This window comes from Eucalyptus grandis, chromosome 10 (assembly GCF_016545825.1).
Source record: "Eucalyptus grandis isolate ANBG69807.140 chromosome 10, ASM1654582v1, whole genome shotgun sequence".
In the NCBI taxonomy this organism is placed as follows: Eukaryota; Viridiplantae; Streptophyta; class Magnoliopsida; order Myrtales; family Myrtaceae; genus Eucalyptus; species Eucalyptus grandis.
The window spans coordinates 19,245,041-19,315,432 of record NC_052621.1 but is presented as its reverse complement, the minus strand read 5'-3'; the positions used below and the strand labels follow the sequence as shown (position 1 = coordinate 19,315,432).

General features: G+C 39.4%; 7 protein-coding genes, 1 non-coding gene and 1 pseudogene across 15 annotated transcripts; 6 read left to right on the top strand and 3 right to left on the bottom strand.

Annotated features, from left to right (window-relative positions):
- Positions 1-28,930: 28,930 nt before the first annotated feature.
- LOC120288735 (probable cellulose synthase A catalytic subunit 1 [UDP-forming]) lies at positions 28,931-29,540 on the top strand. The gene is made up of 2 exons (XM_039302873.1): positions 28,931-28,958; positions 29,092-29,540. The coding sequence occupies exons 1-2, from the start codon at positions 28,931-28,933 to the stop codon at positions 29,538-29,540; spliced, it is 477 nt and encodes a 158-aa protein (XP_039158807.1).
- Positions 29,541-31,945: 2,405 nt separating this feature from the next.
- On the top strand, positions 31,946-40,722 carry LOC104422145 (actin-related protein 2/3 complex subunit 5A). Of its 8 annotated transcripts, none has more exons than XR_005547003.1 (6): positions 31,946-32,502; positions 32,633-32,773; positions 33,226-33,327; positions 33,443-33,706; positions 36,424-36,672; positions 37,023-40,722. XR_005547003.1 is itself a non-coding variant. In XM_039303553.1 (5 exons), the coding sequence occupies exons 1-5, from the start codon at positions 31,946-31,948 to the stop codon at positions 36,557-36,559; spliced, it is 1,200 nt and encodes a 399-aa protein (XP_039159487.1). In that variant the 3' UTR covers positions 36,560-40,707. The 8 variants fall into 8 exon arrangements, 3 of the variants coding, with proteins under 3 accessions (XP_039159487.1, XP_039159488.1, XP_039159489.1); XR_005547007.1 differs by having other exon boundaries at positions 36,424-38,060; positions 39,133-40,707; XR_005547006.1 differs by having other exon boundaries at positions 36,424-38,060; positions 39,117-40,707.
- On the top strand, positions 39,229-40,032 carry LOC104423709 (uncharacterized protein At5g41620). Its single transcript, XM_039302872.1, has one exon. The coding sequence runs from the start codon at positions 39,229-39,231 to the stop codon at positions 40,030-40,032; it is 804 nt and encodes a 267-aa protein (XP_039158806.1).
- Positions 40,723-40,981: 259 nt separating the features above from the next.
- LOC104422143 lies at positions 40,982-43,533 on the bottom strand (annotated as a pseudogene).
- Positions 43,534-43,795: 262 nt separating this feature from the next.
- LOC104422144 (CRM-domain containing factor CFM3A, chloroplastic/mitochondrial) lies at positions 43,796-49,344 on the top strand. The gene is given in 14 exon segments (XM_039303552.1): positions 43,796-44,224; positions 44,301-44,382; positions 44,465-44,919; positions 44,922-44,957; positions 44,960-45,147; positions 45,978-46,461; positions 46,538-46,668; positions 46,995-47,345; positions 47,690-47,790; positions 47,792-47,844; positions 47,927-48,219; positions 48,670-48,729; positions 48,815-48,904; positions 49,010-49,344. Coding segments are annotated over 13 exon segments (2,538 nt in total). The 5' UTR covers positions 43,796-44,224; positions 44,301-44,317; the 3' UTR covers positions 49,241-49,344.
- Positions 49,345-50,689: 1,345 nt separating this feature from the next.
- LOC104423708 (transcription factor bHLH92) lies at positions 50,690-52,487 on the top strand. Its single transcript, XM_010036166.3, has 3 exons — positions 50,690-51,077; positions 51,274-51,567; positions 52,107-52,487. Exons 1-3 carry the CDS (start codon positions 50,886-50,888, stop codon positions 52,209-52,211), a joined length of 591 nt encoding a protein of 196 aa, XP_010034468.2. The 5' UTR covers positions 50,690-50,885; the 3' UTR covers positions 52,212-52,487.
- A 7,253-nt stretch (positions 52,488-59,740) lies between these two features.
- LOC104423706 (40S ribosomal protein S15) lies at positions 59,741-61,560 on the bottom strand. The gene is made up of 3 exons (XM_010036165.3): positions 61,439-61,560; positions 61,273-61,330; positions 59,741-60,021 (listed from the first exon to the last, which is right to left on the bottom strand). The coding sequence occupies exons 1-3, from the start codon at positions 61,558-61,560 to the stop codon at positions 59,773-59,775; spliced, it is 429 nt and encodes a 142-aa protein (XP_010034467.1). The 3' UTR covers positions 59,741-59,772.
- On the bottom strand, positions 60,589-60,749 carry LOC120289257. The gene has a single exon (XR_005547181.1). It is a non-coding gene; the product is annotated as a small nucleolar RNA snoR143 (small nucleolar RNA).
- A 6,005-nt stretch (positions 61,561-67,565) lies between the features above and the next one.
- On the top strand, positions 67,566-69,162 carry LOC104422142. The gene is made up of 5 exons (XM_039302871.1): positions 67,566-67,578; positions 68,106-68,329; positions 68,506-68,564; positions 68,655-68,879; positions 68,997-69,162. Exons 1-5 carry the CDS (start codon positions 67,566-67,568, stop codon positions 69,145-69,147), a joined length of 672 nt encoding a protein of 223 aa, XP_039158805.1. The 3' UTR covers positions 69,148-69,162.
- Positions 69,163-70,392: the final 1,230 nt, after the last annotated feature.

Sequence of the window (70,392 nt, the reverse complement as noted above, 5' to 3'; positions counted from 1 at the left end):
CACGTGATTTCCCCATCCCTTCTGTTGGTTCTTCCCCCTTCCCCTCTCTCTCTCTCTTTCTTTTCTCCCTTTTTCCTCCTCATGTCACTTCTCTCCCCCCACTTTTTCTTTTCTCTCTCTCTCTCTCTCTCTCTCTCTCTCTCTCTCTCTCTCTCTCTCTCTCTCTCTCTCTCTCTCTCCTCTCATATCCATCATCCATATATCCAAATTTCTTCAATTTCTCCACAATCCCCTGCATTGCGGACCCGCCGCCGCCGCCAGTGTCACCTCTATTTCTGTAATTCATCATAGCTGAGACAGTTTGAGCTGTTTTGCTTGTTGGGTTGATTACAGAAATAGCGATGATGCTGGCGATGGTGGTGGGTCCACAATGTAGAGGATTGTGGAGAAATTGAAGAAATTCAGATATATGGAAGATGGGTATGAGAGGAGAGAGAGACCGCCGGAAAGAGTGGTTGAGAAAGGATCTATGGAGAATATCTTTTATGTGGAGGAAGGATTGTTGCCAAACACACAAGGCGAGTTTTTGCCAGAGTAGAGAATTGCGAAAGCAAATGTGATTTGGGAGAGGAGTAAGGCAAGGTTTCCATGGGAGAAGCCAAAGGGGAAGGGGGAGGAAGAAGGGTGGTCAGCAAGGAATAAGAGCAAGACCTCGGTGGCGGAATTAACACTTCCGGAGCCGGAGCTAAGGAGGTTGAGGAACTTGACTTTTTAGACGAAGAGCAAGATGAGGATTAAGGGAGGTGGTGTTACGCAACTAGTCGTGGACACAATTCATAAGAGGTGGAAGTCTTCAGAAATCGTGAGTTTGAAAATTGAGGGTATGCCTGCACTTAACGTGAAGAGGACACATGAGATATTTGAGGTATGTTTCTTGCATATATGTTATCAATTTCTCACATCTCGCGTCGTTTAGTCCTGGTCGGTGATCTAAGACTTAAACTTTAGCATGTTTTAGATGGGTTTCAACTTCCAACAATTGGACAGTGTTTAGAGTATGTCTTTTGATCACGTGCATGTGGCCCAAGTTGTGTCAGTAATCACTGAAGGCCAAGTAATTTCAAGAAAGGAAGACTTAGTAAACAAATTGCAAGTGATGCCATTCATTGAGCCATACGTTAATTATTTGTCCCTAAAAATAATTCAAGAGGTAATTGGGTAGCAAGCAATCGAATTTACCGATGATAATGGGGTATATGATGACTCTTAATTATCTAACTTAAAAGGAATGAATGGTTGATAAATCATTCAATTTTTTTTTTATGAGAAAATGTCCAAATGTTATAGTCGACAATTTGGTCGATAGACACCATTAAGGTAGTGGAGTTGATGCAACTGTTGAGTAGTAGAGTAGATATAATAATATATTTGTTTAACTGTCAAGTAGTGAAATTGATGTAACCGTTTAGTAATAGAGTCATGTGGTCATTCATGTAACTGTCGAGTGATGGAGTCTTGATAACCATCTGTAACAGTCAATTGCGAGCTATAAAATCTCGCAATTTACTCTTTGTAAAGGACTAGAGTGCAATTAGCGTAACTATATCTTCTAGGTACATATAGGAATTCGAATTGTACCACAGAATATTCCGTTGGGTGGATCCCCCATTTTGCATTGAACCATTGAGCCCCGGCGATTTGCTGTTTCCATTGAACCATTGGATGAAACGTGGACACGTTTCAGACAAATTTGTAAAAACCGTATTTGCAAAAAACACGGCCTTGAGTAGCCAGCTCATGTCTCTTCGTCGTAATCCTAACACGAAAAGATTATTAGAACGATGAAACCCCGCTGTCATTGGTCCCCTAATTTCCCAGCCGCTACGTTACCTTGGATGATACGGCACATTATAATCTTTCAGATAACACTCAAGCTATCACCGTCAGCGCAAAACGGACGAATATGCAGTGAATTCTCGGAGACATTTGATGTTTGTTGTGTTTCAAATAGAAATCGAAAGATTATGTTTGTTTCTCTTTGCTATCGATGGGGAGAACCAGCTTCGATAATTGCAGCAGATTGGGAGCGAGTGACCAAAATGGAGACACGTTTCATCTGGATAGATAAATAGAAGTTGGAGGGGACCATCGAGGAGATCTAGGGTTTTTTCAATTTATTGCCTCGGTAGGTGGATAAAACTGGCCCACATTGAGCGTGTTCAAATAGCACTAATAAAAATCTCTCAGATTCGAGATAGTATCTTTTTACTTTATTAGAAACTTCAACGTTCATCGCCGTGAAAAATCCTATTCTTACTTTCTTTTTATGGTTAGTATTTATTTAAAATGCCAAACGACATTTCTAGTATAGATAGATTTCCACCTACCGAACATAGTGTGTGTGTGATCAAAAGATGATCACAAACTAGTGACATTGAAGGATATATATATATATATATATATATATATATATATATATACCATAAAGGGGTTAGGATCGGAGTACTATATGAGAGAACAAGGAAGTATAGAGATTAATAGATCTATATGAAAGTAAAGGGATGTATCAAAAGGGAGAACGATGTATTAGAACAGGAAAGTAAATGACTTAAATAAAATCGCGAGAATTAAAAATAATGTAAAGACCGAAAGCAATATATAAGATATAAAGTAAGAGTATGCATAAACAAAAACCAACCATGAAGGTGGTCTGAACTTGTATTAAATAAAGCTGAAAAGCTGAAATTACATGTATTGAAAGATGCAGAAACTTAAAGCATCAAGTCATCCACTAGGGCGGTAATCCGCACTCCAGGGAGTATTGATGTGTATTACAAGAAATAGTTAACCAACTATCATGTAAGTTGGTAACCCTGTATAAAACGATGTATATGAAAAACTAACTTACTTTGAAACCAGGGGATACAAGGTAAGAGAGCTTGAGGATGGAAGAGATGAGGATGGAGATGGAAGGGGTGATGGGTTACAAGTGAGAGAGGGAGAAGAAGAAGAGAGAATTCTGGAAAATTTCGAGCCCCTTCTTCTATGTTGAGAGGGTGTATTTATAGTGGGTGCTACAAAGGTGAAATTGCTCATCTGAACAAAGTGTAAAGTGAACAATACTGAGTGAACAGTGTAAAGTGAATAGTGAATAGTGTATGAACAGTGTATGTCTATTACGGTACGGTGTATAGCCTTTGCGCCGCTCGTAATAGTGTTGGCATGTGATGTCTTTGAGTTTCATCTCTGTCCCGATTGATCCCGTAGCGCCGTCTTCATTAGTGTTTCCACCGTGATGTGACCGGGAGGATCCGTCTTGATCGTCTCTTGAGATTTGGAAGATCCACATTGTGATTCTTCCGCTTCGAGAGCATTGTCCCGAGGATGTTGCAGTATTCCTCTGTTTTGGACTGCTGCAAGTGCTGCACTTGCCATGGATTTTTCCTGTAAGAACGATGTATTTGATGGGGATGCGATTATTTGGGTTTTCTGGCTATTTAGCCATGTTTTAACCGCAGCTTCGGATCCTTGATCAAAAAATCTGAATCCATCCCACCATTTTGTTTTGTATTTTCGGACAAGTACTGGTACACCCGGTTTATTGGATGTATTGTATTCAAATTCCCATGCTTTGTTACCCAAGAGATTCTGAATATTATGAAGAAATGCGAAGGCATGGGAACCTTATATCATGAGGTGTTGGTATGAAGTGTTCACTGAAAACCTTGTATCCTTGTTTGATTGTGGGGTGTAATATTATGTCTAAAAGACCAAAGAGATCCCACCAGGAGTCAAACCAATTTGGTAGGCTTTGTCTTGGGAAGTTGTCTTTGAAGAATAATAATCAGGAGTGTTGGAAATTTGTATTCTGTCTGAAAAAGACATTCCACCAAGCTTGTTGGTAGTCCCAGTATGTATATGAGGAGGAGTATGGCAGGCTTTGGGTAAGTCTGGTTTGGAATTTTCTGGGTGTATGGGGTGAGGCTCCCCAGTGTGAGGGGTGTATGACTTTATTGATGGATATAGTGGAGTAAAGGATGTTTTCTGAATTGTTTTTATCAGCAAAGTGAGTGAACCTTGCCGATTCTGTTTCCACTAAAATTTGCTCATAATAAGCAAGGGTTTTGTTTGTATTGTGGGGTTTGAAAAGCCAATTTTTGGAAATATGTTTTTGCAAATTTTATTGGATCTTCATCGAAGAATCCGTCTTCCACAGTCAATATTTTTTGGAAAGATGTTTTGGGGAAAAATTTTGATCTTTGAGAAGGAGGGGTTGCCTAAGGCCTAATAACCACCTCACTCGAAATTCTTTTGTATTCCGCTTGTTTTTGTGTAGCAAGCGGGGAAGGATTTTTACTTACCTCTATGGCACTGGATGGCTCTTTCTTTACGTTTTGTAAAGACTGGGCAAGTAGCAATATTGTTTCTTTTGGTAGTATGTTGGCTAACTGATTAAAGGCTAGCATGGGTTCAGATGTTATGGGTTCTGTTGTCAAGGGTGTTTGTTGTAAGAATGTCTGGTTGTTTTCTCGCCATTTGGAGTCATGTCTTGACGGATGTTAAGCCTTTTGGCTTTGGTGGTGTATTGGAGGGTTCGGCAGTGGCTTTGCCTTTGCCTTTGCCTTTGTCTTTGTCTTTTTTGGATCTTGGCATTTTGGTATCCCCTGTAAAAATTCTCTTGTGAGAAAATCAGGTAATGAATTTGAAGAACCATTTATAAATTCAATGTCGAAATCGAATACTAAAGTATGGCTTGCCATCGGGCAAAAATTTGTTTTGATGCAATGTTTAAAACGTCTTTTTGTAAAACGTCTTTGGCTGATTTGCAATCAATCCTCAAGAGGAATTTTTGATTTAATAAATCTCCTTGGAATTTTGATATAGATAAAACTATAGCAAGTATTTCTTTTTGATTGTTGAATAATTTTGTTGAGTGGAATTCCAATGTTTTGAAATGAACCGAACAACTTGTTCTTTGTTGTTATTGACTTGTTTGAGAATACCGCCATATCCTAATTCCCGGCATCTGTTTCAACTATTTTGAAAGTGGAAGGGTCAGCAAGGTGTAAGCATGGTATATCTTTTACATGCATTTTGATTTGTTTGACAATGTCTGTATGGACAGAGGTCCATGGTGGAGGATCCTTTCTTAACCTTTGATGTAGGGGTTTACAAAGGATATTTATATTGGGAAAGAAATCTAAAATATAATTGAGACTACCCAAAAACCTTTGTAATTGAGTTTTGTCTTTAATTTCATCCGGGAATTTATCAAGAAAAAGAGATTGATCTTTCTATGGGAGTGATGGTGCTTAAATGGATGTAATGACCTAAAAATCTAACCTTGGTCTTGAAGAGTGCAATTTTAGTGGGAGAGACTACCAGACCGTTTTGTATGATTATTTTTATGAAAGTAGATAAATGTTTGAAATGCTGTTCTATATTGGAAGAGAATACTAGAACATCATCTATATAAACTATGATGTATTCTGAATAGGGATTGAAAATCTCGTTCATAATTCTTTGGAATTCTGAAGGGGCATTTTTTAGGCCGAATGGCATAACATTCCATTCATATTGGCCAAAAGGTACAGTAAAAGCTGTCTTGTATTTATCTTTTTCACTGACTTGTATTTGCCAAAATCCTGATTTCATGTCAAATTTAGAAAATATTTTTGATCTACAAAGTCTGTTTAGTAAATCTTTTTTATTAGGTATAGGGTATCTTATCCATCTAAGGGCTGTATTAAGAGGTTTATAATTAATAACTAACCTAGGAACTCCTCTTTCTAGTTCAGCATTTTTATTGACATAGAAAGCAGAACAACTCCAAGGTGATTGACTTTTTCTTATGAGTTTTTATTTAAAAGATCTTGTATTTCTTCTTGACAAAATTTTAAAACTTCTTGGTTCATTTGTGTTGGGCGGGCTTTGGTAGGAATTTTGTTTTCAGAAAAATCATGTTCATAAGGTAGGTCTACAATATGCTTTTTCTTTCCCAAAAGGCATTGGGTAAGGTAGAGCATATGGTTTTCTCTATGTATTTTTGTAAGGAAGCAATTTTTTCTATAATTTTTGGTTTCAAAAGATTTTCTTCTATTCTTTTGAATTCTAAATCTTCTTTTAAAAATTCAAGCTGGTTTTCTTTGTCTTTTATAAGGCAATTTATTTCTGAAATGGAATGTTCTTGTAAAATATTAAGACTTCTTTTCTGTGGTTTTGTTATGAAATTGAAGGTGATTTTTTTGTTTAAAGCAAGAGTTTCTATACCTTCATTGGTAACAAGAAAGGGTTGGATTAATTGTATAAAAGGTGTTCCAAGGATAACCTTGTTGCCTCATGTTTTTAACTAAAAGAAAAGATGTTTTGTAAGACATTTGATCTTTTATTATTAGGGCTTCGGGTAACTTGTATTGTATATTCAGTTTGTCTCCCGAGGCTGATTTTAAGGATTCGAAGTTTTGTCAAAGTATCTTGTTGGAACAAGGCCTTCCTTGATACAATTGAGGTCGGCCCTCGTATCAAAGAGTGCTGTTGTTTCAATAATATACTCATTATTGATTTTTATCTTAATATTTATTATCCATTTTCTAGATGTTATTTCTGTTAATAACATAAGAAAGGCTGGATCAGAGGTGTCTGGGGTACTAGTGATTTCATTTTGGTTATCAAGTTTTGTTTTTCCTTTTATGACAAGAGATTTTATATCAGAAATTTCCTGTTTCATTTCTAATTGAGTTTCTTTCAGGGCTTGTATTTCTAATTTTTGCTGTTTTATTTCGTTTTGGAGGTCATTAATATTTATAGGTCTAGACTGTGGTTTTTTGTTTCTATTCAAAATGTCTTTAAGATTGTAGGAAGTATTAGGCTTGGAAGTAATATTCATAGTAGAGTGTAGTCTATCTAAGTATTCTTTTTTGGCTTCAGGGTCAATTATTTTGTTAGCAGTGCTAAGGAGAAATTCTTCTTCTTTTGTTAACATGTTTATTTCAGGAACGGGTTTTCTGGAGAGGCGTCTTCATAATCGTAGTCGAAGAAGAATCTATTTCATTAATCTGAAGACCTTCTTCCTCAAGAAGTTCATTAGAGGAAGTATCACCGTTTTCTATGAAGATGTTGTTTAACTGGTTAAGAGTATTCTCGTCAAAGGATAGTTCATTTAATTTTTTATTAATCCTACAGTATTTTGAAATATGACCTTTTCTACCACAAGAATAACATTTGATGTCTTTAAAATTTTTCCTATCAGTTTGAGGTCTATTTTGGTTATTCTGGTATCTTTGTTTATTCCTACGAGGTTGAGGTTTGTTGTGATGTTTCTTTGTTTCTTTCTCAGAAGGACAAGTTCCCTTACATTTTGGTTTTGTTTTTTCATTATAAGAAGGGTCGTATTGAGCACAGAAATCTCCTAGACTTCTATTGGTGAGTGATTGTTCTTCCTTGAGTTGTCTTTGTAATTTGATAGTATTACACATTTGTGTTCCTTGTCTGTAGACATAAGAGACTATTTCTCCATAAGAAAGAATATCATAAGGTATTTGGCCATTGTATTCTTCTCTAATTTTATCTCTAACTTGATCACCTATAATTTGTGGTAAACCGGCTAAGAATTTTTCTTTCCAAAAGGGTTGATTACAGTCGGGTCTAATAAGAACCCTTTGAAAGAAAAGTTCTTTGTATTCTCTAAACCTTCCTAAGGATTTGCAACGCATATTGGAAAGGAGGTCTTGGTTTCTATCCCTAATATGTGAAGGGTCTCCTACAAAGTGTTGTGAAATGGAATAGATAAGGGTATTGACCGCATCGTGGATGAGATGACCTTGATCATCATCCATGCGTTGACCAAAATCATCTACCTTATAAGCGCTAAAATTTGTGTCTTTTGTTCATCTGTCGTAATTATCCCACCAACCTTTTAGCTGTCTAGTAAATCCGGCTACTAAAAGATTAGCAACAGCATGGTCAGAAACATCTTGCTGTGTTTTGTAGGCATTAGCAAGCATCACTATGTTGTTAAGAATGTTCATAATATTGGTTTCTGCAACACCATCAATGTTCCATTCATAGATGGCGTCAGGAGAGTATTTATTTTGTATTTTTTGCGATGATTCTTCTTGGGCAATGTCTGGTGGGGTAGCTCTACTATAATAAAGCTTCGGGGTTGTCTCCAATTGAGTCTCGTTAATCTCATTGACTGACTCATTATCGAGATTATCGAGGGTTTGGTCGAGTATTAATGGTGGGTTGGTCAGGAGTGTCTCTAATGATAAGATTCTGAAATTTATGAGTGTCTAGTATAGGATCAGGTTCTAGCTTTGATTTTCCTAAGAGTTTTTTCTTTTGTTCTATAGCTTTGGCAAACTCTGGGCTAAGATTTTTTGGAAATTCAAAGGCTTTAAAAATGGGTTTTTTGAGTGTGTCAACTTGTGGTGTAATAAGCTGAGTAGGATTCTGGAATGTGGATTCTATCCTATTCAATTGTTTTCCTATGGTTACTAAATGTTGATTAATAAAATTGTTTTGTTCAATAACTTTGTGGGTGTAGAGAGAGTCTCCTTTGTCTGGAAGTCTAAAGGGAGTGGCTGTAACCTCGCTATCTCCATGCTGTATTTTTATTCTCCTAAGGGGTGGATGATTGGATTCTATGGTTTCACCATTATCAAGTTTCCACTTATAATGATGATCTAAAACAAATATTTCTTTTGGCTCAAGGAATTGTTCTTCTAGCCAATCAAAGAAAAATATATGGACTTCATATTCATATATGTAGTCGTAATATTTTTGTTTGATGTCTTTTGCTTTATCGGCAAAGGTTTTGAAGAACCATTCTCTGATTTGTTTGTTGTTTTCAGAATTAAATTCTTTATTAAGAAAAGCTTTGTTAGGCTTAAAATGTTTTTCTAAAACATTAAGCTCGGCATCTATCATTTGCGAATAAGTAGGAGAATGATGAGGAGAATCTGTATTTTCTAGGACTGGTTCAGGCTGATTTTGTTGATAAACAGGCCTGGAAATCCCTGATCTATTATCTAAACCACTAATTTCCGGTTCAAGAGGTATCTCATGATTATTTCTACTAGTGGAAGGGGGTAAAATTGTTGTATCATGTGTGGGATATAACACGTAGATTTTCTACGTTGAGTTTGTCATTTTTTATATCATCTGTCACGTGACACGGATGCATTTTGATAGAATATAGAATGGAATGACAATAGGTGATAGATTCGGGTCAAGGTACCAATTTGGGCCCTTTGTTATACAAAAATTAATTTGAGATAGATGTGTCATAGAGTTATCAATTTCAAATGTTTTGTAAGACGAAAATCAATATAAGATAAACATGTCATGAGGATAGCGTTTGTGATTTTTTGTTGAGACAGACACCAAAAAACTGCCAAGTATTTTAGTCGACAGTAATTAATGAGTAGTGGAGTCGATATAGGTATTAAGTAGTGAAGTCTTAGCAATCGCTTGTAATAGTCGATTGAGAGTTATATATTCCTGCATTGTAACTTTTATAAAGAACTCTTAATCAATCAAAGAACGCCCAATTGTTCATATTTACTTCCAGATTACCATTACATTCCACTACCTTTACTCATCGATCCATATTTCGATGAGTATTTCATCCAAACCTTTTTTATATAGCAAGGTATTAACTCTTCTTTAAGCCACGAAATTCCTCATTTACTCTAAGATACTCTACTTCCTCCCTCTCTCAGTAATCATCTTGTCCTTTTTGTACACCGTGTCCTTTTTGTACACGAGATTAGAGTTCTCGTGTGTCTTTATATATAAAGAACACCTATATATATATATATATATATATATATATATATTATCATTAGCATTGCTAATTTAGCAAGGATGAAAGTGTGCAATTAGCATAAGTACCTCTTGTAAGGGTTACCATAGGAACTCCATACCATGGCACAAAGTATTTCGTTTATGGTTTTGTCGAGTCCGACTTTGCAATGCCCCAGTGCCACAAGTTCTTTATATATATTGTGATGTGCCATGACAGTGATTGAATTAGGGTGTTTGGCTACAACGTGCTCTACAGTTCTGCAGGGTATGGTTAATCCTGGCAAATACACACAAATACCTGCAGCAAAAGACACGAAAAAAAGACGCGGCGACCTCCATCGCCTTGGAGGCCCCAAAACCACAGCTTCTCTCCACATTTTTCTCGTCTGGTCTCACTATTTGCTCTCTCTCTCTCTCACCTGACTTCACTTTCATCGAAATTCGAATCGCTCTGTTCTTATCCGAGTCTTGCCCCTGCGAATTTTATCCCCTGGGAATCCAAGCGTGAGGCACGAGATGAATAAACCCCAATAAATGATACTGAGAAATGACAACGACTCGATGATTTGCTTTCTTTTGACAAAAAAAAAAAAAAAACCGATTCACCTTCTTTTGAGGGGAACGAACGACAACGCCACACTTAATCTGAGATGAGACTGACAAAATGACCTCCACAGGTCCATTATTCAAAGAACAGACGAGACCTTGATAGTGCCAAGACAAATGCTGCATTAACTATTTTAAAGAACGACCGATACATTGACCCACATCAGTTTTGCATAAGAGAGGGGTATAAATGAGAAACGGAGAAAATGGGGGTAGAAAATTATATTTTACATAATACAAAATTAAAAAGCCAAAATTATTTATGCATTATGGTAGATAATACCTCACAAATCACAAGCACTTATTAAGCAATTAGTTGAAAATAATTCGTGATTTTCAAAGAATTAGTGTGACTCTTTATATACTATCAATAGGAAAATAAATCGGCATGGTACGAAATACAATTACCAATATGGGTAATTGGATTGGATTTTTGTCGGTAATTATCCTCTCTTTTTAAGTCCTCGTATGTTGTGGTCACTTGCATAATACAAGACAGTCAATGTATTGAAGGCTGTAAATTTCTTTATGAATTAATTAATTAATTAGTACCATTCGTACCATTCACTAGCAAAATCTCTTATCATATTGCTTTTGAATAGGGAGAAAATTTCTTTCAAAGAGTTATAATGCAGCCTCGGTGATGGTTCCTCAACGCTCTTTCCTTCTTTGAATAGCGAACTTGTGTGGGTCTCTTTTCTTTGAAAAAAAGAAGAGAAAAACCTTTCAAAAGAGGAATATAAAAGTAAAATGATTGAAAAATGAGAAAGGACAATGTGTCCATTGTTGTGTAAACTATAAAGGGTTAATACCCTGAAAAACTACAAACTAGTACACTTGTGACAAATTTACCCCAAATTATTTTTTTGACCACCAAAAACCCAAAACTGGTATATCTTTAAAAAATTACCATAAATTGGTACACTTGTGACAAATTTACCCTATGTTAGTTTTTGTTCAATTTTATTCTCAAATTATTAAGTTAAATGACACGTGATAGTTTATCGGTATACCAATTTAAGATTTTACGCTCCGTTTGTCATTGTTTACAATTTTTGTAATTTTTGTGGTATTAATCCAATTTAGCATATGGTATATTTGTCACAAATTTACCATTTTAGGATTTTTTGCAGTCAAATAAATTAGTTTGGGGTAAATTTGTTATAAATGTACCAGTTTAGGGTTTTTTATAGTTAGTCGGGGTAAATTTGTCACAGGTATACCAGTTTAGGATTTTTCATGATCAAAAAAATAATTTGTGATAAATTTATCATAAATGTATAAGTTTGGAGTTTTTCAGGGTATTAACCCAACTATAAATGAAATAGGTTCATCTTTTATGGCGAGGAATTAGAAATGAATGATGAGAAAGATGAGTTCATAGCGTGCCTAAGAAGGAATGATGGCGAGTACTTCTTATGGCGATTACGTTGATGGTCATCATGATATCACCTAGTCCCTTTGTTATCTACTTGAGATTTTGTCGTTTCTAATTACCTTTTGAGTGAGCATTGCATATGAAGCTTTTTTAGTACAAGAAAGAAACCCTTATGCCGAGTGGGAAGCCCCAAACATATATCATGTCACAAATATTATAAACTATACCTATTGCCGTTAATACTCCGACTTTTTATCATCAATAATAACATAGTGAACTAAGTTTCGAGCAGACACCCCCCCCAAAAAGTAAAGTTTAGGAACTTTTTGCGATGGGTAGCTTATCCGATTTCAGAAATGAAAAGAACTTTCGCATAGTGAATGTAATTGAGATTTTTTATGGTGTTTTTCCTCATATATGTACCTTTTACTTTCTCTATAGAATTTTAAAAAGAAAAAATATTTTGAGATATAATAAACATTTCTAGATAATCTTATAAAGCTACATTCAAAATATCATAAATTTTTTTATGATACTTATATGTCAAAACTTTTTGCTGGATTACTTAAATGTCACTTGAGAGGAAAAATGATCATTTAAGTGACTTTGGCGACAAATTCTAGTAAAAAAATCTTTGGTGGCTTTTTTTTATTAAAATGTTAATGCCTATGTGACTTTCTTTTGTGAAAAAGAAATAATCTCCGTACTTCAAATAATTGGACAGCTCCGATGGACTGTTGGATCTCTCTTCTTCTTCTTCTTGAAATGCTTGGATACTTCCGTCGTCATTGGTGATTCACCTCTAGAAAGGTCCTAAATCGATTGCTCTCTTTTACCAAAATTGCCTTTTATAGAGAAATTGAGACCGAAAGGAATTTTGAAATCCAAATTTGGATCTTGGAGTTCGCCGAATAACTCTCATACTGCACTTGGTCAACCACCAAGCCTATCGCAAAAAATATATGCAAAGACCTATGTCTACGAACTTTAGATCATTAATGTGCATAGAAATGTAATATTTGTTGAACTTGTAAATATTTCTAATGGTCACAGAACATTAATATCCTTAAAACAACATATTGTTGTGAGGCACGCAATTAAATCAGTATGTACAGCATACTATTGCATAGAATTAAATGGCCATAATTATTTTTAATATCTCCAACTCTAATAAACCATTGCATAAATTCACAAGTGGATACATAAGCTAATAACTTGTATGTAAAACTTTGTAGCCAAAGATTATTTTTGTTTTTTTTGTTTTTGTTTTTGTTTTTGGTTTTGTCATGGCAATTCTTGATTATTTGCTCGATTTTACTTATTTGATCTCTTTATCATTTTACTCTATTTATTGTTATTAACAAAACTTAACATGAATTACAATATCAAGAAATATATATTAAATATCAATGTTGAAAAAGATCAAGCAACAAGTTCAACCCAAAAGGCATTGTAACCCAATGCTCTTTGACCATTAAATCATGTCAGTCCTTACCCATACTAAAAGCTATGATGAATTGGGCTCGTCATGCACAACCCTAAGCATCGAAGAATATTTCTTCATCTGCATTGTCTGAAGTGTTCAGAGAATAAAGAAGCCCTTAAAAGTTAAAAGAAGAGGCAAATTTAGCTCTGATAAAAGTTTGGAGAATATATTCTCCAGAAACTGATATTACCGTATACTTTAAGCTCTTATTCTTTGAGAAGGCAATGCTCTAGGCTATTATCAATATATCTTGCTAGTATTTAATGACCAAAAGAAATATAAGATAATGATAGTTATTTTTCGAAACAGATGATATTGAGTTTAAAATATAATTGTGATATTAGATACTAGAGGAGTAAGGGTTTTACTGTAAAAACATATTACATATCATGTAATATTTGGCATCATTTCACCAGCCGGTGTAAGATTTCTTGCTATGTATAGCATTACTTTCTAAAAATACACATTGAAAATCTTCGCACGTGACGTCCGTGGCCGTCAAAGGTGCTTTTTATCACCAGCAATGAGATAGGGGGTCCATCGCAAAGCGGTAGCACAATTTGGAGGTATTTTGAGAAAATGAATTTTAATGGCGGGTCTTTTGAAATTGTCTTTCTCGTCTACATGTGTATGTATTAAGGTCAAAAGTGAGTTCCGTTCGACTTTTCACAAAAGCAAATCTTATCCCTAAAACTACCTCACAACTCTTCCGATTAGAAATAAAACAGTAATTAGACAAGCGGTTAATCTACCTTGACTAGTTACCCCTCCTTTGCTAACTTCCTTTTTAATTACTACTACGCATTCTTTATCCACTTACATATGACAATTTTCATTTTCTAGCAATAAACAAATTTCACAACAAAATATGGACAAGTAAGATAAAAATGATTGTGGGTTTGCTTAGCATGTGTATGAGACATGTATATCAAGTATTTTACGAAACCACTGTTGACTAATTAAAAATAAGAGGAATGCATTGTTTAATATTTAAATTTTCTAGTACTTTTCATGGCAGAGTGGACTAATAAGGAAATGAAATAAGGATATGAAAATATTTGAATTTGAGACCTCTTGTAAATAGAGGGATGGTAAAATTTCTCACATTGCTTGCTTATGTGATTTGTATACTTTTTATGTACGTATGATCTCCTCTTAATTGTTTGCATGATTAGGTTGAAGTGTTTAAAATTTAGATATTTTAATAACTGAGAGAGAGAGAGAGAGAGAGAGAGAGAGAGAGAGAGAGAGCAATTGATGAATACCGGACAAGAAGTATAAGTGAAGTTACAGTACCTTTTGCTTTTCTACATTATAAAGGGAAACGAGACGATCACGATGCCCTTTCTTTTCTTTTTGTTCAGATACGATGCCGATTTTCTCAGACATCGCTGCCCTACAGCTATTCAAACACGTGAGTCACCGTCCTCCTCCTGCTCGTCATTTTTCCTCTTCACCGATGACCATCGTACCCCAAAACAGCGTGAGTCAAGACATGAAACGACAATGATGAAAGATACATCGAAACTAACAGACAACTCACTGTGTCCAATTTCAGGCGCCCATTATGAAAATTTTCCTGTGATGTAGCTCTGGAGAGAGCATTTTCTGTCGCGGGTTCTTTTTTTGCACCTCTCTACACTCGCTCTCTCTCCCTGACGAAGTCCCTCTCTCTCCTTGCTTTTTCTGACCAGCGAACCACCGTGAGCAACCGACGAACCAGGAGGATACCGGCGAGATGACCGCGAGCAACCAACCGGCGTGCGACCTCCCTCTCTCTTTCCGACCGGCGAATGACCGCCTGCAACCGACGAACCACCGCACGGGACCAACGAGAGGACCACAACTTCCCTCTCTCTCTGCCCTCCTTCTTTCCGACCGACGAACCACCACACGGGACCAGCGAGAGGACCGCGAGCAATCAATGAACCACCGCACAGAACTAACGAGAGGACCGCGACCTCCCCCTCTCTCTGTGCCCTCCCTCTTTCCGATTGGCAAACCACCGCGAGCAAATCAGATGTTTTGTAGTGATCTCCCATCGTCGCCTTCATCTTCTTTTTCCATGTTGGTTTTATTTATTTGTATGACGATGGGCTTAAGGCCCGTCCGCCCATGTTTGGCCTAAAAGCCCGGCTCACAAGCTTAGGACCCATGGATGGAGGAATACGTTGAAGAGTTGTAACTTTTGGGGGAACGTCTTTTACCGAAGGACACTTCTTTTGGAGAAAACGTATTTAAGGGGAGAAAAGAAAAAGAAAACGCACCTTTTTGGACGTACGTACGCCTTTTCTTTTCCCCTCTCCCAAAACCAACGTAAGTTTTATTTTTTTCTCCCCCTTGAACCAATAGTACGCTCCTTGGTAGACTGGAATCAAATTCTTCCTCGAACTTCAACATTGGTGTTTAATCTATGGACAATAAGGTGCGCTCGATTTCGTGGTGTGTCTTTGATCGGTGATACATGTTTGTTCTTGGGCTCGTCTTCCGCATTCATTTTAGGGGTTCGATTTAGTGTCGAATCCGGTTTTAGGGAATCCGATATTCCCTTCATTGGTATCAGAGCCATAGTTCTTGTTTCCCGATCCTTTTCCATATTTTTCCCGACCCCTTTCATGTTTATGGATGATTTCTAATTGATTTTTCGTGAAATTAATCGGCCGACACCGATCGGGGTGGAAAAATCCCGACACCCGAGCACTGTTCATCCATTTTTTCGAGTTTCTATAAGTCGAAATCCATTTATGATGGCGTTGGATGGAAGGTCTCATCGAGACGAGCGCGACGAGTGGCGGAACGCCGCCAAAGCCCACCGAACGCGCCCCCACACGCAGCCGGAGCGAAACAACGTCTTGCACATGCCGATTCGCAGGGGCAGGTGCGTGCATCGCACGAGCGTGCGTGGCCGACGCGCGCACGTGTGCGTGTGCCGTCATTGGCGTGTGCGAGGCACGCGCCATATGACGTCATCGTGACGTCAGCTACACATGTGCTGCACGTGCCGGGTCGATCCGTCCGACCTAGCCCAACCCGGCCCAACGGCCCAACCCGACGACCCGACCCGGCGAACCTCGACCGTTGACCATTGACTTGGCCGTTGACTTTGATCGTTGACAAAAGAGAGAGAGAGAGAGAGAGAGAGAGAGAGAGAGATGAAAAGAATGTGTTTCTTTTTCCAATTAAGTCTATGTGGATTATATGTGATCCCTTATTTGTTATGCATTTGTTGCAGGAACAATGCCTCCCCTTAAGTTGCGCACACCTATTCGCGCAATTACCAATGAATAAAAGGAAAGGCTTTTTAAATTGATAGCTAAGCTGACTGATCATCGATGGGAGAGTGGCGACTTAATTGATCACGTTCTTGAAGTCAACGGAAAAATACAAAAGGTGATATGGAATGGTCGTCCCATGCCACAGTTTGAGATGGTGCAATTTTTCATGAACACTCTTCCATAAGAATGGCAAGGAGTGTTGAATCGCGTATGGGAAGTCAACAGAGCTGCTTTGTATAGGAAAATTGTGATGGCTTTTATAGATGATTATTACTTGATTGTTATAAGGGAAATGATCAAGAAATTGAACAAAAGATGATCTTTCCCAGTTTGTATATTGACTTGGTGTTAGATATTTTGGCTGATCTTTATTTGGTATGCTTTGTGGACATATTATGTAATGTTTTCTGCCTAGTTGTTGTTGGTGTGACAACTGATATGTTAATTGCATTATGTGAAAGCATTATTATTATATCATTGTTTGATATCAAATACTATTTGCTTTCTATTATTATTAACTATTATGGGTAGTTCATTGAAATTTTTGTAATTTCAAAGAATTTATTTTGTATAAAATGTTATATTAATAATAACTCCAAGTTAGGATTTTGGATGATGATTGGAAACATAGTGACCTCTTGATTCTGAAACCTAATTTGAAATTATTCATTAATATGATGGTTTTATGCAAAATAGATGCATAAATGATAGACATTAATAATTCGTGCATATATGTCTGATATGTTCAGATCGATGGATTCAGCAACTAAGAACATAGTTGCTTATTTGAATAAAGAAGACAAAATGAACGGCGAGAATTGTGAAATATTGAATATGAAAATTCAATGTGTGCTTGAAAAGCAAGGAGCACTAGAAGCTCTTGACCATGTTATGGAAGAAATTGAGAATGCTATGCGCCACCTTGAGCTAACAGAGGACTGCCTCAAGGCATTTGAGAAGGAAACACATATTTGCTATATTGCTTCCAGTTCAGAAGGAGCTTCGAGCTCTAAGCGCAAACGCATTGATTCGTTCAATATGTGGAAATGCAAGGGATTAAGTCATTCTTGCAAGAAACCAAGAGCTGACCAACATAAGAGAAGAAAACGTCCTCGAGTGAAGAATATTTCAAGGGTAAAGTGTTACAACTGTGACCAAAAGGGTCACTACGCTCACGACTGTCGCTAGTCAAAGAAGGTACTCACCCCTTGTACTCTTAAGAGCTTTGCTAATGTATCAAGTTCTGTATTCTTAACTGAATCTAATCCTTTGTAGACTGTAGATTCAGGAGCAACAGACCATGTAACGAAGGATAGAGAATCATTTGTAGAATTTCGATGAGTTCCGATTGGAACTAAGTGGATCTATGTAGGAAATAACTCCAGAGCTGAAGTTAAAGGGATTGACACCTGCCAATTGAACATGCGTGGTGGACGCACCTTGTTCCTACATGATGTTCTATATGCTCCGGAAATTCGTCGAAGTTTAGTATCTGTTTTGGTGTTGGTTAAGCTTGGTTTTAGTGTGAACTTCCATAATAGCGGTGTAGATTTGTATTTGGATACAAACTACAATGGTTGTGGTCATTTTCTAGATGGTTTTATTGTACTAAATGTTGACTGTGGTGATGTCAATATTTATTATTCCCTTTTCACGTCTTCTACTTCATATGATAATGATGTGAATGTGTGGCATGCTAGACTTGGTCATATTGGCCAACAACATATGAATAGACTAGCCAAATAGGGCTTGTTAGGCAATATTGAAAAAGTCGATTTGCCCATATGTGAGCATTGCCTAGTAGGAAAACGCAAAGAAAATCATTTGGAAAAGGTAAAAGAGCTTAATTTCCTTTGCAATTAATCTATTCTGACGTCTGTGGTCCGATGAATGTAAGAGGAAGGCATGGGGCTGTTTATTTTATCACATTTATCGATGATTATACTCGATTCGGATATATCTATTTGATTTCTCATAAATCTGAAGCATTGAGTTGTTTCAAAAGGTTTATGAACTTGGTAGAAAATCAATTAGATAAGAAAATAAAAGTATTATGATCTGATAGAGAACGGGTATATTTGTCTGATGAGTTCAGAAAATTATGTGATGAAAAAGAAATAGAAAAACAGTTGTCTATTCCATATACTCCTCAACAAAATGGTGTTGCGGAGAGAAGAAACAGAACCCTACTGGAAATGGTTAGGCCCATGATGTCGCATGCTAACTTACCTATCACTTTTTGGAGTGATGCATTGTTAACTGCTGCCTATATACTTAACCGAGTGCCTTCCAAATCAGTTACTTCCACTCCATATGAGTTATGGACAAGTAGAAAACCGGACTTAAGTTTTCTTAAGCCATGGGGTTGTGCTGCCTATACTCATGAGCCCTCTCACAAGTTTGGGAAATTGGGTCCAAGAAGAAAGAAGAGTATTTTCATAAGATACTTTGAACACTCGAAAGGGTATGTGTTCATAGGTGAGCAGGAAAGTGGGAGTATAACTGAATTTGAATCACGGGATGTCACATTCTTAGAGAATGAATTTCCTAAGAATGACGAAATAGGTGAAGATTACTCCCTATTTGAAATCTTGGATCAAGATAATGATATTAGTGGAGTTCGTCCAAGTGGGAGTAACATGAGAAGTGATAAATTTAATTCAACTCATTCTCAATTACAACCACATGATGAGATGATATCGTCATTATCTAATCCGAGTGGGAGCATGATGGGGAATGATGTGCAAAGTGTACAATCTCCCATACAACGAATAAGTCACAAAAATATTTCCCGTCAACATTTGGACATCGGAGGGGAAACTTTTATGGTTGCTCCACAAGATGAGGATGAGCCAAGAAATATTAATGAGGCTCTAACTTGCCCTAATAAGGAAAAATGGATTCATGCAATGGAAGAGGAGATTGAGTCAATGAAGTCAAACCAAGTTTGGAAACCGGTTGATCTTCCAAAAGGACGCAAAGCTATTGGGAACAAGTGGGTTCTCAAAATAAAGCGTAAAGCTGATGGCTCGATAGAAAGGCATAAGGCTCGCCTTGTGGTAAAGGGGTATAATCAACATGAAGAAATTGATTATGAAGAAACATTTTCTCCTGTAGTGAGATTTACCTCGATTCGCATTATTCTGGCAATAGTGGCTAGTATGGTTCTTGAGTTACATCAAATGGATGTGAAGACTGCTTTCCTCAATGGAGAATTAGAGGAAGAAATATATATGGAACAACCTACTGGTTTCATAATGAAAGGCCAAGAAAAAAAGGTATGTCAACTTTTGAGATCGATATATAGCCTTAAGCAGTCGTCAAGACAATGGTATATATGTTTTCATAATGCCATAATGGCATATAATTTTACAGTGATAGATGAGGATCATTGTGTATATATCAAAAGATCCAAAGATCAATTTGTGATTATATCATTATATGTTGATGATATACTAATTGCTGGAAGCAATATGGAATTTGTTAATACTGTCAAGAGTTGGTTGTCTTCCAACTTTGAGATGAAGGATATGGGTGAGGCTGCATACATTCTTGGAGTTAAGATTTCAACAGATCGTTCGAAGAGATCGCTATCTCTTTCGCAAGAAACATATATATAAGGTTCTTGAACGATTTCGTATGCAAGATTGTAAACCCATAAACACTCCTATTGCAAAAGGTGAAGGATTGAGCCATAGACTGTGTCCAAGGACTCCACAAGAGAAGGAACATATGAAACATGTTCCTTATGCTAATGCCGTTGGGAGCTTGATGTATGCCGTGATGTATACAAGACTTGACATATGTTTTGCAGTTGGAATGGTGAGTATATACCTATCTAATCCAGGTCAAGCACATTGGAAAGCCATTAAGAGAATACTGAGATATGTAAAGGGAACTACTGATTATATGCTGAGTTATCAAGGAAAGGATCTGCGACTCTAATGCTATTCTGATACTGATTGGGGAGGAGATTTAGATGAAAGGAAATCTACCTCAGGATTTGTTTTCTTACTGAATAGTTGCACCATATGTTGAAGCAGTAAGAAACAAACGTGTATAGTCTTGTCCACAATGGAAGTTGAGTTCGTGGCATTATCAGCAGCAATATAAGAAGGTGTTTAGCTTAAGACATTTTTGGATCATATAGGTATTATTGGAAGTGCTGCAAATTCATTGTTGGTTAACTATGATAGCCAAGCAGTTATAGCGTACACCAAAGATCCAAAATATCATTGCAAGACTAAACATATAGATACCAAGTATAATTTTGTCAAGGATATGGTTGCACGAAAAGATGTGAACTTATAGTACATGTCTACTCATAGAATGGTAGCAGATCCTATGACAAAGCCAATACCTAGAGATGTGTTTTGTGGCCATATGAAATCTCTAGGATTGCGTAGAGGCTGATATACTGAATATTGTGATTTCCCTGAGTTGTTCACATTTATGAACTTGTGTTTTTCATTATTAATGCCTATGAATCTTTGTTTGATCTTTATGCATCTTAATGCTCAATGCATTACTTTAAGTTGAGAAAGTATGTTGGACAGATATAAGATTAGCCCACTCACATAGGTAATCGCCTCTATTTATTATGTGATAAATAGAGATGAGACGGTTTTTAAGCTTATTATCTAGGTGATAATCGAGAGCTCAAGCTTAAAATATATATGTCGCATTAACTAAGTGTTAAGATGAGGACATGATATGCACTATGTCCGAAAGTAAAATACCCCACATATTTTACTTTATATGTTTAAGATGCCAGATGTGAGTTCTGATGAATTTTGTGAATGAGTAGATACGTGAACTCAAGTTAGACATTAGGTATGTCTGACATATCATCTGTACGGTATTAAAGGTGTAGACATACGCTCCATGGGAAATGAGTTAATACCGTAATACGTATTTTATACTACGTATGCATGAGACGACCAATAAGAGTGGCAAAAGTTTGATCTCAATTTTTATGCCGTGTAAGACTCTTGAGAAAAAGAATTCCTCAATTTTAGTGCCCTCATGACTTTTACTTATTCTCAAGATTTCTATTTAGTGTTTGCTATCTTAGGATGTTGTCAATGGTCATGAGTTAATTCAATCTAATGGGACATTTCTAGAAAAGCAAGCTGAACTGAAATTGAGAGTTTGAAGGAAAGAGGAAGATCGAATTTGGAGAATCACATTGTAGTTTTGTATTCACTGGTCGACCAATTATGACTGTTTTTGGGATAATCATAATTGTGAATACAATATATCGTTGTTTAAAAGGAGATCAAGAGAAATATAAATGTGATTAATCGATCTAGGGTACTGCATACTAAATCTACTCAGAGTGTGATGCCCATTATGAGCTGCTATATATTCCTAACAGATGTATGGCAACGAGCTCTCAAAGTATGTTGGTCGCACGGATTATTCACCGATATGAATGTTGAAGAGAGGTAAAGAGGATCATGTTCGGCCCACCATGTGCGAGTGGGAGATGTTGGTTTTATTTATTTGTATGATGATGGGCTTAAGGCCCGCCCGCCCATGTTGGGCCTAAAAGCCCGGCCCACAAGATTAGGGCCCATGGATGGAGGGATACATTGAAGAGTTGTAACTTTTGGGGGAACGTCTTTTACCGAAGGGACACGTCTTTTGGAGAAGACGTATTTAAGAGGAGAAAAGAAAAAGAAAACACACATTTTTGGACATACGTACGCTTTTTCTTTTCCCTTCTCCCAAAACCTGAAAAGGATTGTTAAATATGCCAAGTGGTAGTGCCTAAAATGATGAGAGGCAACCCTTTTACCAAACACGTCCTCATACACTCTTTGAGAGAATTGAGTGGAAAGAATCATGTCTTAGGGCATAGGATTCATTCATAGTGAATACATGATTTGAGATGATAAAAGGCATTTCATTTCTCAATCCCCAAACACTATTGTTATCCCTTGCAAGCCACTTCGAGCCAAATAGGGAGCATTTCAAAATAACCCTGTCAAGAACAACCCCATATTGGGGCAAAATAGGAGGTCTTGGTTGAAAATCATGGAGCAAAAGATTAAGAAAGATTTTATTGCTTTCACTTGCATCAATCTTCTTGTGCTAGCTTCAGGTGATTTCTTGTCGAAACTCGAAGCATCCCAAAGTGACGAAGAGCATTCCGTTCACTACCACAAACACAATTATCCCTCACTTAGCCAATTTGAGCCTTATGCAATTCTTCATAACCCTAGGTGATGATTATCATCCCACACTGGGGCAAGGCACATGATTTACCAACAAAATTGAGAAAATTGGTATATGCCACTCGAGAGTCCTAGATACTCAAAAGAGAATGAAAACTATAGGGCATGAAAGAGCAGTGTGCCTGGTAAAAATAAGGCCAATGCCCATAAAAAAATGCAAAGAAAAGCAAGAATGCAAAAAAGAGCAAAATCCATGATCATGCAAAAGATCATTCATTGAAAAACAAAAGAAATATCTTGCAAGAGAAAACATGTATTGCAAGCAACATCATTAGAACGAAGAGCAAAGCTCTCATGTCTCAAGACAAATTACCCAAAGGACTCTCGAGATAGGTTAAATTTCAAGAGTCGAATTTTTGAGAAGTCGTGTGATGGTAATGATGCCAAGATAATCACTCACTTTTTAACCTTTTGATATCTGAAAGTTTTTCAAGCATTTCTAAGCCTTACCCGAACCAACATTACAACCCTTATCCGAAGTCTCTTCCGATTGGGATGGTTCGAGTTGAAATGAGAATATCACATTGGAGCTACCGCTAGAAGGAGTGGAAGCAATCCTATCTTATCTTATTTTCAAGGTTCTTGACTTGTAAACCCGATGAAGATATTGATTGAATATTCATTTCTTGACCTCAAAGTGCATACCCTTTGTATAAGCCCATGACCAAGCTATCATTACGGTCCATTTAAAAGACCTTTTGATCAATGGATTGTATTCACTGTGAACGTTTCCGAAAGCCATAGACATAGGCTGAGTGAGACTTCTCTAGTGAGGATTAAACAGTTTTCCCATATCAATGGTTGGGAACAAAAGCCCTTTTTGAGAGTCAGTGTGAAAGACCTTTTTGATTAGGATATTTCCACTTGGCATATTTGACTTAACCCTTAGATGGTTAATCAAATCTCATTTTTGTTAAAATCCCCTCTGAAACGATTTGATAATTGACATTATTTTGCAAGATTGGCTCTCAAGTAATCTTGAAACTCTTTTTCAAAATATTTGTTTCTTAGTGAACCGGTTCTTGGTCATCCTAAACCATGTCATTGTCTTTCAAGTTCTAAGTCATCTTAAAACCTTGTCCCCAAGTTCTAGGTCAACTTAAAACCTTGTCCCCAAGTTCTAGGTCAACTTAAAACATTGTCCCTTCTAAGTTAAAACCTTAGTTCTAGTCATCTTAAAACCTTGTCCCCAAGTTCTAGGTGATCTTAAAACCTTGTCTTTTAGGTTCGTGGGTCTATCCTTAAACCACTAGGTGCGTGGGTCCATCCTTAAACCACACTAGTTTCGTGGGTCTATCCTTAAACCACTAGGTTCGTGGGTCTATCCTTAAACTACTGGGTTTGTGGGTCCATCCTTAAACCACTAGGTTCCAGGTTATCCTTAAACCTTGTCTCCTAGGTTCGTGGGTCCATCCTTAAACCACACAGTAAGACCATTTTTCACAAAGTCGAAACCCGTTTTTACACGGTGAGACTATCATACCCGGTCGAAACCCGTTCGTATACGGTGAGACTTTTCTCCCAGTCGAAACCCGTTTTTACACGGTGAGACATCACATCCAGTCGAAACCCGTTTTTACACGGTGAGACATCACATCCAGTCGAAACCCATTTTTACACGGTGAGACATCACATCCAGTCGAAACTCGTTTTTACACGGTAAGACTATCACATCCAGTCAAAACCCATTTTTACACGGTGAGACCTTTCTCCCAATTTAAACCATACGATTCGTAGGTTATCCTTAAACCATTCATTTTCCATTTAGGGATTTCATTGTCTTCATGTCATTCCACGAGAGAGAGAGAAACAAAGATAGAGCGAATAAACCCCGACAAGAGTTCAGATACCTTGATGAGCAAAGGTAAGTATCAGGTACGTCCCTAACCAACCATCATTGCTTTTGTCATTTTCTATTTTTCAAAGTTAGGTCGACTAAAAATTGCAGGTATCAATTTTGTCTTTGAGTGGAACCTCTTCGAACTCCCACCCAAAGAGGGCAAATATTGACACCTGAAATTTTTTGTTAACATTTTAATCATCCATTTTGCAAAAATATAGAAAAATAAATAGCCAAGAAAAAAAAAAAAAAAAAAAAGAAGAAAAAAAAAAAAAGAAAAAAACAAAAAGAAAAAAAAAACAAAACAAAACAAGAAGAAAAAAATGAAGTGAAATGAAAAGAAAAAAAAATAGAGAAAGAAATAAAGAAAACGAAAAAAAAAAAAAAAAAAAGGAGAGAAAAAGAAAAATAAAAGAGAAAAATAATAATAGAAAAGAGAAAAAGGAGGCCATTCACGTGGGTCTTTCTTTTTCGGTCTCTCTCTCTCTCCTCTCGGGGATTTCTCTCTCTGGAGAGGGGGCTCTCTCTCTGAACGGTTTTCTTTCGCTCTCTCACGCTCTCTCTCTCTGGGGGGGAAGAAAAACGGACTGTCTTCATCTCTTGCTCGGCTGAGAGCTCACGAGGAAGAAAGGGGAATCGAGGAGAGGAAAATCACTCGATCGCCATCGCTCCCTTCCCCTGCTTCGCGTGCGATTCGAGTCGATCGGAACAATCGTCGGTGGCGACGACGACGACGACAACAACAGCGGTGCTGATAGAGGGCTCGGAGAGATTTGGCTCTCGATCGGATTGGGCTCTCCGATCGGTGCCTCGACGTCTAGGGTTTTTGGGGGATTTCGATCAATTGAAGCGGCGGCGACGACGACCAGTGATGACAGCCGCTCCCGATCTATACCTCTCTCTATTCTAGTTCGGCGGATTGTTCTCGCTCGCTCGATCAAAGACGGAATGGCTTTGACGAGGAGTTCAACAGGGATTCGGTTTCCGAGAATCAACAGCAACGGCTTCTGATCTTTTCTTCGTTCTGTTTCTCAGGTAACTCTCCCACGGCTGCGAGGCTCATATTCGTATAGTCAGTAGCGGCGGTGACAGAGTTGACGGAGGAGTACAGGTGCGATGATGTTTACAGATGCTGTATTTTGGCTTATTCTATATCCCTTTCTGACCTTAGCAGATTATAGGCTAAATCTTCTGATTGTTTGTTTGCACTCAATCAATGCTTTCTTCCTCCTTGGTGACCATTTTGAATTGTTTGTTGTTCCTTATGTTTCGTTTTGCATATTTCGTTCTATGGACGGGCCTATATGTCACTTTCCAATAGATCTTTCACGCTCGTGTTTTCAATTTGGTAGCCATATCCGTTTCTGGACTTGTCATCATCATATGCTCCTCTTTGGTACCTCAGAGAGGCAGTCATGCATATTCGATGCTATGGCATCTTTGATTTGATAATAAGGCTCAAACACATATTAGATGAATTCTCACCACAGTTTCTGGTGGCTGCTGCAATTTCCATGGTCCACAAAAGATAAGAGTAATCATTCATTCGTTGTTTGCAAAAGAATAGTGGCTGGAGTTGTGTACTGCATTTCCATTAATGAAATGTACGAATTATTGATGGACTAGCGTTGAATTAACTCTTGTTGAGTTCATTTTTTTTTTTGGTACTAAATTCTTTGTGGGTTTATGAAAACCTTCCTTCCTGGCTTTTTGTATTGTAATGTGGCTGTCAGTTTTCCTTGGCATATATTGGCATTTAGCACCAATTTCTGGAAATTCGTTCTGACTTGTGCCCTGTTTCGGATGACCTTTTTTGCAAATGACCCGATACGAGCTGGTTGCTGTGGTTTTCTGTGTTTGATGCCTTCATGAGATTTGAAGATGGTTCGACTAGCTTTCCAACGAGCTATAATAAACCCTGATCCGACATCATTAGCCACGTGAAATCTTCTTTAAAAGTTAGGAAGTAATTCTGGAAAATTGTTATGTTCTACTCTGATGTGGAAATTCGTATGCCTGTTTTGACTGATATGCTTCGGTCCTTGGAATGAACTGGTAGATGATGTTATTAGGACTTAATGTCTTCTAGAGATTTGTAATAGACTTCTCAAGCTTTCCATAGACATATTATATGTGCAATTTGGCCATCATTTTCCCTGCCTGATGCTTCTTGCAAAGAGCACTAATCTGCTGATGTGTTCTGTTTCTTTCGCTGATCTGACCTTCTGTGCAAATAATTTGATATGAGCTGATTATTGTGTTTTTCTGTGTTCGAAGTCTTCATGAAAGTCGAAGATGGTTCGAATATCTTTCCAATGAGCTGTAGAATGCCTTGATTGAATCTCATTTGATATGGTCTTCACATGTCCAAAGTTTAGTCTAGAATCTGTCATGTTTGAGACCTGATGCGTGTGCTCAAATTTGAGTTAGTGAACATGCTTTGCTGGAGTTGAATCTTTAATGAGAGTCATTGGAAATTTCATAAACTTTCTGACAATGTATAGCTTGAATCAATTGATCATCGTTAGCAAGGTCAATGGCTTCCATAAAGTCACGTTTGAGTTGCTGCAATCTGTAATGTTGGATTTTTGCCCTGTTTCTTTTCTGTTTTTCATATAGATTTTTGTGAACAAAGTAGGACTTCGATGTCTCATGATAGATGATTGGGACATTTCCTTCTATATACTTAGACTTTCATGGATTTTCTTTATGTCTTCATTTCAATGAATATCATCCATGTTTTGTGCGATCCTTGCTGTGATTCTAATTGATTGCGTTTCTATGAAAATGTCTTCAATCGAGTCCCTTAAGAGCATACTTGATGCTTGATGCTTTCTAGACATACTTAGAGCACATCATAAGCTTCGCAATGATACATGGCATGCCTTATTTGAAGATCATTGACCATGTAAAAACCATGCATCAAGTCGATATACCACAACTGAAATTGTCATGCATTTTGCTTCTAATGACAAGTCACATATCAATGTTAGTGGATTTGTGTGGCCTTTTTCACATAGATTTAGGGTTAAATGCCTAAATCAAACTTTTTCTTCACATTTAACCCTACGTCATGTTCAAATTTCATGATTTTCATGCATTGATTAGGTGGCTTAACAAATTAGTTATCATGCATCATTCTCTGATTTGCTTATGATTGATTTGCATGCTTTAGCGATTGTTGCTTTTTGGCCATAAATTTGACTTTACTTGAACTTGATACGCCTCAAGAAATTCCATTCATGAAAATTGCTCTTTATAAAGTGCTTGATTTCTGTGCCTTTTTCTTAGAGCCGATCATACGTGGGTTCTACCCCAATTGCTTTGATCTTAGTTGTGATGATTGTTTCTTTCACTTGTATGCACCTAGTCATAAATTTTTTAGATTAGGTTTAGATTAGGACTTTGAAGATGGAGAATGCGTGAAGATGGTGGAGGTCGATGTCCATTCCGACCATTTTCATGTAATACCCATTTTCCCGACATATGTCTCGGGTTTTATGTATTGTATAAAGCCCGACGAGTTGCGGGTTTCCTTTCTTTCTCGATTGTTTTCTCTTTTATATTCTTTAGAATTGCATGATTAGGTTTACTGATTTCTCTTGATTGTTTACTTCATGTCTTGTGCTTTCAATTTCATTGATTGTTTTCTTTTCATTTTTTAGAAATAGAATTGAATGAAAATGATCAACCACGCATGATCACTTAGCCTAGGAATTGATGATCTCGAAAATGTAAAAAGAAACGCATGGACATATTAGGAAAAATACAACATACTGTTTAGGTACCGAAAGGGCGCTAATAGCAATATTAGCGTAACCCAAGTTCCCGAACCTAGATATCTGGTTGCGTAGGAATCGAGGGAACACTCCCGACCCTCGATTGGGTTTCTAGCCGACTCCCAAAGTTAAGGTTAGTGGCGACTCCCGTCTATTTTTAGGTTATCATAAATAAGTAGATCGTATAAATAAATCCGTTGTCACGCGGGGTATGAGTTTCGATTAAACTCACTATGGTTTAGCATACTTGATGTGGGAGTAGCCCAAAGGATGAAGTGATGCCATCCTAATGGGTGAAGCGTACTATTGAGAGGGCTACCATGGTAAAAGTACCCTTAAATTCGATATCCACATTCGACTCCTTTTTTTAGGTGTGTCACTTATGTGGGTATGGATCGCGAAATTCCGCTGTCACGCGGGGTACGAGCTTGGGAGAGCTCGCGATCTCGTAGAGGGAACTCATGAGAGGCTTGATCCAAAAGGCGAGGTGATGACGTCTTTTGGAATGCAAGCCGTGAGGGAACTTTCGTGATCAAGTACCCCTAAATCTGACCTTTCCCCCTTTTCTCTCCTCGCGATGATGAGGGATTCGAGGGTGGCGAGGTCAGGTCGCGACAGTCATTAGCAACTTTGTGGGGCAAATAAATCCTTAAAGAAAGTGATATCACGCCTCAAAATCCGACTTGATTATTCGATCCGACTTCATTGTTCAACCCAATTCGAAGCATATTTCACCAACAGGTGGTACATCCGCTCACCTTTTTGCTGTGTTCCAAGGGCTTCTTAAAGTGCTTGCTGGCATTGATACCAACTTCACAGTCACTTCGAAAGAAGCTGATGAGGAAGGAGACTTTGCTGAGCTTTATGTGTTCAAATGGACATCGCTTCGGACCACAATTCTTATCGTGAACATCATTGGCATTGTAGCAGTTGTGTCTTATGCGATTAACAGCGGGTATCAGTCATGGGGTCCACTATTTGGCAAGCTGTTCTTTGCCATATGGGTTATTGCTGACCTTTACCCATTCCTGAAGGGTCTGTTGGGTCGGCAGAATCGTACTCGTACGATTGTTATTGTGTGGTCTATCCTTCTTGCTTCCATATTCTCATTGCTCTGGGTACGGATTGACCCTTTCACCTCGGCCTCCACAAAATCTGCTGCAAATGGTCAATGCAGCATCAACTGCTAATTGTATCATGCTCGCCTGTGGACGTCGCTGATCGTCAACGACTCGCTTGTCGATTCCCATGATCCCAGAAGTCCTCGAGCTGGTGGCCATAAAAAAGCTATTTTTTTAGGCTTATGTATAGATGCAAATCGGAGGACAAATTTGAATCTACTTGGATGGGCTAATAATGAAATAAAATATCCCAATCATTATCGTTTATGAGTAAAATGACATAATCCTACTACTAATATGCATGGGCTAATAATGAGTGACATTGGGACTAAATTCCACATGAAAAACAAACAGTCACTTAATAAAACTAGATGAACAAATGCCTCCAGCTTTGTCATCAACCATCTCTACCTATTACTCATGCTACATCGGGCGAAGAGGAATCGGGAGCTTTTGTTGCCACATTCATTGCCTTGTATGAGCAAAACTCTACAAAATTCCTAGGGTAGACTGAAGGTTGCCTAGCACTTTCAGGTATCTCTTCATCAAAACGATGGCATAGTTCTTTAGTGGAACACTCACGTCCGCACATGCATGTGCACGTCAGAAACAGCTGACTAATTCCCTGAACATCTTTCATCTTCTCCAAGTTCATTATTGTTTAATCAGCACTAAATAAAAGACCGAAGGCAAAGGGACAGATAACTTAACATTCAGTTACAGACACTTCTCATCGGCATCTTGTTGAGCGAAACCATCAATAACATGCCTTAAACATCAAGCCAGTATGAACAACAGATAGGTTCCTCACAATCTCACGCGAACATTTTGGCAGCAACTACAATAGACAAGCTCATGTACGATTTCAGTCACTACCTAATGCTAACATAGGCTTAATATCGAAACCACCATTCAAGCCCAATCAAGTCGGCACAAGCCATCATACATTACAGCTGCCGTCACGGATTCAAATTTCACAAGCATTCCTGAGTCCACACTAAATTTTCAAAAAATAAAATGCATATCGCGGCATAGTCTGAACATAAAGCCGCCACCGCTCTTTCAAATATTGTGCACCGAGCAGCACAAACCTCTGCCGACACCTCGAGGTACGTTCACTCGATAGAGAGTTCGAATCTCCCGAGAAAGCACATTCACTTTCAGGCTGGTCGGTCACGAGCGAGTGAGTGGAGAAAGGAATCGGAAGCGGCGCTCACCTGGAATGTAGGTGTTCTTGGTGAGAATTGGTAGCAAAAGCGAGCGGAACCCCAAAGAACGCAAAGATGACGCTACGAAGAAGTCCACAAGGTCGAAGAAGAGCGTGAGCTCGCGCTCGAGTCGCCGGAACAGATTCGCCCGAATAACAACGAGCGAGATAATCAAAGACCGAGAAGCTACTTTGCGGTACTCGACGAGGACGCCGTGAGATATGAGCAGAGTCCCCAGCCGAACGATCGATCGAGGCTTCGGCGGAGGTGGAAAGGGCGTCGGTGGAGGCAGAGGCGGAGGTGGGCGTTGGCGTCGAAGTCAGGGGCGACGGAGTCGCGATAAGGCGTCGAGGCGGAGGCGAAGGCGGCGTCGGAGGCGTTGGAGGCAACCGGCTTGAGGGGCGTCGAAGTCGGGGGCAACGGACTCACGAGAGGGCGTCGGGGGCGGAGGCGGCGTCGGAGGCGTCGGAGGTAACCGGCTTGAGGAGCGTCGGAGTCGGGGGCGTCGGAGTCGCGAGAGGGCGTCGGGGGCGGAGGCGGAGGCGGAGGCGGCGTTGTCAGCGAGGCGTCGGAGTCGAGAATGGAGAGAGAGAGCTCGTCAGTGAGAATGAAGAGAGAGAGAGCAAAGGAGGGGGAGAGAAGCAGCTGTGCGAATTTTGTTCTCCCCTGCAACGGAACAGAACGGAGAACAGGGAGAGAGAGAGAAAGGAGAGAGAGGACGATTCGACAGGGCGCAGGCATCGCAGAGGAGAGTAGAGCAGAGGGAGCGTCAGAGTGGTGAGCCCCACACGCGGCCCGCAAGAATTTTGAATGCCTGACGCCCTTGCCTACGTGGCGCCACGTGTCGATCGTTGAGTGGTCTTACCCACCGCCTACGTGGAGGGTAAAACCTAGCCAATATTTTCTCACACCAAACGTACCTAATATTTTCTCCTCCCATTCTCTCTCCTCTCCCGAGAAAATATAGGGTGGTCCCGGACCTCCACGTCAGCGTAGTTCCCGGCCACTCACGAGGTGCCATGTGATGGTGGGCCCACTTGGTGTCTTATGCCCTCTTCCCCTCTCTCTTCCCTCCGAGAAAATATTGGGTATCCTAACAGTGCCACGTAATCGGTGCTCTGAACCATTCATTGCGTGACACATGTCCGTGTGTCAATCCACGTCATCCACTTCTCCGTTTCAGCGGTTCTGTCTCTCTCCTCACGATTAAATAGGGGCGGGCTCGACTTGGCTTGGCTTGACTCACTGCAGAAGAAAATACAGGTCATGACTCCCGCCCAAAAGATTTCTCTCTCCTTTTCTGCAATTTTCTCTCTCTCACTTTCTCTCTCCTCGCAGAAGAACAAACAGAGAACGATAGAGACCTGCGTTCTCTCCCTCCCCTCCGCATCCGCTGGTTGCTTCCATCGCCCCCACGCTGAGGCCGACGCCGCCGACGCTCCTCCTCCTCCCTCTCGCGACGTTCGCTCTGCTCTCTCTCTTCCCCCTCCGCGAAGTCGTGCCTCTCTTCCAGCGAAATGCGACGCCAACGGCCCTCTGCCTCCGCTGGTTGCCTCCGTCGGCGTCGGAATCCGTCGCCCCCGTCTCCTCCGCCTCCGCCTACGCGCCCGACACCAACGCGTCGAACCACGACGGCGAAAATGGAGGAGAGAGAAACGACGAAGCAGAAGACGGAGACGAAGAAGCAGAAGCACGCGCGCTCGGGGTTCTGGACATGGGTCGTCGCGTCGGTCGCGTTCCGGCTCGCCCTTGTCTACCGCCCAGGAACCTCCGCCTGTCCACCCGCCCCGAGGTCACCACCCCTCTCACCAGCATTCGCCGCCGTAACGCCGCCTCTCTTCGCTCCGTCGATCGATTCCCGATCCCCGATCCCCCGCCCCCTCCACCCTTGAAATCTTGGACGTCCATTTTTCTGATAAGATTTCTGGTTTTTCTTGTTTGTGCCGCCTGCAGTTGGCGAAGGCTACTGGTTGAAGCAGTCGGTGATGTCTCTCCCTACGCAGGTTCGGCTCCGTTCGATCAGGAAGGAAGCTGCTTGTTTGCCTACGGTTCTCCTTTGCTGTTGCTCGTTCTCGGACCTCTCGCTGTCGAAAGGTAACTACCGGAGTATAATCGCCGACGCATTTTGAAGGCTAGGTTGATTGTGAGCTTCGCTGGTTATCTTCTAGAATTGAACTAGATTTATCTGGCGTTATCGAAGGGGAGGCTGTGGCTTATGCAATTATGATCCTTTAAGAATGGCCACCACCACATCTCTCCTTGAATCCTCCATATTCGACCCGTCATTGACTGATGCCAAGATTATGTGGGGACCTTCATCACCCATACCAGACCATCATAAGGAAATCTGCGGAGAGACAAGTTCTGTGGAAGTCAATAAAATGTGTCTTGTGGTTCCCTGATTTTGAAATTTATGGATATGGAAAAAATTTGGAGGGACAGAGAAGTTTTTTGAAGAACTTCTTCGAGTATTTGGCGATTCAGTTACTTGCCGACGCATTATATGAAGTGCCAGTTATTCAGTTACTTTTTTGGCGCTTCGCCAGAATGATGGTGGCAACGGACGACTTTGTGGAGGCGGACAACGTGGAGGCCATCATCTCCAGGATCGAGCACAAGTCCCGCAAGATCGAGAGCTTGCTCAAGCAGTAAACTTCCCCTCCTCGATCCCTCTCTTGCCGCCTTTCCGTCCGCGATTTCGCCGGATTGATTTTGAGCTGACCCACCTCCGCATTTCCTCGTGTTTCGTTTCGTCGCGTGCAGGTCGAAGCTGGTGGAGGCTCTCAAGACCGCCCTCGAAGGATCGCCTCCGAACACGCGGGACAAGCGATGCAAGGTTTGCCCTGTTTTTTTTTTTTTTTTTTTGTGGGTGTTTGCTGCTTGTATCGGTAGATCTTTCCGGGTGGTGAAGTCGCGGTCTTTGCAATCGGCGAACTGGATAGTGGTGCACAGAGCGATAATGGCGATGAAGGATCTGGATGCCCTGTTCTCTTCCCTGGATCCCGAGTACTACAACATCCTCATGAAGTGAGTGTTGCGCTGTCTTTTCCCTGTTTTCCGTACCCATATGTTGTCGATGCTTGTTCGGATTTATTGCTTCGTGTTTGCTTAGTAATCTTTACCGTGGAATTGAAATGTTTGGAGTGATGGTAGCAATTTAAGGCACAGGGGATGGTTTTCTTGTTTCCATTAAGTTTGTAGCGCTTGAAGGCACAAGTGATATCAATGCCGAAATGCCACTGTGTGTGGGGGTTTGTGAAGGGCTTAATATTTTCACTCAACTGTCTTGTTCTTTCAATGGGACATTTGAGTACTCCTGTAGTCCCTTGATACAGATTAACATAAGGATTATGGGCTCATTGGGTAGTGACGATTATGCCTAATGATTATCGGTTGTGAAGGGCTTAATTATTGAGCTATTTGTTGTGGCTGCAGCTTTTAGTAGAGATATTTAATAAAGATCAAGAATTCATGGGTGATGTAATGACTAGAAACAGCAAACTGTCTCTTCAGTTCATTGGTTTATCTGTGTCATCAGGGTTGGCACGTTAGGATCTCTGAAGACTTCACGTTTTTTTTACCCCAACAACTTAGTTTGATATTCATTTTCTTATTTCTGGTGTTCAAACCTACAAATAATTGGGTGAGAATAACTCAAACTAATGAAGTGATCTTGGAAGAATTACCATTTATGAAATTTGACCATAACTTTGCTAAGGAATAGCCTACCACTTTGGTTTAGGTTATCAGTTTCTCAATTTTGCTTATGAAGAATAGGTTGCGCCAGTAACTACAATTAATTGTATGCTTTGGCTGATCATAGTCTATCTATTTAAGGCCTTGTTAAAATGTTTGTGTTGTTGTATTGTGAATTCACTGAATTATGCTACTTGTGATTGCTCTACTTATTTGTTGACACCCCATTTTTTGAAGGAACAAACCTTGTTAAACTATGCAAGGCAGTCAAGTTAGAGTGTATAGGGATTCCTATTCCCAAAGAAAAGCCCTTTTAGAGGCTATGCTCAGACTAAGCTGGACTTTCTTTATTGCTACAATGTGATTTGTATTAGGCATTCTAGTTGCCTCTTCCCAAGGATCAGTACCAATGCTTTGTTTGGGAAGGAGGGGAGGGGAAGGAAAATTGGGGTAAAGTTTGAAACTTTGGCGCAGAGAGGACAGAAATTTAAATTTTCTTTCCATTTTCATCCCATCCTTGCCTTCTAAACGAAGTATAAGAATGATAGACTGGAGAGGATAAAGCAGGGCAGGTAAGGTTGTCAATTTGGAATAGATGGTAAGATATGCTCAATGATAGTTGCTCCTGTCCTGGGGTTATATGTGTTAATGCTTGGGGTGGTTGTGGATCTAGAGTAGCAGAAGCAACTCCTGGTTTAGATTGTCTCAAAACTATGATGACGTGTAGCTTTCCCCGAATTCTAGACAAGGCATTTCATAAATTTTATCGACAAAGTCCTTATTGGTTGCTTCTTTGTTCGTTGTATTGAGTGCCAAAATCTAGTCATGCAATCTAGTCCTAAAAGATCTCCTTTCTAGATCAAATCCCTGAGACTTCTGAGTAGGTTGATCTAATGGTATTTCTGTTATGAGTGATTGGAAGGAGAGGAATTAAATTGATAACTTTTGGGGTTAGCTTGATCTCAAGGCCGGTTTCAAGCAGGAGTAGAATAATTTTGTTTCTGCAGGATTCTGGTTTAGATTCCATTTTCACCAAGGTGCCATACTCTATTGGCTTGCCATAGTCTTCACAACTCAGCCAGAAAAAAAGTAGTACCATGTTCATTCGTCTCGTGTGTTCTTCTCACTCACTGAATTTTGGCATATAATGATCATACAAGACAATTGCATGCTGTTTTCCCCGGTCTCCCTGCAGTAATGTATTTAAAATTCCTTCCTGTCCATAACAGTGTCATTTGACCAGATAAATTGCGTTTGATAGCACAATACTTTTCTTTCTGGTTGGAGAACATGTTCCTTCTTTTCATCAGCACTTGAAACCTATCTTATTCTATGGATACTGCAAATATGACTTATTGGCTTGTCAATGCTTAAGACTGGCTTAGAGCATTATCTAACTCTCCTTGGAGAATTATATGCAAATACTCTGGGGATGTTTCTTTATCGCTATTGGTACTTGAGTTAGTCTAAACTGACAAGATGGTATCCAACAAAAATTGTCTTGAGGTCATCGTCAAAGTACTTGAATGTTCTTACGGCTGTGAACATCATCATTTAGGACTGGTTATTAAGTAGATGGGATTTGATGGCATCTGTTGTTTGCCTTATGTATGTACATGCATTTTACATTGACCTTCAGGCTCATCATGCAACTATGGTCTCATGACCAGCAAATTGAGCATTGTCTTCTAATTTTACCATGGTTAACTGAGATTAAAGGTAGATATATTTATTGACCAGTTGGTTTTGTTGTTTGGCTGGCCAATAAGTCCGATTCGAGGAGAGCAGAGTTTCCCCATGTATTATTTATTCCTCATCTGATCATTACCATCTTGCTTGGATTACCGTTATTGTTAAGGCCTTTGATGGAGTTAAACATGCATTCCTTCTCTAGTGAGTAGTAAGAGAATTCAGTGTGCAAATGCTATCGCTGTTGTAGTTCGTGTGTGCTACGTTTCGTTCGTTAATGCCTTCTTCTTTTCCCACATACAGCATATCTGTAAAACCAGAACCTACCTCATTAATTTGATCCTCTCGTTGCTTGCCAGATACTTGTACAGAGGCTTGTCTACAGGGGATCGCCCCACCTGTGACCAGTGCCTGCGGATTCACGAAAGACTCACGGAGAGGGCTGGCTTGGGGTGCATACTTCGTTCCCTAGCAGACACCACAAATACAGTATGATGATTATTGCTATCGTGATTTGAAGAGAGAAAAGTGCCCACTGTATGATTCCTCGCCTCCCTTTCCTGTAGATTTGGGCTGCGGTGTATCCGTCATTGACATGAATGTGATCGGTATTACACTTTATTACAAAGTATCATCTCTGAGTCCTTACAAAGTTAAACTTGCTTCGGATTGCCAGAGAACATGCATTCTATCATTTTGAGGAGTTGAGCATTTGTCTTCCCTTGAGATTAACTCAACACAAACATGAGAAACTTTTGTTGCGGACTTAAGTATGGCTAACTGATAATTAATAGTTTAGACTGCATCCAAATTTCACGTAGACGATTCTGCGTCGTCACTTGGGGATTGAGACAGTCAAAAGCAACATTTTGATTAAGTCCAGTTTTGTCAAACTGAAATAAAATGAAATCTCCATTGCTCATCTTGGTAGCTGACTTCTGTGCATTGATTGTACAAGGAGGACGAAATGGCCATTGTTACATGACAGAGGTGATGTGTAGAATCTTCGTGACAAGCATATTGTTGAACATTTGTTTTGGCTGAAGTTGTCACAAATGTGATGATGTTTCCATCATGGCAAAAGTTCTACAAAATGTGGAGAAAAAATTTATTGGATGACTCTGAATACGGATAGAACTGGCAGATGTATCCATTAGAGCTTCAATGGAAGGGAAGTCATCTAAATTTTGGTCCTTGCAGCTCTATCTTTGATTGTGACTTTCGTAACATGGTAATGCATTATAATGTAAGCTTACAAGTTCAAGAAGCTTGTTGAGGGTACTTTTCTTACTAGAATAGTTGCTTTTAGTTTGTCAAATGAGAAAGCACTACCTCATTTGTGTTAAAAGAGAATAACGCATTTGTTGAAGTAACTCACATCGCATGTCTACTGGGCTTATATGGGCCTTATATTCATGTGGTCTCCTTACACTTAACAGCTTAAACTTTTGGGTTGGACATTTTAACAGCATCAAGGTTGGTTTTTGACAGGCCTGATAAAAAAGAAAGAGATCGTAATTCTCTAATCTTTGTCATTGATTTGTTGAGCAGTAGCTAAACACACTTGCAGACACTACCGTGTGTACATGCTTCCATGTCTAATATATTTTGAAATGGGTAAAATGGTATTTTAAATCTGTCTTTTGCACCAAAAAGAAGAAAGGAATGAGTAAATTTTTGCATTTCGTACGTGACTAGAAAATTAGGCATAACATTTCCAAATTGCAAAGTACATTAAATCTGTCGAATTGATCATAAATGGCAGTGGCATGGAATGAGTAAATGTGATTCAAGTTTGAATTGGAATTAAAGGATTCTGAACCCACCCTGTATGAGTACCTCATCTTGTGTGATTAAATATGAATGTCAGAGGTTCTGTGTGGATCCTAATTTAATCTTTCGGTGAAGATTGCAGCTGTAAGGGAGACGATTGTTGTACAATCAGGATAAGATCTCTCCAATGAGTTATGTGGTCTCTATAGCATCAAATATGAAGGTATCCAAACTTTCTTGTATAATGTGTTTACCTCTCTAAATTGATGATGTGCATGCATTCTATGGAAAACATTTGTATCTTTCCTAGTTCAAACTTCAGACCAATCCTGCTGGTCCTCTTCAAGTAAACTGGAATAGCATACGATGTAGATACTATATATTTTCTCTTGGAAGTTTAGGAGTCAGAGGGAATTGGTGTGATGAGATAACATAAAGTCCTATTCAGATTTAACTTTGATTTTTGAGTTACAATGATACCCGACAGAAGTCATAAGATGTGATCAATTTCCTTTGCTAGACAATAAGTATATCTGGTTGTACTTGGATGTTTTTCCAGGGCAGTATCAAAACTTTTGACTTTACTTTCCTCTTTTTATTCAGGCCAGCCTTAAAATATTGGACTTTAGCATATAGCTTCTACAAATTTTTTGCCCCTTTCTCCACTCACTCCATTACTTTCGTCTACTTATTTACAGCTCTCTTTTCCTGCTAAATTTGATTTTTGGCATATGAATCAAGAAAAGTGGCATATGATAACTATTTCAGTAAAATACATAACTCCAAAAAGCATTGGAATATTTACTTTAATATCAATTTTATGTCAGTTGTACCCACCAAAAGATTGGCTTGTGAAGTCATCCTTGCCTTCTAAATTTAATCCCAGCATCATCCATGCAGTACTCGAGAAGCTTTCTTCAAGAAACTTCCAGTAAGATCGTCTCATCCTGCATCCATTGATATGTGTATATTAGATATGTCCTTTCCTCTTATGGGCATCTTGGAGAAAGAGGCTATAACAGTCCTTAGTTATTTTTGTTTCTGAATATATACCATAGCAACTAGAAAGCATCGTGAATGTTTCAAATACATCGACATAATGGATTTGCTGGTACACCATCAAATTTTCATCATTTATTTACTTCCATATTTATGAAAGTTACTGCATTCAGGAAAAGGATAAAACGCTTATTTTTACTCTGAGTGACATAGGATTGCATTGTCAATCTTTTTTTTGCCCTTCAAAACCCCCCTTCTTCTATAATGCTTTCGTCGCTAGCTTCGTTTGCTTGCAGAACTTTTAGTGCTGAGAAGTTGGGCATTTCTTGTGAAATTTTGGGAGTTCGGTCGCTGACTTGTCCTTTCAGAGATTTGATGGAAGTCATGAGTTTATGAGGTCTTGGTTCTTGTCATTGAGCCCTCTAAAGGACGTCGTTAGTAGTTTAACCACGTCGAAGGAGCTTCTGAAAGTTCTTTTTCGGGTTGGTGGTCTCGAGAAGCAACATAAACCGACTATAGCCCTCGTCTCAGCCTTAGGAGTCGAGCTCGATCGTTCCATCATCCAGGTTGAGCAGTTGATCCGTGAAGAGAGGTCTCATTCTCACCAGATTGATTTCCTCATGAAGCATTTCGCAGAAGAAAAGGCGTCTTGGAGAAGAAAGGAGCGGGAACGAATCTGCACTGCCATTTCACAAATGGCAGAGGAAGTCGACGTGGAAAAGAAATTGAGAAGACAAACGGAGAGACTAAACAAGAAGCTTGGCCAAGAACTGGCTGGCATGAAGTCATCTCTTTCCAAGGCGATGAAAGAGCTCGAGAGTGAGAAGAGGGCTAAGGAAATATTGGAGCAGGTCTGCGACGAGTTAGCGAGAGGGATTGGAGAGGACCAGGCGCAAGTGGAAGAATTGAAGAGAGAATCCGCCAAAGTTCTTGAAGAGGTGGAGAAGGAGAGGGAAATACTTCAGCTAGCGGATGTTTTGCGCGAGGAGAGAGTGCAGACGAAACTTTCAGAGGCCAAGTACCGTTTTGAAGAGAAGAATGCCACCGTTGAAAAGCTGAGGGCTCAGCTCGAGGCCTACATGAGATCCAAAATGAGTAAAGATGAGAATTCTCCGAAATCAGAGAAAGCCAAGGAGCTCGAGGCGTTCTTGAACGACAAGATCAATCTTGAATGCACTGAAAACGAATTATTCTGAGAAAATAAAGAAGCTGATGGAGAGGAGTGCGAAGGAAATGAATCTGCAGAAAGCGATCTTCATTCGATCGAATTGAACATGGACAACAACACCAGGAGCTACAAGTGGAGCTACGCGCACGACAATACTAATCAAGAGAACTCGAAATGGGTCTCGGTAGATAATGAGTTCAACTTCAATGGGAGGAGATCTTCATCCGACAAAATTCAATGGGAGAGCATCTCCTTAGGAAGAGGAAACTCTAAAGGGGCGAATCTTCACGACGGTGCCAGAACTCATGACAACCTGAATGGGTTCAACGCAGGGAGACTAATAGAGTTCTTCTCGCCGGCTAAAATGGACAGCAACAAGGAAGACGAAACCAGAAGAAACAGAGCACTCGCAGGCCTGAAGGACCATCAGCTGTCGAATTTCGCCAATCTGATCAGGCCATGGAGCCAGTCCTTGCCTCTGCAAGATCACGGCATGGAGAGTTGGACTGTGGTAGAGTAATGAATGCGAAATCAAAGCGAGTCAGGATTAAAGAGGTTTTTTCCTTCTTCCTTTTGCGCTCATCTCCATGTCAGGCAGGGAATACTAGAAATTGCTAGCGAATGATGTCCTCGCGTTAGTCCTATTCGAGAATTTTGATACTATAATTGTATGTGTTGCTGGTCTAGTGCTGATATTAAAAACCATCCCAATTCGCAATTTTAGTCCTTGCTGCTAAGTACCATGTTGGTGTTGCTGCTGTCCCAGTTTGCAAGACCGGTGTCATCTGCCTGAAAGAACTTAAAATGAACTTTTCCACGAGAGTTATGATCAACATGAGAGAACAATTCCACCTATGCTCTTCATCATTCCATGTGCTCCTTAACAACTCATTTCGTCGTCAACTGGCCGAACAGATAAAAAAAAAAGAACTCGTCATTGATCTACCGAAAGAAAAGATCGAATTAATTCATGATAAGTCATTAATGTTCTTATTTCATTGCCAAGAGACAGACTAGTTACAAGAGTCCTACTGCATGGGATACAGACATGTTTGCTGTGCAACTGAAATATAACATTGCTTTCTCAACTATCAAGCAGGAAGTATTTATGAACTATGTTGCTTGCAATCAGAATTTACAATAGCCCATGAAGTCGAAAAAGTTGAACAAACAATCAGGAGTCCAAAAAGTTGAAACAAACAATCAGAAGGTTCCCACTGGGACCAACATTTGCTAGGCGTTATTTGCCATGATTTGGACCTGGCTCCGTGAAAGAAAACATAACCTATTTGTAAGGGCCTTCAGGCTTCCCGGATGTCAATGCAAAGGTAACTGGGTTACTCGGATTGTCCCCCACGGTCAGGCTAAGCACCTCAGGCCTTGAATAATTCCCAACCACATCAAAATCAAACTTGGCCCGCGCTATTTCTCCAAGGTCTGCACATCATTACACCATAAGTAAATCAAGCTCATGAGGAAAAACCTGAAGCCCTCACAACTAAAATGAGATCAGAATCTCCTTTGTTAGCTAACTTCCAGAGATTTAAAGTGCACGCGAGCTGCAAGTGCAAGGAACATACCAAGGTCAGCTGAGATGAGTGCCTCGCCATCATAATTGGGTCCGGCCAAAACATTTCCTGATGGAGATATAATTACACTGCCTCCAGCACATACGACAGAATCTGGGTTAAGATCGTCATCTGTTCCTGCAAAAACATACTCTGGTGGAGGCGGGTAGTCTTTCCGACGACAAAATTGGTTGGCTGATAAAACAAAACATCCACCCTCAAGAGCAATGTGTCATAGATGCTTGCCAAGTGTCCCTCGCATCAGCTGTCGGTGCACAATATATTTCAACACCTGCAAAATAAAGAAGACAGGATTTTCTCAATCCTTCCTGGATCAAGTTTAGCTAACATCATTCCTGTGCTAATTGTAGTTTCTATATCAAAATTATGGCTCATGGAAGCCCAGCCTCAACAGGAGGTACGAAGGTTTTGCAATCCAACAAGGCATTGACAGACAACAATCCATGGAATCACATTCTAATATGAATTGTGATGGTTAAACTTCCGAACATTACCCCAACACTGGTTCCAACGACATCAATGCAGGTAACGAAAGTTAGCCTGATCAGATAGATTGGACACCAATTTGACAGCCTAATACAGGCTTTAAAACTTATAACCAAGAATTCCAGGGTGGGAGAAATATCATTATCATATCCAACCGCAACACAAAATCTATGCTAAAGTAAGAACATAAATATGAACATGGTTACTAGGCAAAATCAGATCACCAGCTGCGTCATGCAGCAAAGTTTCAGAAGAATGTGTGCAATTGTTGGCATGGCATCTATTTTTTAATTCTATACTTTTCCTTCAAGTACACATGGTCACGAAGAGCAGATATATGCATTTCAATGGAGATGAAAGAGACCGGGAGATGAATTCTAGTTTGACCTGGTCAAGCAAAAAACAAGCTGCAAACATGCAGAATAGCTAACCTTTAGCATACATTGCTGTCCTCAGAAGTGGCATTCTATTTTCCCAGCAAATGGCCGCACCGATTTTCCCAATCGGCGTATCAAACACTGGAATGGTCAACCCATCACCAAATCCCCAGATGACACACTCCAGAGCCGTGGGCATGACTTTACGGTGCTTCCCAAGGTAACGACCTTGAGGATCAAAAAACAGGATTGTGCAATACAATGTATATCCATCTCTCTATCACCCCCATCACTAGGAAAACTTTATATTTTCCAGCCATCGCTGCTAACCAATCAACTTCAGGGCCTGCATAAGCATCAATCATGGAACATATGCGGAAGGCATGAGAAGAGCCGTGTGGTAGGATGGCACAAATGAGAGCGACATATTGAACAATCACATGATATACAAAGTAGCCATTTGAAGAAGCTCCGAAACAGAAAATCTTTCTAAACACGGAATATGAGTATCCAGGTTGCTCCAAGTTCATCACCCTACAGATAAAACAAGAGACTCTGCTTCAACACTGCGAATCTTGGAAGTCGACCCACTTTCTGCACTTAGCTACAGAGCTCAAAGAGAGGGCCAACATCGGAAACTACGAATCATTGCATCTGGGTGAGAACGAACTATCTTAAAAAACCCAAAAGAGAACCAACGCCCACTAACCATAAAAACATGGTGGTAAAGCTAGTACCTGGAACATCGATGGCGGAGGCGTGATACTTGGGGAACTCCTCCCTGCCCTTCGCCGTGCGATTGCCGATGATGACGCCGAAGGTGGAGCGGCGGGGGTAACCGCCGACGAAGGCTTCGGGGAAGACGACCAGCTGAGACCCGTGCGAAGCTGCCTCGGCCAGCAGCCTCTCCGCCTTATCTGCCATCGCATCCCACAGAAGAAGCAAAGATAAAAAAGGCGCCAAATTTACATCTCAGTTTCTCAACCATTTGCCAGGTGATGAAAAGGGCAGCTTTGCTGCTTCTCCTCCGTGTGCTGCATCTGCGATCCCGGGAACGCCGGAACAAACGCGGAGCAGCAACGAACCCGAAGAGAGAAGCAAGCGAGCACCGGAGTAGGGGCGGCCGTAATGTGGTTCGCCGGCGACGGCAGGGGAACGGCCGATTGATGCACGGCGGAGCAGCAACGAGCGCAGAGAAAATTTGAGATATAAAATTTCGAACTCTGTTTGTTCGAAAGGCTAGGAGAGGATAAGGAAATTTCTCTTCTCTTTCCCTCTCTCTCGGCCGAACCCCCTTCTTCTTCTCTTCTTCTTCCTTCACCCACTACCACACCGCCGCCCCCACGCCCTACTCACCACCACCTCTTGGCCACCCAACCATCACCACCAACCGCTCGTCCGACGAGCCATCTCGCCGTTGAGCCCGACGAGCTGTCGCGCCGTCCGCGCCGCCTTCCCCAAGCCACCGTCACCACCTCTTGCCGCCGCTCGCTCGGCCGTCCGGGCTGTCGTTGCTCGCCCGAACCGAGTTCTTCCCCCCTTGGCCGTGGGTGGCCGTGGGTTGAGCCGCGACCGCCGCCGTCTTCGCCGCGCCGTTCGTGCCCGCCGTTGATGCCGTGAGACTCGTGTCTTCGTCGCCGTCGCCGGACCTTCCTCGACACTGCCGCTGGACGCCGTCACCCTCGCTCGCCTCGCCGCTCAGCTGGACGCCACCGTTGGACGCCGCTCGTCCCCTGGTGGAGGCCGCTCTCTCGCCCAGCCGCCCGAGGTTACTCTCTCAGTAAAACTCACTGTGTTTCGCTCATTTCTGACGAGTTGTGTTATCTTGATGATTTGATTCATAGGTATACCTCTCTCTTCGATGGCTCTCGTCCCTCCCCGTCAATTCTACCCAACGTTTCATCGGAACCCCTTCATTCTATTCAGGTATGGCTCTCCAATTCATCGCAAAGAACGTGTGCGGCGAAATTTAATGCTTTTTCTTTTGCGTCCATTGAACAAATCCTAGTTGGAAATCGAGCATTTCAACTCTTGGTAGAGGAAAGCCCATTTCTTTATTCAATCCCAGCTTAAGCTTTAGTAGCAACGGTTGGTTAGATAAATGGAATCAATCCAATAGGCAAAACAGCTCCAAACTGCCTCAGGCTGTGATCAATTATAGAAATAGCGGCGATGCTGGTGGTGGTGGTGGGTCCACAATGCAGAGGATTGTGGAGAAATTGAAGAAATTTGAATATATGGATGATGGGTATGAGAGGAGAGAAAGACTGCCGGAAAGAGTGGTGGAGAAAGGATCTGTGGAGGATATCTTTTATGTGGAGGAAGGGTTGTTGCCAAACACACGAGGTGGGTTTTCGCCAGAGTCAAGAATTGTGGAAGCAAATGTGGTTGGGGAGAGCAGTGGAGCAAGGTTTCCATGGGAGAAGCCAAAGGGGAAGGGAGAGGAAGAAGGGTGGTCGGCGAGAGTAAGAGCAAGACGTCGGTGGCGGAATTGACACTTCCGGGCCGGAGCTAAAGAGGTTGAGGAACTTGACTTTTCAGACGAAGAGCAAGATGAGGATTAAGGGAGGTGGTGTTACGCAGGCAGTCGTGGACACGATTCATGAGAGGTGGAAGTCTTCAGAAATTGTGAGGTTGAAAATTGAGGGTTCGCCTGCACTTAACATGAAGAGGACACACGAGATATTGGAGGTATGCTTCTTGCATATATGTTATCAATTTCTCACGTCTCGTATCATTTAGTCCCTCTTGTTAACAGGGAATCTGTAGTTAATGTAATATGCAGCTTGATAGAAAGGTTCACCAGACTGTACCTATACTGAATTTAATCGAGGTGCTGGTTTTCTTGTTTGATGTTCATTAAGGCAGCTGAAATTGATTTGGCAGCTTCATGTGCTTTCTGTTTCAGCCACATAGGCTACATTCAACTATTGATTTCACTGAAAATGAGCAAGAGATATGCAACCTGTGTTTAGATAGTCAGATTTGTTCTAGCAGAATTTAAGAAGGTTGCTAATTTTCATTGGTCGGTGATCTAGGACTCAAACTTTAGCATGTTTTAGATGGGTTTCAGCTTCCAACAATTGGACAGTGTTCAGAGTATGTCCTTTGATCGTGTGCATCTGGCCCAAGCTGTGGTCAGTAATCAGATAAAGCTATGATCACCTTTCACATAACCATTAAGATAGAACTCACCCTTTGTTATTTGAAGTTTCTAGTTTAATTAACATGTTTGGTAGAAACTGGAAGTATGACATGAAGGTAAAGGCTGGCTGTGGTAGATAATTATTCACTACCATTTTCAATTAGACAAGTATGAATAATTTAAACCCATGGAAATGGAATATGCACATTCTAGCTTGTTCTCTCCATCCACAATGCTGCTAGGCACTGTGGTCGTATAGTATTATCTTTTAATTTTCACGCTTTATAGTGTTGCAGAAACCAACCTAATTAATGGTACTATTAAAGCGTATTGAAGTAATTTTATCTATTGATGATGCTTGTATGCATGTGTACAGAGGAAAACTGGTGGTCTAGTGGTATGGAGGTCTGGAACATCCATTTCGTTGTATAGAGGTGTGAGCTACAAAGACCCTTCAGTGCAACTGAATAAACGAATATTTAGAAAAGAAGGGAGCTCAGCTACTTCATCAACTTCATCAACACCTGCTGATACCATTGGTAGGAATCCTTCGCAATATAGAATCAGTGAGGATGCACAGGCATCTGAAATTGCGTCTGAGAATAAGGATACAGGATCAATGCCAGAAGTTGAATATGAACATGAAATGGATAAATTGCTAGATAGCCTGGGTCCTAGGTACAAAGACTGGCCAGGATGCGAGCCCTTGCCTGTGGATGCAGACATGTTGCCTGGAACAATTCCTGGTTACCAACCTCCTTTCAGAATCCTTCCTTATGGAGTACGAGCAACGATTAGCCAAAAGGAGGCAACGGCTTTGAGAAGGCTTGCTAGAGTACTTCCTCCACATTTTGCTTTAGGTATGTGATGTCATCGTCTTACTTGGTTGGCTCTCATAGTGGCATTCTCATTGTTCTTTAATTCTCTTGTATCCAGGAAGAAGCAGGCAGCTCCAAGGTTTGGCTGTGGCCATGATCAAGCTATGGGAAAAAAGCTCAATTGCAAAGGTTGCACTTAAACGTGGCGTAATGCTTACAACTAGTGAGAGGATGGCAGAAGATCTTAAGGTAATTGCTCCAGGAAACTTGTCCAACCCATTAAGTACTATGTACGTGGTTTTTTATCTGATAGTTTACTCTATTGATGTCTCTGGTAATTTGTCAGTGAACCTCAAAAACGATGGTTTTCCATAGAATTGTGATCAATTTTTTTGCATGTTTATTTTCTCATGATGACAGTTTTTCGCTTGAATCTACTGAAATTTTTTTATGCCAATCAAGACAGTTCATAAGGAATCTACTAGTTTGTTTTCTGATTGCATCGACTTGCATTGTTTTGCCTTTTTTTCATGAGCAGTAGAAAAGTATGGTTTAAGTTGACCTTTTTGATATAGAAATTGACAGGGGGGATTCTGCTCTCGAGAAACAAGGACTTCTTGGTCTTCTATCGAGGTAAAAATTTTCTCTCACCAGAAGTCACTGAAGCATTATTGGAGAGGGAAAGACTAGCAAAGTCCCTTCAAGATGAGGAGGAGCAAGCTCGCTTGAGGGCATCAGCCTTGGTTGTCCCAACCAATCATATGTATGAGCAGCCTGGAAATACTGGTACGCTTATGGAGACTCTTGATGCCAATAAAAAGTGGGGAAAGAAGTTGGATGAACAGCACAAAGAAAAAGTTATGATAGAAGCAGAAATAACAAGGCATGCAAGCCTTGTCAGGAAGCTCGAAAGAAAGCTTGATTTTGTAAGTATTCTCATTTCTTGTACAGCATCTCTCTTTGCTTTAAGAGCATAAATGGCCTCTTCCTGTAAATAGTTGTTGTTAAACCAAGCATCTTTGGTTCTGGTGAAAGCAAAACTCTTGTTGATGGTTCACTAGTGATTAATGTTGTGCTTGAAATTTTCATTCATTTCTGCCCAAAATATATTTTTTCAGAAGTATTCATCAAATAGGTAAGGTATTGATGCATGGTTGAATTCAATAATGAAGTGTGTAATTTATGTCTTACTATGCTGAAGCATCAGCGAACATGGTGTTAGTACTAAATGTCTATCTGCTTACAACCTAAATTTGAATAAATCTCCTAGGCTGCGAAAAGGCTATCTCGAGCCAAAAGAGCTTTGTCAAAGGTTGAGGAGTTCCTGAAACCGGCAGAACGGCAAGCAGACCCAGAAAGCATCTCTGATGAAGAGATTCATGTTCCACAAGATTGGCTTAAGGATGAAAGCATTTTTGCTTCTTGGTAGAAACTCTTGACATTACCATTCACGTATGTAAACCCGGGAGGCTAATGCTTATATTGCTGATTGATCTCCTTCTTCCAGGAAGACGGGGAGTTTTTGATGGTACAGTGGAGAACATGCACTTGCACTGGAAGTATCGAGAACTGGTGAAGATCATTGTGAAGGCAAAGACCTTTGACTCTGTTAAGAAAGTAGCATTGGCTCTTGAAGCCGAGAGTGGTGGGATCTTGGTTTCTGTAGACAAAGTCTCCAAAGGGTACGCCATTGTGGTGTTCCGTGGAAAGGATTATAAGCGGCCTTCCACCTTGAGGCCGAAGAATCTTTTGACAAAGAGGAAGGCTCTGGCTCGTTCTATTGAGCTTCAAAGGCTTGAGGTACGGCTATACAACTGCATCTATTTTCACCAAAATTCTTGATTTTCTGGTATTAAATTTGCAGGTACAAACATATCTCACCTTGTTTGATGTGCATGTTTGCATGTATCTGTGCCAATGCTAGTGGTCTGCTCTAATAATATGTTCCCATCTTTGTTGAGTTCCAGATATTAAAACATAGTGCACTTGTGTGTATAGTAATTGGTATGCTTGGCTGGTAATTTTCCATTGCAGTCTTGGTTTGAAACACATTTCTGAATATTGTGGGAGCACAATGGCATGAGTCACTTATTGATGACCTGAAGGCTGTCTAGCTTTGTTGAAGTTACTTGGTTTCCGGATTTAGATGTCAAAAGCACCTGGATTGATACTGTTCATGTGACAAGTGTCTATTTTTGGGGAGGGGATAACATAGAAATTTCTGACAGTTTCTATGTTTCGTTGAAACAGGCATTCCAAAATCACGTGGCCAATCTGCAGAAAAAGGTGGAGCAACTTCAATTTGAAATCGTAAGGGCCCCATTACTTGTTGAATTTGCCAGTTTGGTGCAGTTGTTTAAACAGGGATATACTTAAGTTACTTGCATATTCATAGGAACAAATGGACCGCATGAAAGAAAAATGCAACAACGCTTTTTATGACAGATTAGATTCTGCTTACCCCACTGATGAGGAGGACAGTGAGGTATACCTTAGCTTGTTCTTATCTTGCTTTTCCTTATATCTATTTTAAATTAGGTTCCAAGATTCCTGTTTGTTTGTGTTATCTGTTTCTGATCCTTTTAAATAGGAGGAAGGAGATGAGACATATCTGGGGATGTATAACAGCGAAAATGACGGTGGAGACAAACCCAGCAATCCGAGTTATGAACTGCTCTCGGAAGCTGATTTTTCAGATGATGAAGAAAATGAGGAATCTCAACCAGATTCAGAAGACCTGACTGCACGTGCATATGCAGTATCAAGCACCACCGTGCATGCCACCGATCACGAGAAAGAAATTGGTCATAATTGGTCCTAGTTGCAGACTGCACAGAAGAACGAACTTCAAGCATTTTCTGGCATAAACGTTGAATGCTTGGACGAGATTATAGCTTAAGCTCGAAGGAAGCGCGATAACGATGAAGGAAGTTTACGCGATAACGATGGAAGCGCTTGTGGCTATAGTTTTGCAGGTGTAAGATGTCTTCTCCATCTCCTGTACAGTATCACGCTTGCTACACTGTGGCCGGTTCAAAAGGGGACCCGACAGTCAGAAATCCGAACGCTTACTGGCATATAAAGTTTCTTGGCAAGATCATGACTCGTCGGTGGATGATGGTTTTTTGTATTTTCTTCTTTTTCTATTTTGTTGGGACCATCTTGAATAACATCGCCAATGATATCAACGGATAAATTGACTCTTTAGTTATTCAGAGGTTCCAAACCGTGCCTTAATATATCTTCATATTCTATTGAAGGGTCTTCTCTGTAACTAATGCTGACTTTGCTTCCAAGCTTTGATTGAACGTTATGTCGACTTCTCCCAATAAGCAGATTAAAGTTAAAACCATTATTTCAATTGCTAAGTGATTAGGGTTTATCCACATAAGACAGATATTCAGGTCGACTTTGACCGCGATAAGCGGTGATACTTCTACCATATCTGCTATCATTTATTTAGGTTGATCCATAACAATATCACATTCTTAATTCAAAGGGTTAAAAGCGATCCCACTGTGACTCCATCATGTTGAAAAGGTCCCGTACCCATCTGCAAAGCGCAGTTGGTCCAGCAAGGCTATCGGCATTCCATTCACACGAGGATTTCGACTTTACAATCTCACGTATCCGAAAATATTCTGGCATCAAAATGACAAAATCCGTTTCGCCATCATCGCTCTGTCTCAAACACACATGAGCATTATTCTATGGCGATAAACCTTATATTAATCCGTTGACTCAAAGCTCTTAGCCATCCTGGTGTGGTGTGTGAACGCAGAAAAGTCATCTGAGCCTTAAATGGTTAAAAAAAGTAGAGAGAAATTAGAAAGTCAACCTCCATCCTAGTCATCAGCCGGTCTGGAGAATTGCTGATCTCATCTGATGGACTTCCTGCTGACCGTTGATTTTGCATCAGACTGACTGCGCTCCTCGTACAGTCCGAAGTGGGTTAAAACCGAAGACTTGTCCTCACGTTTGACCAGCTTTCGACAAGGACCCCCGAGCTGCTCCCCCACCGCAAAACTTTTCCTTGGAACCGCATGCGCAAAATTTGACCGCATAGGAGTCTCCGAGACTAGAGACAACATAGTTGACCACGTTTTTTGTTTCCCAGCAAGAAATGGGGAAAAATGCCACGTTTTATATCGTGCTCTTCGAGCCTCTCGTGCGGGGAGAAAACGCCATTCCAGGAGGAGGACCGCTATATATATATTAACTGCTGCTGCAGAAATTTGAAAATCCCCGGCAAAAATTGAAGGGAGAGAGAGAGAGAGAGAGAGAGAGAGAGAGAGAGAGAGAGAGGAAGGGGTGTCATGGATTTGTTCTTCCACGAAGAGGTTCAAAGCGACATCTTCTGGTGCGATCAACTGGTGGAGCCGCTGCCGCCGCCGCTGCTGCCAGCGGCAAACCGAAGCGCCTTTTCACCATATACAAACCGGCTGCCGAGTCAAGACTGAGGGTTCATGCCGAACCCGGGGAACAATATGAACAAGCGGGTGATGGAGTTCTTGAGGAGGAGCTGGGCCGAACCGAGCCAGATCCAAGAATTCGACCGTGAACGGGGTTTTCGACACATGTTGAGCGAGAGGATGAGGAGGGAGAAGCAGAAGCGTAGCTACTCCGCATTGCTCGCCGAATTGCCTCATGGTACCCAGGTTTGTAAAAGCTATAATCTTTGTCGAGCGGTTTAACTCTCGACACCAGACGGAGCTTCAGAAAGCAGGCTCGAATTCCTGTGCAGGCCACTTCTTGTAACTAGCCCGCCGCGGCAGGCTGGGGATAGGGAGTACAAGCTTTACGTGAGTAAGATTTTCTGCGCCTCTCTAACTCCGTTGCGAATCTCTGTTGCAGAATGACAAGAACTCCATCGTCCAAACAGCTCGCATGAGAATCAAGGAGCTGGTGAAGTACAAGCAAGAGCTGGAGAGACAAAACGGGGAGCTGAAGTCTGGTCTGAACGAGAAGAGCGGAGGGGACAAAGCTGGAGGGACCAAGATCAGAGTCAAGATTGCGAATCCGACGTCCGGGATTGATTCTATGTTGGAGGTCCTCAAGTGCCTGGACAACATGGAACTGAAAGCTACGGCGATTCAAACGCAGTGCTCGGCCGACCAACTCTTCGCCGTGATCGAGGTTGAAAATGAGGTATGTGCACAACAATCCGATGCCAATGTACACTAATCACTGTTTCATGTTCTTCGCACGCGTGATTTTCATTTTTCTTGAATGTAAATAAGAACTTGTACGATGTTCATGCAGCACAAGTTCGAAATTTTCCCAGTCCATGGAAAGTTCGGCGTCCTTCGTTTCTGTTGCCAAAGCATGAATTTCGAAAACCGCATTTTTTTTACATGCGCCGTCTCTTTTCGCATGTTCTTTTTTATGGTGTCTGGCTTGTGTTCTGATACGTCTTCTTTTCATGGGGAATTCCCCTTATGTTTTTATGACGTCCCGAGAGGTTTATCTACACATGAACATAAGCTCGATCAAGTTCCAGAAATAGTTGGTCAGGGTCATGAAGAAGAGAAAGGAAAGGTCAAACCTAGCGAAAAGATTAGTGATTACATTCCTTAATTAGCTGTATTAGCGGCAAGACTCGCACGTGCAACGTTAGACGACAATGGCTTTTTGCTAAAAATTATTTAGTCATTTGACTATTCATCCTGTTTTGTTGATGCGAGAAGATTGAAGCCGCACATGTTGAAAACGTCATCCAGTGGACCCTGCTCGAAACCGAGAGGAAACTTCATCCCAATAGCTACGAGGGCAAGATGGACTGGTTGAGCTAACGACAAATGAACATCGACGCCAAGTTTCTTCCACGTCGGTTCGAGACTTCCCTTGCTTGCATGTTTGTAAATTGGACGAAGCTTCCCTCCGGGTGCTTTTAGTCGAGTGGTCACAAATTATGGATGTCATCTATGTACAGATCTAATCAAATAAAATGAGGGTTGCGTCTGTACTTGTAGCTCACTAATCAAAAGTATAGTTAGAGTCCTCTTCGATTAGGATTGTTGGGAACTATAGTTCTCGTAAATTAAAACTTCAAATTTTCCTAACGAATAGCTCGAGGCTTTTATATTCACTCAAGTTTCATTTGCTCAACTCTATTGGGAAAGTATATATTCATATCGAGTATTACAAAATTAAGAATTGAGATGTATTATCGATTAAAAAAAGCGATTAATCTATTTCACTCATGCAAATCATACGCACAAAACTTTCGGAAGCTTTCTAATCAGTTCACGCAAAGGCATGACATGCCACCCACTCAAGTATAGAAAAGTAGTATTACGTGATTCTAGTGTAAGTTGAAGGGTCAAAAACGCCGTCGAGGGAGCCCGATGACTAAGCGTTGAGATGTGAAGGGGGGTCAACAAAACCGCTAATCCAAAACAGCGGAAAGGTACCAGGAATTGACGATTCGAGCGACCCGCCAGGTTTGATGGCCTGCCAGTCCTTTTCTGACTCTTCGGAGTCACGCACGCACACACTCATGAGAGGCAACTTAGGATTCTCGGAAAAATTGTGGGGAATCTTCTCGTAGGTTGTCCCTGTACACTGACGTGATCTTAGGCTTTCATTCATAGTCGAGAATAGATAATTGAATGGGATGTGGCCATGTGGAAATTGTTTTTCATTTGTGTTCCCACGTACTGTTTTTCTTCATCAGATCCCATCCGGTTGTAAGATTTTGGCTGTGTTTCGTTCAACTTTAGAAATAAATCTTGAAAAAAGCAAATATATTTGGTCTAAAGAATTTCGGAGAAATGTAAGTTGTGTTTAGTAAAAAATCTTTATAAAGCTATTTTGACGTAAATGGTGCTTGACAAATCTATTTTTATAAAGAACTTTTGAATTTCATTTTTCTTTTTTATTAAAAATATTAAACTATTTGCTGACTATAATGAAAGTAATGGTAGTTTTGAAACAATAAGAGATAAAATCGAAAAACTAAAATATTTATGATAGTAGTTTTGAGGAAAAAAGAAAAAAAGTAGTTTTAGTATTTGGCTAAATACTGAAAATTCAAAACTGGTCTCAATCAACATTGGACTTTCAGCTACCTCAACCCAACATTTGATTGAAGAGATTTTCAAGGCTAAAAGCTAAAGCTAAACCAAACGCATCCTTCGAACCTCACCATAATCAATCCTAAAAGTTCTCACCAAGTTTATCTTTCTCTCTCTCTCCTGGGGGTGTCGAGGGGCGGTTGAATTCGGGTTTCCATCTATAGCCGAAATGAACACAAATGATATACAGGTCGGGTCGGGCGTTTATTTTTTTTTTAGGGGGGGGGGCGCGCTTCTTCTTCCCTTCGCATTTTTCCATTACGGCAACCTCCTGAGTTGAACAGCACCGCAAACGAGAATTTGACTGGCGACAAGGCGCCTCCAAATCTGGCACGACTCTCCAGATATGGAGACGATGAGAGGCTCCATGACCGCCTATCTCATTGAGATCTAGACGGTCATGGAGGAGAGAACTAAAGCTCGATTGTGGGTGACAGTGAGCTGTTTCAAACGACCATGGATGACGGCTTGTCAGGCTCCACAAAGTCGTAGGTGAGCTGTTCGCACTAATTCGGAGACACTGCTGAACATGGAGGTCGGGTGAGTCATCGATGCATCAAAGGTGAGGGGGAGCGGTGAAGAGAGAGGGGTACAGGAGGCGCAGGCACTAAGCCTAGAGCGTCTCTGAGTACTACGAAATTGTAATTGCCAAGGAATCACAATACCCTCTGAAGGCCTTCACCTTCGTCCCAGAGGCAATGTATTCAAGGACTATGTAAGGAGGGGTAAAAAAAATAGTTGTTTCGGAACGACTGGGGTACATGACCTGGAAAGAAAAAAAACTTGAGCAGCCAAGAACACCCAAATTCTTTTACCAATTACTGAAACCTCAAAGACCTGAAATTTCTGATTTGATTCGATTCTATACGTATCAAGTCGATCCGGGTATTTTTGACACCCTTAGTCTCTACAAGCCGTCCTATCTCAACAAGGTCTCGTAAAAACTTGTGGTAGAAGGCCGAGTGGCAAAGATCGCCACAAAAGAAATATCTAACCATGGACAAGCCCATTTACTCCAAAAGAAATATCTATTTGTTGTGATGTAAAGGTCAACCGATTTGATGTCCGAAGTCCGTGGGCAACCTAATCTACCAGACGATTTCAATTCAAGTAACAAGCTGGAACTCATATGTACTCTACGTACTCTTAACGGTGTGTGAATACCGCATTCCATGCATCAACATTTAACTACACAACTAGCTTGGCATCGTGATTGCCCGATGATTCGACTATAGCACAAAGACTAATTACTAATATCTCAAATTTGCATCTTTTGCCGGGCTTGGAAACTTGATTAACCCAGGATTGTAACCGCATTCTTTCCATGTATAAGACATAACAGGACAGGACAATTAGAAAATGTTCAGCACCACGACTTCATAAGAGCGTATGAACCATCCAGAAAATTCGCAACAGTAGGTGAATGCTTCAACTGCTACCACAACTTATATTTTAACAAAATGAATTCTACCTCAGAATGATGATGATGGTCGTCCTTGCAAAAAGAAACACAGACGGATGAGACTGTTGTTACTGATCAAAACAGTAAACTAGAAACAGAAAACCAGAAGCTATAGTTTTTGAATGAGGAAGAGAAGCACAGAAAAAACAGAACACAAACTTGCGTACGTCAGTTTTCTAAGGAAACTGTCAAGTACAAGACAACTTAAACAAGAACAAAAACTGCTCACAAACCACACACACGTGCAGCATATAACTGCACCTAAACGTGCTAATTCACTTCCTAGAAAATAGCAAAAAAACACTAAATGCACTTGGCTGTTTTTTAATAATAAAAAAACAGAGGAAAACAGAGTAAAAAAAAAAAAAAAACAGAAAACAGCAACTGAGACATTATAATCCAACAAACTCCTCCTTGGATCAGTTGCAGCTGCATACTCCAATTTTCTTTCTTAATACTTCAAATCTTCCAGCTTGAAGTGGTTTTGTGAACATGTCTGCAAGCTGATCTTCAGATCTGCAGTAGACCAACTTAACTTCGCCACTTTGTTGCACCTCACGCAGAAAGAAAAATTTGACTTTGAAATGCTTGGTTTTTCCATGGAAAAACTGGATTCTGAGATATTCCTAAAGCAGCCTGATTATCCACATTAACTTCAATGCAATCACTAGAATTCAACCACAGATCATTCATTATCTTTTTCAGCCACAAAGCTTGATTTGCAGCGGCAGTAGCTACTATAAACTCAGCCTCTTCAATAGACTGAGCTACAATCTCTTGCTTTTTAGAACACCAGGAGAAACAAGCAGAACCAAAACTGAAACAATATCCAGACGTACTCTTCATGTCATCTATTGAACCAGCCCAGTCACTATCAGAAAATCCTTGCAAATTAAACTTCTGACATTTCTTAAACTTCACACCAAAGAACAATATTCCTTTGAGATATCTCAATACCATTTTTTGCTGCAATCAAATGTAACTGACTAGGACTACTCATAAACCTGGATAAAATACTCACAGCAAATAGAATATCTGGTCTGGTTGCTGTAAGATACATGAGACACCCAATCAGACTTCTATACATAGAAGCATCCACTTTGCATTTGTTCCATCATTCTTCTCAGCTTCTCTTTAGCAGCCATAGGAGTGCTTACACTTCGACAATCTTCCATCTGAAACTTCTTTAGAATTTCCTTCATGTATTTTTCCCGAATGATGAAGATCTCATATGAAGCTGTTTGACTTCCAGACCCAAAAAATAAGACATATTTCCCAAGTCTAACATCTCAAAAACTGCAAATAGATCTTGCTTCACATTCTTTATCAATTCCATATCATTTCCCGTCACTAATAGATCATCTACATAAAGTGACAGAATTACAACACTGTGATTCACCTTCTTGACATAAAGAGTGAACTCACTTAAGATTTTTACAAAACCAAAATCCTGCAAATATCAATCTATCTTCCCATACCAAGCTCTTGGAGCCTGCTTCATCCATATAGAGCTTTCTTCAACTCCGTATACACTCTCTTCTTGCCCTTTGATACTAAAGCCTTCAGGTTGTTCAACAAAATCTCCTCCTCAAGCTCTTCATTCGAAATGCAGACTTGACATCTAACTGAAATATAGGCCACCCCTTCTCTCGCTACAATAGCTAACGGTAACCTTATTGTATCAAGTCGTACAACGGAGCAAATGTTTCAGAATAGTCTACTCCCCATATTTGTGCATAGCCTTTCACCACCAGTCTAGCTTTGTATTTATTAACAGAACCATCATGATTAAGTTTTGTTCTAAACACCCACTTAACCCTAATCACATTCTTATCAGATGGTCTATCGACAAGCTCCCATGTGTGGTTTTTCTGGATCATTGCAATCTCCTCTTTCATTGCTGCAATCCACCTCTGATCCTCCTTAGCTTCCACAAAGTTAGATGGTTCGAGCATTGCCACATTGCTTCTTTCATAGATTTCAGCAAGTGACCTTGTGCCTCTCATTGGTAAATCATCCATATTGTCTTCCAATCCATCTATAATTTCATCAACCTCTACATCTGTTGCAGGTTGTTTTTCGAACTGTTGTTGTTCTACACTCTTTTCTTCCATCCAATTCCACTCATCTTCCTCTAGAAAAACAACATCTCTGCTTACTGTCACCTTCCCTGTCATAGGATGAAAAATTATGTAAGCTTTTGATTGGAGACTATACTCAATGAAGATTCCAAGCTCTGCTTTCTTATCCAGCTTGTCCCTCTTGACCTCAGGAACATGAGTGTAACACAAACACCCAAAAACCTTCAAATTTTTCACATAAGGTTTAACACCATACTAGACTTCAAAAGGTGTTGACCTCTCTAAGGCCTTTGTGGGCAATCTGTTCAACAAGAACATTGCAGTATTAGCTGCTTCAACCCAGAACTTCTTAGGCAACATCTTCTCCTGCATCATACATCTGGCCATCTCCATAATACTTCTTTTTTCCTCTCACCGACCTCATTCTTTGAGGTGAATAAGGAGCTTGATGAACTGCTGCACAATTTCTGCTTGCTCACAATTCAACTTAAACTTGTGAGCAGTATACTTAGAACCATTATCAAACCTGAGCATTTTAATTTTCTTTCCACTTTGATTCTCAACTAAGGCTTTAAACTTCACAAACACATCAGCAACTTCAGACTTGGCTCGCAGAAAATAAATCCAACTCATCCTAGTCACATATCATCAGTGAAGGTAATGAAATACCTGCTACCATTGAGAGAAGACTCAGACATAGGTCCACATAAATCTGTGTGGACTAATTGCGGCTTCTCACATGCTCTCTAGCCTCCTCCTTTGAAAGGAAATCTGGCTTGCTTGCCAAGAAGACAAGTTCTGCACTGTGGAAATTCCTCCTCCAAACTTGGCAAGTCATCTACCAAGCTATTTCTCTGCATAAACGACATGCTCTTCCTGTGAACATGCCCAAGTCTTTTATGCCATAGCTCTACATTTTCTTCTTTGCACTTTAAAGCCATTTGTTGCATCTCTTGTGGCTTGAACATGAAACTCTTGTCATCCATTGGAATTCTTAGCACTTCTTTGCTATCTGCATTATTAATAAGACATTCCTTCCCTTCGAACTTCACTTTATAGCCCTTCTCAACTAATTGACCAACACTTAACAAATTATGGTCAATATTTGGCACAAAGAGAACATCACTGATTAGCTTCACCTCCTAATTTCCTTCAATAGCCACTGTACCCTTCCCTTGCACTTCGATATACTGTCCATTGCCAATTCTGACTCTAGACCTGACTAACTTGTTTAGACTTCTAAACAACTTCAAATTGCCAGTCATATGATTGGTACAGCCACTATCCACCAGCCATGCATCATTCCCAACAGAAGATTCAGAAAAAGAAGCTACAAACAAGTGCTCTTCCTCAGTTTCATTCAATGCTACTTGTGCTTTTCCTGCTTGCTGGTAATTTTTTTCTTTGAAGATGGCTTCCATGTGACCCAACTTGTGACATCTTCTGCATCTAGCATCAGGCTTTCTCTAACATCTAAAAAACTGATGATTAGTTCCACCACAGTATTGACAAGGCTTTTTATTCTTCTTCCATTTGCTAGACCCACCGGAATTTCCTTCTTTTGCTACAAACTTGGAGTCACCAGCATTTTCTCTAGACTGAATCCATTTCTTCCATTTGCCTCCATCATTTGATTTCACTCTAGCTTGCAGCGCACCCTCTACAAACTCTTCTCTTCTCATCAGTCTTCTGTGCTCCTGTGCCTGCAGAGCATTTAACAATTCTGCAAGCTTTATATCAGGTAAGTCTCTTGTATTTTCCAGAGACGCTATGGTGGCTTCGAACTTCTCTGGAAGAGACACCAGGATCTTCTGAACAAGCCTTTCATCCTTCAAGTCAGTCCCTAAAACTCTGATTTTATCAGCTATCCCCACTAGCCTATCAGAGTATTCCTTCACTGACTCAGACTCTTTCATCTGTTGTCTCTCAAATTCTTTCAAGAGATTCAGCACCTTCATACCTCTTATCTTCTCATCTCCTTCATATTCTTCCTTCAAGAAGTCCCATATGGCCTTTGCAGAGTCACACTTCATAATTCTGGTAAAGATGGTAGGCGGGACAGCAGCATAGAGGCAAGATTTTGCCTTGGCTTTTCTTATGGTTCTCTCTTTATGAAGTTTGATTTGATTCATGGTCGGATTATCTGGAAGTGGAGCAACTTCATAATCATCCTCCACAGCTTCCCATAGATCATGACCCTATGCTGTCATCTTAACAGCCCATGCTTGATAATTCTCTCCAGTAAATACTGGAGAAGCCATCGCAGAGAAACCACTCGACCCTGTCTCCATCACCCTTTAACTTCTTTACACTTCGATACTTGCGTCACTTCACAGTCCCTCAAGATCATACACGCTCTGATACCACTGTTGTTACTGATCAAAACAGTAAACTAGAAACAGAAAACCAGAAGCTATAGTTTTTGAATGAGGAAGAGAAGCACAGAGAAAACAGAACACAAACTTGCGTACGTCAGTTTTCTAAGGAAACTGTTAAGTACAGGACAACTTAAACAAGAACATAAATTGCTCACAAACCACACACACGTGCAGCATATAACTGCACCTAAACGTGCTAATTCACTTCCTAGAAAATAGCAAAAAAACACTAAATGCACTTGGCTGTTTTTTAAATAAAAAAACAGAGGAAAACAGAGTAAAAAAAAAAACAGAACAGATAACAGCAACTGAGACATTATAATCCAACAAAGACCTCTCAAGTTGCCCCGTCGATTTTACTTGAGAGGAATGAACCTCGATGAATGGGTGGCACCGATACCTGGTCTACCATTCTTGACAGGCTTGTAACTGATGGAGAATTCGGCCAGGTAATGTCCAATCATCTCAGGCTTTATTTCCACTTGGTTAAAGGTTTTACCATTGTAGACTCCAATAATGCTTCCAATCATCTCTGGAACAATGATCATATTGCGCAGGTGAGTTCTGACTGGTTCGGGTTTCTCACCAGGGGGAGCCTCCCTTTTCTGATCCATCAGACAAGAAAAAGATTCAATGACCATGGATTATCTTACCAGTAAGTAGATAAATAATATATATCAAGAGTTTTTACACAGGGAGCATTTTTTTTTTTTCAGCAAAACAAGCATTTGTAGTAGGAAGTAAAATACAGCATGAAGCTGTAAATTGAGTCAAACATAGCGGAAGGTGCAATGATCTATCAGCCTCTATGCCTGGCTAGAAGAGAGCAAAAAATACCTCTCTGGAAAGCAAAATTTTGGTCCTCTAAATCAAACTGGAATCCATTATGATAGTTCACAGGTATCTCGCAAGCTTGAGAACTACAACATCAAGCATGAGCTTAATTACGAGTCAATGTTCTCTTTTTAACTTTCAGAATATTCCACTATATATCATTCTGGGACTAATAAATCCTTTATCAATCAAAACTATGACCCAGATGACTTCAAAGTACTAATGACCCACAAAGAAAGAAGACACACGAGTATCTAAAATTTCCTATAAACTAATGTATTTGGAAGCCAGTTCTCTTAAATTTTTTCTTTTTCAAAAGGAAATAACATCCCAATGGAGCATTTAAGATGGATTTAGTAGGCAAGCAGCACTTTGGGCAATTCACCTGTGGATCCATCTCAGCGGTTGTCTAGCCGCCGCTGATTTAACAGCTATTAGTTTCTGCACCAACGCTTAAGGCTACACTAACGAGTAGAGGGAGGTCTATACACAGGTGCAGAACTCCTATCATATTCACTAATCCCCACATTGCTCTTAACTAAATACCAAGAAACTTATTTGATCACAGGAACGGCTCAGCAGTTAGCCCTGATGATTCCACTCAAACTACTCTTATGCCCCAAAGCGTTGTCAAGTCAACAAATTTTCAAAGCGTTGGGTTTCGACATAGAACTTGAACAAACTTTAAGCATTTCACCGTTCTTATAAATTTATAATAACAGATCCTGTTGATTAGGGAAGACTTAAATATTGCTCTCAACCATACACTGCTATGCTTTACCTCAGCCCCATCCACTCCATTCAAAAACAGAAAGCCCCCGAAGCAGTAAGTATCAACCATTGAAATGGTAAAGCACCAACACTGACCGGCAAATCGATCCCACAAAAGCTACCAGATTTCAAATTCGATGCGCAAAACAAACCAATACTACAGAAATCTAGCTCATTTGCAGTAATACAGTCTAATCAAACTCGCTGATTAGATAGAGGCAAATAACAATAAACGAAAACAAGCAAATTACCGCTTTGCGCAGCTTCTTAATCAGGGCCATGGGCTTCCTCTTGAGACCTCTCTGGAACCTACCCACATCATCAAATCAAACCACGAAAACAACATCATCGCTCGCCAGTCCAAACCTTCGACCAATCTTAAGATCTCGCTACAATACAGCAAAAGAGCAAAGGTAACTTCTGCGAGCCCGGGCGGTGAAGAGCTTGACGAGCTCGTCCGTGGACATGTCGAGGAGCGCGTCCAGGTCGACCCCCCGGAAGGAACTAAGGTTAGCCACATTGGATTTTTCACCAGTCATTCAAATGATCGCTTTTTAAAATATGTAACGTTTTTTAGAAATTTTTACATCAAATTAGGGATGGTACAATAGCTATGAAACCATCAAAATTGCACAGCAATAAATAAGGCCTCAAAAGAAGGAATGCATTGCCCCTACTCTTGTACCCTCAGTTTTTCTCTCCCGCATGAGTTATCCTACATTCCGACCCATCTTATTTCGTTTCACCTTTTCCTCTCCCTGTCAATCATTGTTTTTTTTCATGAAATTTATGTAATAGGATATGACTTACATTCAATTACTGCATATAAGTGATCTCATCTTTAATCATGGCTTCGAGAATTTGTTTGCACTAAAAAATAACCAATTCTTTATGATCGACACATGTATTGGTTTTGTCATATAGAATTGGCTTGATAGAATCGATATGATTTTCAACAAAAATATGATGTGATTGTCAATGATTGTAGAATAGCTTATTAATGATTATGATTGATAATTATCGACAACCATGAATTATGCTTGTCGATATATGATGTGAATAGTTGACAAATATTTTACTTAGTGCCAACATCAATATAATTGATTATTATAAAATTGGTTAAGTGTTGGACACAAGGAAAGGCGGAAAAAAAAGGAAATAGATTGAAGATGTCGATAAAAAATATGGAATTATGAAAATAGAAATCAATCATCCGAAACACATACTCTCAATGCATTTTTATTATTTTATTAATGTTATTGTCATTTCACTTTCCATTAATGTAAATCTCATAACTTTTAATTTATCTTGTTCATATTTGTTGTGACGCTATCACAAAAAACCAAAATCAATTTTTTTTGTGAAAGATATTTCACTAGGGCAGCACCCATTTTTGGTGAAACAGATGTATTTGTGTTTTACCAAATTCATTAAGATAGTGATATATCAATTAATCCGTCATTCAAAGTGATTTGACAATTGGGTTTTTCAAAGTTAGCTTCCCAATCGAGTAAAATTGAAGAGGCTGATATTGACCCTACGGACAAGATTATTAAAAATGTTAAAAATTGGTAGCCATGAACGACAAAAGCGAAAAAGTAAGACTAGTAAAACCCAAGCCACATATTTTTCCCGCTACTTTTAAGAAAAGGAAGAAAAAAATTTTGAAAAAAATTATTAAAAAATCATAAACCTACTATTCAAATATTGATTTACTTTCATATCTTTCAATTGTGCTAATTAAATTAATAATATTTTGATGATTTAATAATGTAATCATTCTGACTAATTTTAACTAAAAATTGCTAGCATGAATAATATTTTATATATTTTTAAAAATTATTTTTATTTTTTTATTTTTTTTAACAAAATTTGGAGAGAGATGACCAACCTTCATTGACCACTAGGTAAGGACTACGACCCTTTCCCACAACCAGCAAGGGTTGCCGACACCTCTGGCCTATGACTAACAAGGGTCAAGTAGTATTCTTGTTGGATAAAGAAGGAAAAAAAGGAAAAGAAATAAAGAAAAATAATAAAGAAAAAAATTACAATATAAAAATTCATTAAATTTTAAAATTTAAAATTATTTATGTTAATGTTGAAAATAACATATAAGATGTCGAATATCTATGTCAATAATTTCTCGTTAAACCGAAAGGATTACATTATTAAATCATTAAAAAATTAAGATTCAATTGACAAGAAGAAAATTTTTATAACCTATTATCATATATTCGATAAATTTATGAATTTTTTATTGATCATCTCCAAAAGTTTTCATTATGTGCCATTTGTTTTCAGTTAAAATTGATCGAAATTATTATATTCTCAAATAGTTAAAAAATTACAATTAAATTGACAAAATAAAAAAAATTTATAACCGGTTGTCATATATTCAATAAATTTAGGAATTTTTTTATTGATTATCTCCAAGAATTCTTGTTACATGCCATTCATTGCATTTCGCAAATAAGACATTCCCCTTTCTTCGTTAGATTCATGTGCCATCTTTTTTTTTTTGGGTTAATACCTTAAAAAACCCCAAACTGGTACACTTGTGACAAATTTACCAAAAACTATTTTTTTAACCATGAAAAACCTCAAATTGGTACACATGTGACAAATTTACCCCGACTAACTATAAAAAAAAAACCTTAAACTGGTACATTTATGACAAATTTACCACAAACTAATTTATTTGACCACAAAAAACTCCAAACTGGTAAATTTGTGACTAATATACCCTTCGAAAAATTATATTAATACCACAAAAAAATCACAAAAATTATAAACTATGACAAACAGAGTGTAAAATCCCAAATTGATATACCGATCAATTGTCACGTGTTATTTAACTTTATAATTTAACAAGAAAATTTAACTAAAACTAACAGAGGATAATTTGTCACAAGTGTATCGGTTTAGGGTAAATTTGTCAAAAGTATACAAGTTTGGGGTTTTTGGTGGTAAAAAAAAAAATAGTTTGGGGTAAATTTGTCACAACATTGTACTAGTTTGGGGTTTTCAAGGTATTAACTTTTTTTTTTTTTTTTTTTGGGCCCCTGCAACGTTTCACTTGCCTTTCATTGATGATGCTGCCGGAAGTCTCAGTTCGTCCTCATTTATTGGTCGGCCCTGCATCAAAAAATTATTGAAATCCATGGAAATTATTGGTCAAATTTTCCAATATCTTTATTCAAAGATAATTCTTCAGTCGCCAGTCATCTTGTGTCGTTTCCCTGCAGTTGTCCGTCCCATCAGGCCCTATCTGCCTGTCCCCCGCTAACTTTTAAATACTCTCCTCTCCCGGCTAGAAAGTCTCGATGAGAAAAAATTATTATTTTTAACACCCTTTTTATCTTATATGTAATTAAAAAACCGAAGATAGGTATTTTTAGTAAGTGCAATTAATATGTATTCACGAAGCATACATTAATGAAATCTTTTACTATTTTAATCCTCCTTCAAAATCACTCTTGTTTTTCATTTAATTGTTGAAAAAAAAAATGAATTTGAAGTCTTATTTATTGGGTAAGCATCGCCTTCCAACATTTTTTATGCTTTACAAATCTTGGGATTCTTACAATTGGCCGAGTTGGCCTCTTTAAAAGTTTTTTCTTTTTCATTTTTCAAATTTTCTATGAATTCTTATGAGGAGCAATACCAAAAAATGGATGATTGATATCATGAAAAATCTAAAATTAATACATCAATGACAAATTTATTTGTAATAACTTTTATCATAGAAAATCACAAACCAATACATGGATAATATATTTATCTTCTATTAGCTTCCGTTAAATATTGTCATTAAACTATTGACACGGATGCCATGTAGACTTAACGTGGATTAATCAATGAGTTGATATCACCAAAATTCCAAATTGGTATAGTTGCAAGAAAATTATATCAAATTAGTACATCTAGGATAAATTTACCTCAAAATTGGATCTCATTCATTTTCTTTTTCTATTTTCAATATTATTGTGTGTAGTAGTAGTTTTCCAGATCTCAGAGAAATAAAGAATTATGAGAGATTAGCATCTTTAGATTATAAATTTCCCATCTTAAATTAGAAATTCATAACTCACAACACACCTTACCAACCTCATGGATTAAAGTAAAGCTTGAGCATAAAATCCCCATGCGAGTGGTCCACGTATGCAATCATTTGCACTTAGTTGTGCGAAGAATGAAACTCAATTATATGCCTAATTGACATACATAAATATATTCTTTAGCCACTAGACCAATCTCATAATGTTACCATAAAGTGAAGCAATCGATGTGTTCAAACTCAGCTCATTAGGGTTTAATTTAAAATCCACCATAGGAATGGTATATTTTGAAAGTGGGTCGTGGACATTTCAATGAGTATTGGCTCCTCACGTGATTAGAGAGTGGAGAGAGGACATAATAGCGAAGTGAAACATCAAATCAAGACCCCCTCCCCCCAAGTTCAACTAGGGCAAATAATTCCACTTATGAGCACACCAATGTGACTTGTCGACACTTTAACATACATTTCAAAAAAGGTAAAGATGAACGTCAAGACATGCAATTTTAATTCCCAAATTGTCATAAGTGTATTATCAGAATGCATTCGTTAATGTTGATATTGGTCTACAATACATACATTACTTTAGGATAAACTTTTCACGATTATCTTAATTTGAGGTAATTTTATCATAAATGTATTTTACGTGACATCCACATTAACAATTTAATATTTGACAAAAGTTAATAGAGTTATAAATATATCAAGCGTGTATTAATTTAAAAATTTTTGTGGTGAAAAAAATAATTTAATAGATTTATTAATAATATATTAATTTATGATTTTTCATGATGTTAATTCAAAAATGGAGAACGTGAATTAGTCATGGTTCTCGATACGCGATTACCATTTGGTGATACCGGAGAATCCCTTCTCATTAAAAAAAAGTATAATGAATTTGAATAGTAAAGAGGATGGATTGGCCATAAGCGATGTGCCCACCAGAGGATATTCCATCAGTTGTACCAACGAAGCAGCAAACCCGTTAGTCAGACCTGCAAAATAAATGGACCCAATCTAACACATTATATGACACGAAAATTCTATAAATCAATCTTCATACAAGTACCATTCCAAAAAAAAAAAAAAGTACCATTACCCCACATATTTATTATTATTGATATTTTGCTTTTTATCTTCCACAGTTCTCAAGTCAAACAATTTGGGGTGCATGATAACCAAAATTTCTGTTCCATAAATAATTTTTCTATTCCAGACCTATTTCTGGAATAAAAACCCGTTTTGATAAACCTACTCGGTTTTTATTTTTGGAATAGATTTCTATTCTAGAAATTGATTTGGAAGAGAAATCAGAAATATAATTTTTATACTTCCGATTTCTGGAAGAGAAATCAGAAATAATTTCTCCCACTAAATCCTAATTTCAATAAGTCCTCGCTCATCTCCTCTACGTCTCTACCTCCTCCTCCGCCTCTCCTTATTTTATTAAAAATAAAAATAAAAATATTCATTTTATTCATTTAAAAATAAAAATAAATTTATTAAAAATGTATTAAAATTAAATAAATTATTTTTATTTATCATTTATTTTTATTTTATTAGAAATAAATTTATTAAAAATAATTTATTTATGATAAATAAAAATACATTATTTTTAAAAAATACATTATTTTTATTAAAAATACATTATTTTTTTATTATAAATACATTATTTTTATTATAAATTATTTTAATAAATTATTTTATTAAAAATAAACTTAATAAATTTATTTTTATTTGCCTTGAGTGTTTTGCAAATATTTTTTATTTTTTTATTTTTATTCATTTTAAAATAAATTTATTCCTAAAATGAAATAAAATAGATAAATAAAATAAATTTATTTTCAAGGATAATTTTATTTTATTTTATTCTTTATTTTTTTGTTACTAAATCATTTTTATTTTTATTTTTTATATTAAAGGCTGTTAGTCGTCACCGCCGTTGTCCGAAAAAAAAAAAATTTGTGTTGTTATCAAACGAATTTTTATTTTTAGAGTAAAAATTTTGTATCGTTATCAAACGGTTATTTTTGTTTAGAAACTCTTATAGAAATAAAAATAAAAAAAATCTATTTCTGTTTCGAAACTATTTATAGAACAAAATGGTTGTCATGTGTGCCCTTATATCCAACTCCCACTCCTAGTCCTTGCTAACCTGTGTCCTCCATGGATGCTGGGAAGATGCACGGTGGGACAACCCTCTCCCACTTTATCACCGCCGCCCTCTTGGGGCTGGCTGCCAAGGCAAGCCTCACCCGCCGGCAGCCCGGCGGAACCGGCGAAGGGTCGTCCCCACCCTCGCCATCACCATGTCATCCCACGTTTAGATCGGACTGAATCCGGCCACCTCGCTAGGCTCGAGAGCTTCTCCGACTGCGTTGGTGAGTAGCTCGCTCAGTTTTCTTCTTCCCTATTTTTTCTCGAATTCATTTCCAGAGAATATAGCTGATATTTCTGCCTGTTCTTCTGCTAACTTGAGCTGCGATGGTTGATGAAGGTAATTATTCTTATTCTGGGAGGAGGGGGAGAAAAATTAAAGGAGAAAATGTATAGATTTTTTTACATGCCCGTTACTCTTTTCACAGAATTATCTTAATTTTTCTTGAAAATTTTCCATCAGACTTTCATCCTCATTTTTCCCTTTGATTTTTCGACATAAGATATCTGGCATCGGGTAGAGTTTTGGGACGTGCCTCGTTGGGTTCTTGATTTTTCAAGATTTTTTTATTAACATTATCTTGAAAACAAAAATAAATGAGACGAGAGGGAAGGTGGAGGAGGATGAGGAGGTTCTGGTGGGCATAAAGCATTCTGAGGTGAGGCTCTTTATTTATTTGATAATTATTTATCATGTTTTCTTTTTGTCAGAATTTATTTATCATGTTGGCGCAACATCTGTTTCCACGTCTCTTTTAAATTTAGATAATGTTTGAAATTTTGACAGAATAGTAAACGAAGTATTATTTTTTTTATTTTTTTCAAAGGGTAAAGAAACGCTTGTTACTTCCGTGACAAATGATGCAGCTAGACAACTGGGATTTGAAGATGGGAGGGAGTGCCCGCGGCTGAGCAAGCTGGCGATCGAGTACTTGAAGAGGACCAATGGGTGTGAAGAGGACATCTTCGGGTTCTTTGCTAGCGAACAGGACGCGAAATCGCTGTGCGAGAAGCTCATCGATGAGTTCGAGCAATGCATCCTCAGTTACTTTGCGTTCCATTGGAGAGAAGCGTCTGCTATGATTAGTCAGGTAAATTTGGTATAATAGTACTGTTGAAAAGTTGAAACCACCACGAGTTGAACATCTCCCGTGTCGATAAGCGCCTCTCCTTCAATGTTTGTGAATTGGCTGATGTATCTGTGGATGGGATCTGATGATGAGCATGATAGGTGCTGAGTTTTTTTTTTTTTTGGTCAGAATGATAGGTGCTGAGTGACGAGCCCAAGACTGGGATAAAGCTCAAGCACTTTGTGTTGGCCGCTACAAGCTTAGTAATGCTGAGAACTATGGAAGATGAGTTTGAATCTGGAGAATTTGAGTGGTGGACTAAGGACAATGGACTGTAATTTGGGGGCAGGAAACTGAGATTTGAGAAGGTGGCCAGGGACCTAAAAGTAACGAGGGTGATAAGCACCTTGGTAGAAGAGATGAAGTTGATCGGAGGGCCCGTGCGTGAGGGCGATGAATTGACAGACGTGATGATGCCGGTGGCTCACAGTCGCAGAAGCCCGGTCTTCTTGCTCATCGGTGGAGGTGCCGGAGCCGGAAAGAGCACTATCATCAAAGACATTCTTCAGCAGTAAATATTAGTCACCCTATCTCTTTCTCTCTCATTTTCTACAAGATCATGGACGTTCTTTTTCTCTTAATTGAAGAGAAGCTGGTTTATAATCGGTTTTCATGGGGATATTTGCAGGCCACTCTGGGTTGAAGCAGCAAGTAATGCCGTGGTAGTGGAGATCGATGCATTCAAGGAGACGGATGCTGTATACCAGGCACTCTGTGCAAATGGTCGTCATGATGACATGCTTCATACCGCTGAACTGGTACGCATCTTCTTTCCTTAACTATTTTAAGGATAACTCTCAGAATCACCGTATGTGAAGAAGTTTTTCCTTCCTCAGGCAGCCTCCATCACCGTTTATGTATTTTTGTTGTAGTTTTTTACTATTTCACTAACTAATGCATCGGCCATGATAAAAGTCACTTGTTGAGTTAAATTTTGTAGGGCTACTACTCTTAAAACCTTAAATGGTTGGATGAAAGCGTAATCTAATATTTAAACATTCTAACAGGTTTGTAGTAAGAATAGAGGCAATTGCCTAGGACTGCTTACCTAGGGGTGGCAATTCGTGTTCGCAGGTTGTGTTCATGTTGTGTGCAGTATGGATATGCTATGCAATAGGTTGACCGTAACATAACACTATTAGTTAATCGTGTTAACCTATTTGACATGAATACCCCCGAAAAACTTGTTGAAATGGCACGATCTATGTAACGCAATTAGATAACATGTTGATGGGTCAACACGATTGTGTGACCTGTTGAGACCAGAAATCAACCCACCGATACAAAATCAATCCATCAACACAAATCTAATAAAAAAATATTCTTAATTTTTCAAATCTACTTCTTTCAAGATCGATGATCCTTATGAGGTGTCTTAGTGAAGATAATACGACCTATCAAGATTCGGGTTTCATTGGACTTGGAATAAGGGAGGGTTTATGGTTAGGATTAATGAACAATGTGATATGCTTACAACAATGGCCCTTCTCTCGGCCTACAAAAAGGACTGTCTTTTAATCTCCAAAGCTATTATTCTACATTATAAGGCATTCGAGTCTAAGAAACTTTTTGATCCACAGTACCCATAGAATGGTAAGTGGAGAATATATTCATGAAACCAATTTATCTTTTCTCTAACTAACAGAATAATTATAACTTTCTGATGCCATTAAACCTTATGAAGGAAAAAAAAAAGTGTTTATAAGATCATTAATGAGTGTATATGTGAATATAGATTGAAAACTTAGCCAACTTTTACTCCTAACTTCTTGCTGAACTGATCCATATATACGGATGACCGAGAGCATTACTAATCTTTTCCATACAACACATGGGCACCGTAGCACGTTCTTGCAGGACAATAGTACAAAGTACACTAGACAAAATGTAATCACACGTATCTACAAGATGCTTTTACAAGATAACTTTTCTGGAAGGAAGAGACAATAAAAAAGTATTTTGGCCGAAAGTAGTGGCCAACATTACTCATAATAGTAATCATTGTTCTATAAAACCGTTACTTC

What these genes read in the sequence shown, in the direction of transcription:
- LOC120288735 (XM_039302873.1), top strand. Translation starts at nt 28,931, where the DNA reads ATGAGGGATTCGAGGGTGGCGAGGTCAG. An exon ending in TTCGAGGGTGGCGAGGTCAG is followed by an intron (nt 28,959 to 29,091) that starts GTCGCGACAGTC and finishes TTTCACCAACAG; the next exon opens with GTGGTACATCCGCTCACCTT.
- LOC104422145 (XM_039303553.1), top strand. Translation starts at nt 31,946, where the DNA reads ATGACTCCCGCCCAAAAGATTTCTCTCTCCTTTTCTGCAATTTTCTCT. An exon ending in TCTCACCAGCATTCGCCGCC is followed by an intron (nt 32,503 to 32,632) that starts GTAACGCCGCCT and finishes TGCCGCCTGCAG; the next exon opens with TTGGCGAAGGCTACTGGTTG. An exon ending in GGACCTCTCGCTGTCGAAAG is followed by an intron (nt 32,774 to 33,225) that starts GTAACTACCGGA and finishes GCGCTTCGCCAG; the next exon opens with AATGATGGTGGCAACGGACG.
- LOC104423709 (XM_039302872.1), top strand. Translation starts at nt 39,229, where the DNA reads ATGAGGTCTTGGTTCTTGTCATTGAGCCCTCTAAAGGACGTCGTTAGT.
- LOC104423708 (XM_010036166.3), top strand. Translation starts at nt 50,886, where the DNA reads ATGCCGAACCCGGGGAACAATATGAACAAGCGGGTGATGGAGTTCTTG. An exon ending in AATTGCCTCATGGTACCCAG is followed by an intron (nt 51,078 to 51,273) that starts GTTTGTAAAAGC and finishes TCTCTGTTGCAG; the next exon opens with AATGACAAGAACTCCATCGT. An exon ending in TGATCGAGGTTGAAAATGAG is followed by an intron (nt 51,568 to 52,106) that starts GTATGTGCACAA and finishes TGATGCGAGAAG; the next exon opens with ATTGAAGCCGCACATGTTGA.
- LOC104423706 (XM_010036165.3), bottom strand. Translation starts at nt 61,560, where the DNA reads ATGACTGGTGAAAAATCCAATGTGGCTAACCTTAGTTCCTTCCGGGGG. An exon ending in ACCGCCCGGGCTCGCAGAAG is followed by an intron (nt 61,331 to 61,438) that starts TTACCTTTGCTC and finishes TGATGTGGGTAG; the next exon opens with GTTCCAGAGAGGTCTCAAGA. An exon ending in TTAAGAAGCTGCGCAAAGCG is followed by an intron (nt 60,022 to 61,272) that starts GTAATTTGCTTG and finishes CTGATGGATCAG; the next exon opens with AAAAGGGAGGCTCCCCCTGG.
- LOC104422142 (XM_039302871.1), top strand. An exon ending in CGTCTGCTATGATTAGTCAG is followed by an intron (nt 68,330 to 68,505) that starts GTAAATTTGGTA and finishes TCAGAATGATAG; the next exon opens with GTGCTGAGTGACGAGCCCAA. An exon ending in CACTTTGTGTTGGCCGCTAC is followed by an intron (nt 68,565 to 68,654) that starts AAGCTTAGTAAT and finishes GTAATTTGGGGG; the next exon opens with CAGGAAACTGAGATTTGAGA.